The sequence below is a fragment of the Aegilops tauschii genome, chromosome 5 (genome assembly GCF_002575655.3).
Source record: "Aegilops tauschii subsp. strangulata cultivar AL8/78 chromosome 5, Aet v6.0, whole genome shotgun sequence".
Lineage (NCBI taxonomy): Eukaryota > Viridiplantae > Streptophyta > Magnoliopsida > Poales > Poaceae > Aegilops > Aegilops tauschii.
Genome location: NC_053039.3, coordinates 533,620,084 through 533,692,172, shown reverse-complemented (window position 1 = coordinate 533,692,172; position 72,089 = coordinate 533,620,084).

Sequence of the window (72,089 nt, the reverse complement as noted above, 5' to 3'; positions counted from 1 at the left end):
GCTCTGTTCCTAACATAGCCCTTGAAAGTGCCTAGCCGCCTTTCAATAGGGTACATCCAGCCATACTGTACTGGACCTCTAAGTAGTGCCTCATCAGGTAGATGAACAACCAAATGCACCATCACATCAAAGAAGGCTGGAGGATATATCTTCTCAAGGTCGCATAGGATAGTTGGTATCTTGTCTCTAAGACGCTCCAAAGCATCTATCCTGATATTCCTACTGCAGAGTTCCCTGAAGAATTGTCCCAACTCTGCAACTGCTCTGTATAAGTCAGGGCGGCCCAATCCTCTAAGGATAACAGGTAAAACCCTTTGAAGTAGGACGTGACAGTCATGAGTTTTCAACCCTTGTACCTTGTTTCCATCTGCACTGACTCTCCTTTCAGGGTTGGAAGCAAATCCATGTGGGAATCTCACACGTGACAGGACCTCGCATAATTCTTTTCTTTTTACCTTGTCCAAGACGTACACAGCTGGTGCCATATCCCGTGGTTTACCTTCATCTTGCACCTGCAAATCCTTCCTGATACCCAGGTGTGTCAAATAAATCCTAGATTTTAAGGTATATTTCGTCTTGCCTTCAATATTAAGAAGTGTGCCGATAATGCTGTCACATATATTTTTCTCGATGTGCATCACATCAAGATTATGCCGCAGATCCAAATCTTTCCAATAATCCAAGTCCCACAAAGTGGACCTGCGGGTAAACAATAATCTCTCTTCTACCCTGCCATGCTTCCTTTTCCCGCAACCATTACCAGGATGGTTTCCTGGTGTAATATGCCTGATCTTCTCTAATTCCACTTGCAACTCATCGGCGGTGAGCCTCTTTGGCGCATCACGGTTTTCATGCTTTGCATTGAACACATGTCTTCGGTATTTTCTAGGATGCGGCTTGTCCTTGGCAAGGAAACGGCGGTGTCCAATGTAACAGATCTTGCTAAGTATTGCGTATGACAGCGGATTCCTGTCACAGCGAACACATGCATTGTAACCATGTGTCGTTCGCCCTGACATAGTGCCCAAAGCCGGATAATCATGGATGCACCAAATTATAACAACACGCAGAAAGAAATCAGCTGGTGGGCTGCTATATAGGTCTCGAGTGAGAACACCCTTCCATAGCTGTTGAAGTTCCTCCACAAGAGGCTCCATGAACAGATCAAAATCCTTTCCAGGACTTTTTGGACCTGGGATGAGCAAGGCCATCATGTAGTTTGATTCTTTGGTGCAGACATTTGGAGGCATGTTGTAAGGGATAACAAGCACTGGCCACATGCTATATGTGGCGCTCTGGTGGCCAAATGGGTTAAATCCATCTGAAGCTAAGCCAAGTCTAATGTTTCTCGGGTCAGCAGCAAACTCTCTGTGTTTATCATTGAAGCTTTTCCACTCACTACCATGAGATGGATGGCTCATTACATTCTGATCTCTGTACTCCTGGTTCCTAGAATGCCACAGTACATCCTCTCTTGTTTCAGCATCATGAAACAACCTCTGCAATCTTGGTGTAATTGGAAAATGTCTCAGAACATTATGAGGAATCCTCTTCATAGCATCGCCATCTTTCCATCTTGATGATTTGGATTTCGGGCATTCACTTAAGTTGGCATAATCCTTCCAGAACAGAACACAATTATTCTTACAAACATGGATCATATCATATCCAATTCCAACTGCACGAAGGAAATTCTTCATTTTACTGTAGGTGTGTGGCAGCTCAGACGCATCTGGGAAAGATTTGCGGAAAGCAGCCAACATCGCACCTAATGATTTGTTGGTCATCCGCTCAGATGTCTTCACCTGAAGAAAGGTGACCATAGCTGAGAATACTGACAGCTTATTTCCTGGGGTGACAGCAACGTTGCATTGTTCCAACATGCGGGCCCACCATTTTTCTTCTGCAGGTGAAAGTTCACGGAATGCACGAGCATTTTGTAGCATTGTTTCAATGTTGGTCAAACTCACTGGCTCCGCCACCACCACCTCCTCCTCCTCTTCCACCTAAGCATCAGGCAGATCAAGATGGTGATGTGCTGCTTCCACGTAGTCAATAACATTGACGTTCACAGCTTCACCATGATGAACCCACCTAGTATATGTGACCGACATCCCATACAAGTGTAGATGATTTTGCACAGTTGACTGGGGTCTTGTAACTGAATTCATACAACTGCTACACGGGCAGAGCACGTCTGATTTTGGACCATCGTACTCAGCTCTCATAAAGTTCATGAAGTTTTCAACCCCCTCGACATATGCAGGGGAGAATCTTCGAGCGGAAGTTATCCAAGTCCTGTCCATCTGTTGGACATACAAATTAGTTCTTCTACTAGATATTACAGGAAAAACACATATGCTTTTGTATGAAGTCCAGAAAAATACCTAGGTCGATGTCTAAAGCTATGGCAAGATATTTGGACGAGCAGATCTAAGTAACGAAATATATGTAAAGCTAATTCAGCAAACGGATTTGAGTGCCAAATTATGGCGGGCTGTTTCAGCAGTCAATGAGGCCGAGCACACAGCCATCGAACTATCGAAGGCCATCGCAGCAACAAAGATCGAGTATAAAACGGTGTAGAGCTATTTCACCTAACAGATTGGCTACTAGACCATGGCAATCTACGTCACAATAAATATATGGCAGGATATTTTAGCAACTAATCGGCCTTGGCATGCCATCTCAGCTAAGCAGATTGAGTGCAGAACAGGGCAAGGAAGCTTCTTAAGCAGAGCATATTGACAGTAAACTACTTCGGCCAACAGTGAGATTAACAGCGTCTATCAGCTAACATTCAGCACTACACTGACATGAACGGGGCCTCAGTCTAGAATGCGCGTACCGTGGGTGAAGCTGACCGCCGTGCGTCTCCACACGAACGTCGCCAGCGGTGGCGGCGCTGACCGCCGTGCGCCTCCAGAAGAACGTAGCCAGAGGTGGCGGCGCGGCTAGAGGACGGCAGTCTACGAGAGCGTACTGTAGTAGCGAGAGGATCGCTAAACCGCGACGCCGATGTATCGGCGCGGCGGGGAGTGCGGCTTTGGCGGAGCGAATGGAGTGGAGGGGGACAGAGGGGAGGGGGGTTTGGGGAATATTATTGGCTAGTTGGCCGAAGGGTGGTTGAATCGGATTTGGGGGAATTTTTGGGTGTGGGGGGGGGAGGATTTTCGCGCGGTGGGCGGGGGGAGTTTGGCGCATGGTCGGTTTCTCCAAGTGCAGTCCCACGTGTCAGTGAAGAGGCAAGCCGAAGCGCGTTCCGTTTGCGTGAGCTATGTGCAGGACCGAACGTGTGTGGGGTGCAATGCGGCCGCGACAGGAGTGCTGTGAGTGTACCGCCTTTTTTCCTTTTAAACTAGGTGCTTCGCCCCCTCAAAAAATATTTTGTTGCTTCGCGTGATCCATCAATACTACTACTAGTAATCCGGTAATCCCGACTAAAACGGCGCGGCCGGGTCTTTTCCCACGCGATATGCTGGGAGGTTGGCTTAGTTGGGTTTTTTAGGACGAGTAATGCTACACCTACGTAATCCCAGTTACGTAATTAACGTAATGTGAAACGTGTGAGCTGTTGATTGTACATTGGGGGGAGGGAGGGGCCCACCACCATGAAAATCAGGGGAGGAGAGAGAGAGGCAATTTACGTTAACCCTTTCATAGGTTCCCGTAGATGTAGAAAGATGTGAAATGCGTGAATGTGTAGTGGACGTACTATTGGAGTGCCTAAGATAATTTGTGTATGTATAGACCCTATGTGTTTATTTTACTTCGCATGTTAGATTTGTCTCGGTTCAATAAAAAGCAGAGTTGGTGATGATGGTGTGCTTGTCATCCTGCAATATTGGCCGTCCGATCTATATCTAACGGATAGGAAGGAAACTATGACAATTTACCCGCACTCCTCTCCACATTTGCAGATAAGGCTTTCCCTCGTTCATCCTTTTCTCCCACAAGATCTTGATCTTCCGTGCAACGCACGAGCATCTTGCTAGTACTCCTACAATATGTATATTATTGTGAAAGTTTATATACCGGCCGAGATTAATGCAAACACGGCAAATTTTCATTAGATTTCAAACTTTTATAGGACAGAAAAATAAAAGAAACCTGACCCTAAACCTATTCTACGGCGGCGACCGACGTCCTCCATCTGCGATCTCTATGTACGGGGGCGGGGTTCAAGACCCGTGAAGTGAAGGTGTGGTCTCCGGCGAGGAAGAGTAGAACACGGGATATGGAACGGCCAGTGGCACACCATGCCCTGCCGCCTCCCATGCCCTACTCATCCTCGGAGGAGTCCCCGACCTCGGCGGTGCCGGACGTTGGACGGCGGCAAGTAGGACGCGTGGCTGACGGTGCTCCCGTCGTCGGCCGCCAGCGTGGCCACCGCTTGTGCGGTCGCGTCTGCGTCTGGCTACGCCGCTATTGCGTCGCGAGAGGTGACTTGATGGAGGGTGGCGGCCTCGAGCTTCATCCCCGAAGACAAGCTCTCCCGCAGAGCGTTCGCACTTGCGGTCATGGCAGATGTGGTGCCAGGTAGGAGGACGATGCGCTATGGTGTGGAGGTTAGCTGGGCGTTGCCGCTTTAAGTAGCGCATTCCGGTGAGGCCAAGCGTCCGGGTGCGTCATTAAGTCGTGGGAGTTGGTTCCTCGGGCACCGAGCCTCTTAAAGACGACATACGAATGGACGACATGAATGCGGGCAGCTGGCGCCGGCTAGGAACGCACCGCGCGACGGCGCGAGGGACGAGGGTTTTGGTGTGCCAGGGTAGTCAGCTGCGGTCGTGGCAACGTTGGAGATGCCCTTTGCTCACATGCGATCCCCGCATGTCATTGAAAAAGTAAGACGACCCGGCATGGTCTCAAGTCCAGAGGATGCAGTTGGCCGCGCTACACCACTCCGCGGACGCGTCGCGGCGCCCCGTGCATCCTCGACGAGCCGGGTGTTGGGGTGTGTATGGATTGTGGCCAAAGTGCACCTTACCAAAATTTTGGTCATGACCCAAAGATTGGTCTTTGTTTGGATGGTTGCCATTTTTTTGGCATGCCAATGAACTCTCGCCAACTCTAGTTCATTTTTCTTGCCAATGTCGGCCAAATCATGGGCAACCAATACCTCAACCAAAATTTTGGTCATGACCCAAAGATTGGTCTTTGTTTGGATGGTTGCCATTTCTTTGGCATGCCAATGAACTCTAACCAACTCTAGTTCATTTTTCTTGCCAATGTCGGCCAAATCATGGGCAACCAATACCTCAACCAAAATTTTGGCTACCCAATGCTTTGATGGGGCAACCTTGGGACAAACCAAACATACCGTTGGTCATGCCACAACACTAACGCCACCCTCGGCACACTGAAACCGACCGTGTCTAGCAACGATATGAGCGTGTCGCTCACCGCGGTCGCCGTGTCCAGAGGCAGTGCTGGAGCTGCGCCCCGTTGTTGGCCCCAACGACCCACATGAACGGTTGTCGGTGGCGAGGAGGTCGTGGGCCAGCTCCTCCATTGGACTAGTCCGCGCTACGTCGTACCGACGGGTGTGCCCCACATGTCGGTTTCCCTGTTTTCCCGGCCATATTCGAGCGTCAGTGCTCCGCGTTGCGCATTAGGCCTTTCACTATGTAGGCCAAGCGAGACAACTTATTGTTTATTTGAGCCGTTCAAGTATAATCATGTGGCGTTTGCTTATTTCTCATTCCTCTCCAACCCTCTTCTCCATCGATCATGTCGCCCTCCAGTCGAGTCCATCCTCCCGCATGCCTCATTTGAACATTCCGCCGAGTATCATTCACATGTACCCACCCTAGTCCTCTTTCAATAGATCTCCGGACCCCGAGATGAAATCGAGAGGGAACGAGTGGGGGCACATGATACCTAAGACGGATTCAAAATTTTGAACCGGTGATCATAGCATCCACAAATCATATATAAAGGGTATTCAATGTTCGTTTCATTTTTGAACGTACAATATACTCCCCATATCCTTTCTAGTTTACATATAAGTTTTATGTGTAGTCAAAGTATCTCTACTTTGATCAAAAAGGTATCAACATTCAACAGCGCCCAATCAATATTGTTAGATTCATACGTACTCCTAGATTTGTACTCGAGATGGTTTCCAATTTGACTATTGACAAGATTAATAGTACATGAGATGTATAATGTGAAAATTATATCATTGGAAACTCCTTTCACATACGAATTTGACCGTATGCTTTGTTTAAGTTGCATGTCATATATTATTACTGTAACATTTGGTCAAAGTTAGCCTCGAAAAACGCATTAGACCGTGTATGCTTTGTGTAAGTTGCATGTCATATATTATTACTCTAACATTTGTGTAAGTTGCATGTCATATATTATTACTCTAACATTTGGTCAAAGTAGTATAGTGGAAGTGGATCCTCTGACGTAGGTATCCCTGCCTTACCCTCCCTTTCGGTCACTTACTGGCGGACCCCATGCTTGCTAGGCCCCGCATGTCAGTTACTCAATGGGTTCGGCCACGTCAGGGGATCCTCATCCGTAGTATACTCCCTCTGTTTTTATTTACTCCGCATAAAACGGAGGGAGTGGTGGTATAATAAATGACGCGAGCGGGGGAGGGGGAGGGATGTCGGTTTGCTCTCAACTGCGGTCCCACAAGCGAGCGAAAACGCAAGACGAAGCGCGTTCCATTCGATGAGCGACGTGGAGGGTCCAGCGTGCCGGGCTGCAACGCGAACGCGACAAGAGCGATGTACAGTCAAAACCGATTGACCGGTCGTCATCAGAACCACTATTCACACCAGAACCTTCGCTGCTCGGCCTACGCCAGCCACTGCCCTAAAACCACACCAAATCTCCAGCCCATTCCCCCACCTTTCGATCCCTAGCCCGCATCAAGCGTCCCCTAGTTCGCCGGAAAGCCATGGTGCGCCGCAAGATCACTTACTACAAGATGCTGATGCCGGAGCGCCGCACAGAAATTGCGGCGGCGGTCGGCGCCACAGACCTCCGTTCCCAAGCTCGCTCTGCGGCGGGCCAATCCCCGAGTTCTCTGGAGCCAAGCTACAAGGAGGAGGAAGCCGATCCAATGGTCATGGCGGAGGTCGCGGCGCAGAAGCCCCCCGATGGGTATGATACGGCGTCCGAGTCCCCCATGGTGCAGGCGGACCAGCGGTTCAACATGGCAATACTAAAGGAGGACCGGGAGGCAGAGGCTCAACTCGACGCGGAGCGCGCGCATGCCGCTGCCATCGAGGCTCTCCTGCAGGCGGAACCGGATGTCGTGGATGTGAACTGGGCGGCGGAGGCTCAACTTGAGGCGGAGCGCGCGGATGCTGCTGCCATCGAGGCCCTCCTGCAGGCGGAACCGGACGTCCTGGACTTGAACCGGGCGGCAGAGGCTCGACTCGACGCAGAGCGCGCGGATGCCGCTCTCATCGACGCCCTCCTGCAGGCGGAACCGGACGTCCTGGACTTGAACCGGGCGGCGGAGGCTCGACTCGACGCGGAGCGCGCGGATGCCGCTGGCATCGAGGCCCTCCTGCAGGCGGAACCGGACGTCCTCGACTTGAACCGGGTTGTGCTCTCGTCCGTGCAGAGCGCCCGCATGCTCCACTTGAACGAGTAGCTGGAGGCCGAGGACAACCACGGTGTGGAGACACACGTCGGCAACGACGGCTGGTTCGCGCCGGCAGCCAAAGACGACGAGGCCGTCTCTTTCCGCGAGTAGTGATAGTTTTTCTTTATGTTGTTGTTTTTATGGATCTTTTGCTGTGTAAAAACATATATTTGTTATGCAAGTCACCTGACTTGGGTCAGTCTACCATTTCAGGCAGTTGGATGAATATCCTACGTCTCCTAACCCTTCTTTCCTTCTTCCTCACCTCTTCTTGTTCCCCAACAGACCACCGCATGGGCCGTACGGATACTCCCCAACATGCGGTTGGATAAACATACTCTATGAACGAAAATTATGTGTCAGCGATAGGATGGCTGAGTTTGGTTTGTTCACATGCGACAACACTTGTCAGTGAGGGTGCGTTCCCTTGGTTGGGTTTGCGGCGTGCAGGAGCGACTGTGTGAGGGTGCGGTGCGACCGCGGCGTGCAGGAGCGACCGTGTGAGGGTGCGGTGCGACCGTGACAGCCGTGCGCAAGTGTACCTCCTTCTCATTTTGAAAACTTTAGGCAAGCTTGGCAAAAATGTGTGGCGAAGTTTGGCAATGCAAGGCCTAGACCCAAACAGGATAAGTACGTACGTACTAGGAGTACTAGTGTTAAAAAAGAAAGGCGGGGTTTTCCTTCGCGGGATTTAATCGATACAAATCCTCGTTTCACGTGTCAATTAATGCGTATTTTTTTCTCCAAAGACCAAAGAGCTAATCATCTCACTCCTCATCGCTTGATTAATGCAGTGCCATGCAAACAAACCTTCTCACTTCCGCATGCATGCAGGGGATATTAATGTCCTTGGTTGCTAACCCCATCAATTTTTCCTCGATTAGTGTTAGTGGCATTTTGCAAATTGTAATTTTGATATATACTGGCCTTGTGTACAAAAAAATGGAGGTAGTAACTATATTTGACTTCCTTCCCCATTGCGGTGACGTCGACGATATCTTTTTTTGGTGGTTTGGCGAAGTGCGTTCGACGGAGAACACCGTTGAGGGAGACCACGGTAAGTTGTTCGCAAGTGCCGCCTACAAGCCGAGACAACCGCCTTATTTGCATCCAGGAAGTCCTTTACTAGTACTACTAGGAGTACTAGTGTGGTGAGATGGTTTCTCGAAGAAGACGATGGAGAAGCGGAGTCAGCGAAGAGTGAAATGATGGTTGCTTCGTCCGTGCTTTTGTGATTTGACGCCTCACTGCTTTGTGATTTATGATAGAAGGGATAGGGGAGTAGACTCTGTGCTCTATACTGTACTACATGCGTCCAAGCATGGGAGAAAGAGGAGAGACGTTGCATTTTTCTATTCCTTCAATCAATCAATCAGGGAGCTTCGGTTCCATCTTTTTGGCTTTGGCAACACCGTCCACAATGGTTCCCACGATGCCAAAAGCTATTTTCACATTTGGCTACACATTGTGGATGCCCTTAACCGTACCACTTGGTTTTGCTCTTGTGTGCTATCTATACAAATCTCAATTATATTGATCTAAAAAATTATAGAATCAAGATTAGTAAAAAGGAGGTGATTTTGCCGCGCAGATGGCGGGGGAGGTTTCTTATTTGAGCAATGCTACATCCACGTAATGGTTTACGTAAAGTTACAAACTGATGTGATGTGGGACTATTTGATTGGATTAAAGGAGAGGATTAGGCCCACCCCAGCTGAAAATCAGGGGGGGCATATATAGATTAGATGGAAAGTATACGTAGCAGTTACGTAGCCCTTTGTAAGTCTAGGATTAGGCTTCTTATTTTCGGAGGACGTTGTCCTGGCGGTTTGCTAACATGCGGTCCCACGTGTCAGTGCTTTACCAAGCCGATCCGCGTCCCAGATGAGGCAGAACAACGGCAGAAGCAACACGTGGTTAAGTTGAAGAAGATGAGGGAGAAGCGAATTCAGCAACGAGTGAAATGATGTGATGGTTGCTTCGTCCCTCCAACTTAACTGCGGGAAAGGTGCAGCTTTGTGATTTGACGCCTCATTGCTCATTACTACGCCGTGCCATGACTGGGGTGCTTCACCCCGGCTGCTCTGCATTGTATTCCGGTATGGCACGTGGACCCGGTAGCTTGATGTCCCACATGTCGGTGAAAGGGACTAGAAGATTTATGAAAGCGAGCGCTCCACTCTTACGGCGGAGGAGTAGACGACACGACGGCCCAGTGAACTGTCACTTGTAGTACTGTATAGTACTATAGTTTTGCTGTTTCGCACGATCCATCGATACAAACCCGATTAAACAGAAAAGGGCGGGATTTTTCCCGCGTGGTAGATGATACTGGCCATACATTTCACAGGCAATTTTAATGTATGCAAACTGAATAATTATAAGTAACAATATGATATCTAGTAAAACTAAAAACACATATGATTTATTGTGTTAGAGTGTAGTAGTAGTGCTGTATTGCATAGTTGTTAGATGTAACATGCGAGAACGTGTAGAGATGTAGTTTTGGAGGGCCTACAGAGAGAAAAGCGTAATACGGTCACCGAACTTCAGAATAAGCTGATTACGGTCACTATATACGTTTTGCGGTCATTATACGGTCACTTGCTCACAGTTCAGCATCGGATTGCACTCTGTTGACCGGCCAAATAGTCTGCGTGGCGCCATGTTGACTAGTTAAATTGACCACGTTCCTTGTGGGTCCCACCTGTCAGTTCGCATAGGCAAAAGGTCAGATAAACACAAATTTACGCAGGCGCGACAAGGCTCCAACCCGTGCGCGGGAATCACCTGGTTGTGTATGTGTCTGTGAGGGCCTGATGTGTGCGCATGCAGGTGTAGGTTGAGCACTTGAGCGTGAGAGTGTGTGTTGGTCGTGTGGTGTACTGTTGTGTGCATGCATGCGTGCGTGTGTGCGTGTGAGTGTTGCGTGCGTGCGTGTGAGTGTTGCGTGCGTGCGTGGCTGCGTGTGTACGTGTGAGTGTTGCGTGCGTGCGTGGGTGCATGTGTTTGTGTGAGTGTTGCGTGGATGCAGTTCGTGTGCATGCGTGCGTGTGTGTATAATCACCACACCAGCTCCTGTGTGTTAAAACATATGGCTCAGCATACCAATACAAGGCCACCTTGTCCGCTGTGCCCGCGGTCATGACTTCGAACCACCGTCCAAATATTTTTTTGTCGTTTGTTTTCATTCTTACTAGCAAGATGCCCGTGCGTTGCACGTAACATCAAGATGCATTTGTATGACTTTTTTATCTTGTGAGAGAAAAGGATGAACGAGGGAAGGCCTTATTTGCAAATGTGGAGAGGTGGGTGGGTACCTTTTTGCAAAATTGCCATAGTTTCTTTCCTATCCGTCAGATATAAATCGGATGACCTATATTGCAGGATGGTAGGCACACCATCATCACCAACTCTGTTTTTTATAAGTGTATTTTATGTATTTTATAAGAGTGTAGATGTAGAGTAGATACAAGTCGACAGGTGGGCACGATGGTAGTGAGATAATGTGATGCAACACTAGAGGTGCCACGTGGAGTGTTTAACTGGTCAACTAGTCATGTCATGAGCAAATACAGAGTTGTACGGTGAGCCCGTGACTGTATAATAACCACTAAACGTAAATGGTGACCGTAATGAGTGGATTCTGAAGTCCAATGTACGTATCGTGCTTTTGCTTCAAATACAATGATCGTCATTGCATATATCGCGAGACAAAGATGAAACATGCGTGAATTTTCTGGGGGCTTACTTTTAGAGGACCTGGAGATAGTTTTGTGTGCATACGTGAAAGGGGCATACAGGGGGGTATGCGATGGAGAGAGAGATGCTCTTCGTTTCTCTTTATTATGACTAACTTTGTATATAGTACAAAAATATACAAATTCACAGTGCGGAATAAATATCATTATGGGCACCATGCAATGCAAATTAGCGTTTGTACTCCTCCATATAACTTTGTAATGTTGTATATATGTAGAAACTCTAAAATAATTTTTTGGCCACACTTTATTCAAAAGGAATGTTGTATGCAAAATAAACGTGAAGAGAGGGCTTTTTAGATCAATGGGGTACGTGATGTAACATGTGTGAATGTGTAGTTGATGCATTTGGCGGGGCCTAGAGAGGTATGTGTGTGTATTACGTATTCGAGAGAGGCATGGATATAGGGGCCGACGGGGGGGGGGGGGGCGTGGGAGAGATAGCACGAGAAATGAGAGTGGTCTAGAGAGAGAGAGACGAATATGACGTCACGACAAGAGATTCCATTCCCTTGAGTGTGTATATGCAAGGGGGGAGGGAATAGAGGCACCAGGAGAAATTTTCTGTGTGTGTGGTGTTTGTGTTGGTATGTGTGGGTGTGAGAAGATAATGAGACATGGGGGCAGAGGGTGTGTCACCGCGTGAGGTCCGGTGGGTCGAGGTGAGGCCCTTCGTTCGGTTCCGTCCTGCGCCACATTGGTCGGCCCGTGACGCATTTAGGAAGACCCATGGATGACTAGTCATACAAGACAAAGATAGCAGAATTGTGAAGGACTCTGTGTCCACTGACAAAGCCGTCTAGGATTTGTAACCCTAGGTTCTCGGACTAAGGTAACCCCTTTATCTCTGATATTACTATTCATCCAACCTAACTTCAAGGGGCATCCTACAGAATGCTCTGCTGGAATCGTACTCCTCGATTAGGAAGAGAGGTGTGAGACAATGCGTGAGAGACAGGCGTAAAGATAATGTCCGTACATGAGACACGTAGGCAGGTCCATGTATATAGAAAGGGTCGATGAGGATTGTGCATGTGTATGTTTGCGAGAGGAAGAGTGCTTGTGATAAAGGTTAGTGAAAACAGTTGTAAATGGTTACGAGAGGGAGGGAGGGTTATATCTAGAGCATGTGTGCGAGAAAGACACCTCGGGAGAGAGTGTGTGAGCATGTGTGAGAGACCACCGATGGAGAGTGAAACTACACGTAAAAGACTGCTCTGCACATTGATTAAATATATAAATTGTATCCAAATATTAGGATGGGATCATGATATTTGCAATTCGCGTAAGGAGCGGTCATTGATCCATCAGACATCTAGATTCTATCGAATTTGAGCATGTCTATGTTATTATTCGACACAATTGTTGATCCACATAGTTAGTATTTTGAACTCCAGACAATGCATCGCTTTAGCAATCGAATATAAACATGAGTATAGTTCATGTTGTGTGTGTAAAGCACATTATACATACGAAAGTTACACAATGGACATTATAAATAGCTACCTATGAACTAGCATACATTTGAATTCAACTTAAGGTGGTTTAAAAAAATCGAATTCAACATGAAGTCCATTCAATTATTTTAATTTGATATCATGGCATTTGTAAACCATACCTAAATTATGGGGGCACCAATCTTTGCTCTGATTTTGTACATAATAGCATATGTAGTCGTGTACATAATAGATTCAAATTTAGCTCCTCCATTCCAAAATAATCGTAGTTATAGGATTTTCAAGTGTCAAAATTTCAAAAAGAAGCGGATAATTTAATGAGGTTTTCAAACATACAAGGTCAAATATAACGTTGTCTATTTAGGTCAATCCTCATAGTTCAAGAGTACTCTAAACGTGAATGCTTGTGTTTCAAAATTTCGAACGAAGCGCCAAAAGAGCCTCTACTCGCCCGAAACCGCGTGAGACCAATGTTTGGTAGTACAAGGAAATTACTTTTCTAATAACTCCGACCCGTGAAACCTACCGGCCCGACGTCCAAAGGTCTAAACCGGGGTAGGTTTGTAGCTTCATCTAGACGCCACGCAACCGCATTCGAAAAACATTCATACACAATGGCCGCCTAAGCACACATGCGCGCGGCCGAAATCGCTCCCGACCACTATTTGGGACACCTGGGATTACCATCCTACCCCCGACCCGTAGTAGGTCCGAAATTGAAGAGGGGGCAAAGTTTGTACTTTCCCCAAATTTCAAACAAGCGCGTCCCATCTTCTGTTCAAAAAAGCCAAAAACAAGCGCGTCCCAGACCGAAACATGGTTCCCCCCACCCGTCCGATTCCCCATTCGTACTCCGTTGGCCCCAAAACTACCTCTCCACCAGCCGCGAAACCCCGGCGTCCTCCGTCCGCCACCCCATCCCACCCATCAACCGCCGCCCTCCTCCATCACGCCGGAGCCGATACCCCGACGTCGTCGTCCACCGCAACCTCAACCGCAACGCCCTCCACGGCTAGTAGTTGAAGCCGAGGCCGAGCCGTCCGTACCCGAGCCAGTTCAACCACGCCGTCCTGCGCCTCACCGCTGCCGCTCCAACTTCGCCACCCTCCACCGCACCGGAGCTGTTCCTGCTACGCACTACAATCCGAACTACAAGACATATGTCTCGGTTATTGCCCTCGGAAATAAATTAAGATATATTTACTATAAAGTACTTTTGTTTACTTACAGCTCGGTGGAGGGCTGGTCCCCTTGCGGGCACTGTGCGGTAAGGATGCCCTCCGGGGTAGGGCCCCCTGACAAAGGTTTCTTCCCTCGTTTGGAAACCATTGTTTCCAAGTCTTCAGAGGCGGTCCTCTTCCTTCCTTGAGGAGACGGAATTTTAGATTCATCTCCCGGGTTATCCTCCTTCGCGGAGGCACTAATTCCCTGGTTTGAATGAATAATGAGTGAGGCCTGCTTTCGGCTTCTTTATTCCTCCCTTTTTCTTCCCCTGATGGCGCTTGATAAGGTGCGAGCTCAAGCATCTTGGCTAGTACAGGATCCGGTGAGCCTTCGGGAAGGGGGGCCGAACACCTGATGATCTTCGCCTTTTTTATCCAGTCCTGGTCAGAGACCGACTTTTCAGAATGATGTTGTGATAAATAAAGAGACAACATGTTCGGCCGAAGAATTACTTACTTGGGTGTCTGGACGATTGCAGTTTAGGCCCGCATCCTTGGTGGTGTCCGGACACTTTATTCGTGATCCGAAGAACAATCTGTACATCTCTTCGAGAGTCACACCAAAGAATTGCTGAATGGTTCGCGGTCCTTCCGGGTTGAACTCCCACATACGGAGAGATCGACGTTGGCATGGCAGGACCCGACGAACTACCATGACTTGCATTACCATGACAAGGCTGACATCTCTCTTGAGGAGATCCCGGATGCGACTCTGCAATGTCGGCACGTCATTAGCCGGCCCCCAGTCCAGCCTCTTGTTGACCCATGATGCCAGTTGTGGCGGGGGGGGGGGGGGGGGGGGGCGAACGGACGGCAGGGGCAGCTACCCACTTAGTACTTCGGGGAGCCGTGATGTAAAACCACTCCTGCTGCCATAAGTTGGACATCTCGGGGAAGGATCCCTTTGGCCATGGAGCATCGACGCCTTTGCTTATTATGGCACCTCCGCACTCTGCGTGTCGCCCATCGATCAACTTCGGCTTCACATTGAAGGTCTTGAGCCATAAGCCGAAGTGTGGGGCGATGCGGAGGAAGGCCTCACACACGACGATAAACGACGAGATGTGAAGGATGGAATCTGGAGCCAGATCATGGAAATCGAGCCCGTAATAGAACATAAGCCCTCTAAAAAGGGGTCAAGACTAAATCCTAGCCCTCGGAGGAAGTGGGAAACAAATACGACACTCTCGTTGGGTTCGGGAGTGGGGATGACCTGCCCTTGCGCAGGCAGCCTGTGCGAGATTTCGGCGGTCAGATACCTAGCTTCTCTTAGCTTCTTGATGTCCTCCTCTGTGATGGAGGAGGCCACCCACCGGCCTTGAAGGTTGGATCCGGACATGATTGAAGGTCTGAAGCGCTTGGCCTCCGCCTTGGGTGCTAGAATTCGAGGTCGGAGAAGGGAAAGATCAAGTGCAAAAAGAAAAGGACAGGCCTTGACCCCTTTATAAAGAGGGTGAATATCAAGCGCCCTCCGCACGACCGTCTGGAACTTGCCTAAAATCGAGGAGTCATGCCAGCGGGTACGATTGGGTTACCCACACCCGTATTGATGAGAATCCCGTGAAAAGAGGGACACGATCTCTGCTTCAACAAGACGTGCCAACAAAACCGCCTCGCGACACGTGCAGTGGCAGGCTCGGAAAAACGGTTTGTCATGACCAGACCACGGCAGAACGTCACATTAAGAAATGCTGTCAGCAGATTAGATTTGTGGAAATATTATTCTCTCTACGGTGGTAAGTGGAATTTTTTTGCAGAGCCGGACACTAACCTTGTGTTCACAATCTTCTATGGAGTATTCGGAGGAGGAACCCGCCTTGCAATGCCGAAGACAATCTGCGCGTCGGACTCATCGTCATTGAAGCCTAGTTCAGGGGCTACTGAGGGAGTCCTGGATTAGGGGGTCCTCGGACAGCCGGACTATACACTTTAGCCGGACTGTTGGACCATGAAGATACAAGATTGAAGACTTCGTCCCGTGTCCGGATGGGACTCTCCTTGGCGTGGAAGGCAAGCTTGGCAATACGGATATGTAGATCTCCTCCCTTGTAACCGACTCTGTGTAACCCTAGCCCGCTCCGGTGTTTATATAAACCGGAGGGTTTAGTCCGTAGGACAACAACAATGATACCATAGGCTAGCTTCTAGGGTTTAGCCTCTACGATCTCGTGGTAGATCAACTCTTGTAATACTCATATCATCAAGATCAATCAAGCAGGAAGTAGGGTATTACCTCCATCGACAGGGCCTGAACCTGGGTAAACATCGTGTCCCCCGCCTCCTGTTACCATCCGTCTTAGACGCACAGTTCGGGATCCCCTACCAGAGGTCCGCCGGTTTTGACACCGATAGGCTCCACATTGTCTTCGGCCATGACAATGTCATTGGCTTCAGTAGCGTTTGTTGTGACAACCTCTGTGTTTTCAACCTCCATTTCTTCAATAACAGGAGGGTCGGGCACAGTCACATTCTCCTCGAGAATGACCTGTTCAGTGGCAGGGGGTGTGGCAACACGTTCTTCTTCTCTTGTTTCTTGATTTTCATCGACTGATGCATCCGGAATGTCTTCAGCAGCTTTGGCTTCAGACTCAGAGACATTCGCGGTAGGGGTGGCTTCTGGAAACACTTGACGTGCTACCGAGCTTTGTTGCGCTACCCCTTCCAGAATGCTCGACATTGTGTCCTGTGGCCTAGGGCCTTTGCGAAGCCTGCAGAAAGCTGGCGACGCCTGTGGTGATGGAGTGGTATGCACCATGTAGTCGTCGTCGTCAAGCACTGGAGAGGTGACTTGAGGTGGTGGAGTTCTGGGTGTTTCATCATGAATGGGGGTGTCTTGTTGAGGGCGATCTGCCCACGAATCATCCTGAGTGATTGGCGTCAGGGGACGACCAATGCTAATGAGTTCGCTGTTCGTAAGAACAGGCGATGATACCAATTGGTGCTCGAGTTGAGGAAGGACTTCATCATCTTCAACATTGTCTTCAGGACCAATGTCTTCAGCTGTGATGGGGTCAACAGCTGGAACTTCTTCATCATCATGAGCCTCTTTGGAAGCAGGCTTGTGAATCACAATGCGATGCTCTTGGTTGGTGGAGGCAGGACGGGCAACAGAAATGGGCTCAACAACAAGGGGCTTAGAAGCCGCAGCACGCTCTTTCTTTGAAGACGTTGTCTTCAATTTCTTCTTCAATGGGGCATCATCAGAAGCATTCTTGTGCTTGCGTTTCTTGGCTTCGGCTTCAGCAGCCCGTGTCTTCTTCAGCTAAGAAGCTGCTGAGGTGACCTTAGGCTTCGATCCTGTCATGCTGGCAGGGAAGACAATGCTTGGTTCTTTCCGCCTTGATGCTTCAGCTTGGGCAACAACAGACTTCTTCTTCTGTTTTGCAGCCATTCTGGGGTCGATGCCAGGACGCCCAAGAGCCTTGCGCTTCTCAGCCTCATTGTGTGCTTGGACACATTTATGTGCAAAGTATTTCATGCGCTCTCTTGAACCTTTTGCTTCTTCACGCTTCTTGTGAAACTGTTCCTTGAGCTCATGCAACATCTTCTTGAAGATTTGAACATCAACCACGCTGAGCTTGGCCATGTTCTTCTTGAAGTGAGCCTTCTCATAATCAATTTTGTTCTTGAGCTCGACTATCTTCTGAGCCAAGGCCAACTCATTAGCAATGGCTCCGTGGAATGTGACGCTGATGTCCACAGGAAGCTGAAGATCATCAATACTGATAGTCTGGTCATCAAACCACTCATCGATGAAGTTGTTCAGAATGTCCACATCAAAGAGGGGCAGATCGTTGAAGATCTCCGCCTCTTGCTTGCTCTTGATAAGCATCTCAAGGGCTTCATCACCAAGATCTTCATCACTAGACAGATCAATGGTGGCATCATCATTTCGCAGAATGGCGGCATGGGTCAGTTCATGCCCAGAACTCTTCATGGGCTTCTTCTTCTTGGACTTCTTAGTTTTCTTGGAGACCCGAGACAAGTCTTCAGACTGCACACTGTGTTCAGGAGGTGTAGTGGCCAATGGCTTCACAGCGAAGCTTTTGGGACGGTAGAGGGCTTTGAACCCTTTGTCTTTTTCTTCTTCTGCGGCTCTGGTGGTGTTGGCGCTTCGTCAGAGTCAGCGTCGTCAGCTGATTGCTCTACAGTGGCCCTCTGAGCTGCGATGTAGGAGAGGAGGCCATCAAAGTTGTCCAAGGGGCCGATGACATTGGGATTGGCATCGCGTGTGCCATCAGCCCTAGGAGCAGACGGACCTGGGTTGAAGTTGCTTCCAAGATTTTTCTTGTTCTTCACAGCAGAATCTTTTGCAAACTTGTAGTTACGCTTGAAAATATTGTCGTCGCGACACCATAACATAGATGATGGGTCGGCATTCTCGGGCTGCGGTCTTCGGACCATGCATGGGTAGAAGCCTTGAGCAATGGCTTCAGACTTGGACTTTGCTGAAGATTTCTGTATAGAATATCTCCCCATGGGTGCTTAATAGCATTCTTTCCAGCATATTCAGCAGTCACAAATCGGTACTTGAACCATTGTTCTGCCCAATATCTTCGAATCCATTGGATTCGAGTCTTGCGCTGGCCATAGCTTTCCTCAGGATCAGTCTTGTACATTTCAAACAGATCAGGAGGTAAATCCTTAGCTGTATCTCCACGGCGCTGCCTGCCGCCTTTCCTTGCCGATTTTTCCATTGCCATTATATTCAGACTGAATGGCTTCAAAACAGTGAATGGCTTCCTCTTGCTGGACAGACAGGAATTGGCTTCAGGTGAGTGAATATGCCGCTGTAAGAACTCTGTAAATGAATGTAGACTATGAGAACCAAGGGATTCTCCCACGGACATGTACCTGTGACAACATTAGAGGTGCGAGGGAAGGGGAAGAGGTCATATGCATTCTTAGATGATTTTGAAGATAAATCAGTTTGAAGACATTGACCTCATAGTGCGAAGACATTCACTTATTTTAAGAGAGTTGGTTCCAGATCTATACGAATCCATGAATAAGTACAAGTGAGGAATCTAACTAGTTATGAAGCATAAGTGAACATCCTTAGCATGTCATGAGATGCAGACAAGGACGGATCCAGATGCGGAAGCTAAGAAACCACTTTTGGTTGAAGTGGATGGATTTGACGAATCAAAAAGGCAGTAAAAAGTGAGTTTTATTTACCCTTTGATGAACTGCTAGACGAGGTCGAGAGAGAGAGAGGCCGAGCAGTTCAATCTCCCGTGCCCTAACTCGGCGACGGAAGACACCTATGGCGGCGACGGAGAGGACAAGGTCCGCGGCCGGCATGAGGACGGCGTCGAAGAAGTCGCGGCAGCTAAGCGCTTCGTCTCCTGCATCGACGCGAGCTAGCGGAGGCGCTAGGGTTTGTGCGAGGTGGCGAGGTGGAAGAAGAGATAATGACCGCGGTGAGTTGCATATTTATAAGGAAAGGGACAACATAGTGTAATTACGCAGGTGCCCCTGGCGGTTCACATCTGAAGGACACATGGCATGCATGCAACTTATTGGGAGTTGTTCCATGTTCCCACGCACGCCTGGATTGTTGGGTGGTCGTTTCGGCTTCTCTGGTGTTCAGGCAATCAGGATGTAGCATTAAAAATAGATTCAACTTTTGTCTCTGTGTCTTCTGCTGACAAGGATTCAGAGAAGACAATCGACAGTTTCAATAGAATGCATATGATTTGGATAGACTGACTTTGAGGTAGAAGCACAGAAGGGGTTAGGGTCCGATCACATTCACTTAGCTCCAGAAAGATGCAAATATGAAGACATAGCTATACGTGAATGTTGTAGAGGACATAACACGAATATATGTATATATCAACATAAGTCCAAATCAACATTGTGAAGATAAACAAGAAGTCAAATCAATGTTGAAGACAAACCAAATGACGATTATGCAATTATAACGCCAAATGAAACACTTCATAAGAATTTGGTAGTGGCGTTACCCACCGTATAGGAAGTATTAGACCCAGACACGGTGCACAATTATCGTGGCGCTCCGAAGTCAAATTCCAGCAGCAATGTATTCAGATTCAGCAGTGGAGAGAGATACACAGTTCTGCTTCTTTGAAGACCAACAGACAAGAGATCGTCCAAGAAAGTGACATGTGCCTGATGTGGACTTGCATCAACCTTGTCACCAGCATAGTCAGCATATGAGAATCCAACTAGATCAAACTCTGAGCCCTTTGGATACCATAATCCTAGTGTTGGGGTGTAAGCCAAATATCGAAGAATTCGCTTCACTGCTAAGTGATGCGATTCCTTTGGTGCCGCTTGGAATCGGGCACACATGCAAACGCTAAGCATGATATCTGGCCTAGATGCACATGAATAGAGTAAAGAACCAATCATGGAGCGGTATACCTTTTCATCAAACTCTTTACCATTGTCGTCAGGACTCAGATGACTTTTGGTTGGCATTGGCATCATGTATCCTTTGCAATCTTGCATTCCGAACTTCTTCAAGCAATCTTTGAGGTATTTCTCTTGTGATATGAAGATGTCGTTGCTCTGCTAATGAATTTGAAGACCGAGGAAGAATTTCAGCTCACCCATCATGGACATCTGATATTGCTCTTGCATCATGTGTCCAAACTCATCACTGTATCTCTTGTCAGTGCAGGCGAAGATAATGTCATCCACATAGATTTGGCACACAAACAGTTCTCCATCATATGTCTTCGTGAAGAGTGTAGGATCTATAGAATCAGGTTTGGAGCCTTTGCTCTTCAGGAAGTCTTTGAGAGTGTCATACCAAGTGCGAGGAGCTTGTTTGAGGCCATACAGTGCCTTGTTGAGCTTGTATACCATATCAGGATGTTTTGGATCTTCAAAGCGAGGTGGCTGTGCAACATACACTTCTTCTTCAATCTTGCCATTGAGAAAGGCACTCTTCACATCCATTTGGTACAGAAGAATGTTGTGATGGTTGGCATAGGCTAGCAGTATGCGAATGGCTTCAAGCCTAGCCATGGGAGCAAATGTTTAATCGAAGTCAATCCCTTCAACTTGAGTGTAACCTTGGGCAACTAAACGAGCCTTGTTTCTGACAACTTGACCATGCTCATCTTGTTTGTTGCGATAGATCCATTTGGTGCCTATGATATTGTGCTTGCGAGGATCATGACGCTTGACCAATTCCCATACATTGTTTAGCTCGAACTGTTGAAGCTCTTCTTGCATAGCTTGAATCCATTCAGGTTCCATGAAGGCTTCAGCAACTTTCTTGGGTTCAGATATAGAGACAAATGCAAAGTGCCCACAGAAATTTGCTAGCTGTGTTGCTCTTGAACGAGTGAGTGGACCAGGTGCATTGATGCTATTAATTATCTTCTCAATCTGTACTTCATTTGCAACACGAGGATAAACTGGACGAAGATTTTGCCCTTGCCGATCATTGTCTTTGTCTTCAGCATTAGCTTCAGGCTGAGCATTGTCTTCAGGTTGATTTGGTGCAATGATGATTTCTTCTTCAGCCTAAGCTTTTGAAGGAATGATTTCTCCAGTACTCATCAGTTTGATAGATTCACTTGGTGGGACTTCATCTAGCACATTTGGCAGGTGCTCTCTTTGCGAGCCGTTAGTCTCATCGAACCGCACATCCACAGTTTCAACCACCTTATAGTTAAAGAGGTTGAAGACTCTGTAGGAGTGCGAATCCTTTCCGTAGCCAAGCATAAAACCTTCATGTGCTTTCGGTGCAAATTTTGAAGTGTGATGTGGATCCTTGATCCAGCACCTGGCACCAAATACTTTGAAGTAACTGACATTTGGCTTCTTACCAGTTAGGAGCTCATAGGATGTCTTCTTTAGAAGCTTATGAAGATAAACACGGTTGATGATGTGGCATGCAGTATCAATGGCTTCAGGCCAGAACTTCCTTGGAGTCTTGTACTCATCAAGCATCATCCATGCCATCTCAATGAGGGTTCTGTTCTTGCGCTCCACGATGCCATTCTGCTGGGGTGTGTATGGAGCAGAAACTCATGAGTGATGCCCAATGTATCAAGATAAGTGTCGAGGCCGGTGTTCTTGAATTATGTGCCGTTGTCACTTCTGATGTGCTTGATCTTGATGCCATAATTCATCATGGCACGATTGGCGAATCGTCTGAAGACATCCTGCACTTCATTCTTGTAGAGAATTATATGCACCCATGTATATCTTGAGTAATCATCAACAATGATGAAACCATAGAGGCAAGCAGTGGTAGTAAGAGTAGAGTAGTGAGTAGGGCCAAATAATTCCATATGAAGCAGCTCGAAGGGACGTGATGTCGTCATGATTGGCTTTGAGGGATGCTTGGCCCTAGTCATCTTTCCAGCTTCGCAGGCACCACACAGATGATCCTTCTTGAACTTGACGCCCTCGATGCCAACGACGTGTTTCTTCTTCACGACAGTGTACAAGTTCCTCATGCCAGCATGCCCTAGCCTCCGATCCCAGAGCCAGCACTCTGAAGCTTTTTCTAGAAGACATACGGCCAACTGTGGTCCCGCTGACAAATCTACCATGTACAGATCATCTTTTCGATACCCTTCAAAGACTAGAGATTTGTCAGATTTCATTAGCACAAGGCAACGATATTTTCCAAATATCACAATCATGTTTAAGTCACAAAGCATTGAGACAGACATTAAGTTGAAACCAAGGGATTCAACAAGCATCACTTTATCCATGTGTTGATCCTTTCAGATTGCAACTCTACCTAGACCCAATACCTTGCTTTTACCAGTGTCAGCAAATGTGATGTGACTCTTGTCAGATGGACGTAGGGTTGAATCCATCAGAAGACTTTGATCACCAGTCATGTTGTTAGTGCATCCACTGTCCATAATCCATTTTGAAGCCTTTGGTGTCATACCCTACACTGCAGTTAGGGGGGTAGGCTTCACTAAGGGTATTGTGAAGCATAAACATTTGACGAACGAGTGGATTATGAAAGTTCAGATCTTGGTTAGGATAAACAGGGTGATCGTCAAGGAATCCAGGAACGAAATACATAGTAAGACCCATTGGGCATTTTATCTTGCGCCCTACAAGTTGTTTTAGGTCCCCAACATGAGCATCGGGCGCCTTTGATTTCCGGTTGGAGACCTTTCCCTGCAAAAGAGAGTTAATTTTTCTTAGCCGCCCACATCTTCAGGGGTGGATTAGAAGCAATGAGTCTAAGTGCAGCATCTGAGAACTTCGGCTTTGGAGCCCTAGCAAATAGCCTTGCAGTAGGTGAATAATACTCATATTAATAAGCAGAAAATTTCTTGGTCTTATGAACATAGCGGTTTGACGCAACACCACTACAAAAAAAAGACACATCCATGACATTTTGGGCCGAACGAATTTTTTTTCTGTCATACTTATGACACTTCTATGGCGATAATTGTGACAAAACTCGGTATCATCATAGATGTGGTGGGGTCCTACTTCTATGACAAAAAATCATGACAGAAAATGGGCTTTTCATCCTGGACGGGCCGGAGACGCAGCAGCATGACATTCTTTGGGCCGTCCCTGACGGAAAAAACCGTGGTAGAAACGAGGGCACAGAAAATATCGGGGAGTCCCCGGTTACGGTGGGTGGTCCGGGCCGAGCGATGCGCGTTTCTCTCGTACGTACGAGCGTGTGTGCGAGGCGTTGGGCTCTAACTGAACCCGAGCGAGGTGTTGGGCTCTAACTGAACCCGAGCGAGGCATTGGGCTCTAACTGAACCCGAGCGATTGCACTACAGGCTACGCGTTACTGAACCCGAGCGATTGATCGATGACTGTTAACTGAACCTGATCGAGCGATTCCTTCGCTACTGCTGCTAACTGAAGCCGATCGATGCTGCCTCTGGATGAACAGTGAGCGTTGCTGGGTGTTTGGATGAACAGTTCCCGGTGGGGGTGGATGAACATGACCCCATGGCGTTGCCTCTGGATGAACAGTGAGCGTTGCTGGGGGGTTTGGATGAACAGTTCCCGGTGGGGGTGGATGAATAGGACCCCGATCGTTCGAGCCGGTTGGGGCTGGATGAACAGGACCCTGTGGAAGGCAGGATGAACAGGACCACCCCGTGGAGGGCAGGATGAACAGTAGACGGTGGAGGGCAGGATGAACAGTAGCCCGTGGAGGGGTGGTTGAACAGGAGCCCGTGGAGAGGGTTGGTTGAACAGTAGCCGGTGGAGTAGCGCGCGGTGGAGGCTGGATGAACAGGAGCCCGTGGATGAACAGTCGCAGGTGGAGGCTGGAGGAGGTCGACGGTGGATAAACAGTAGCCCGTGGAGGCTGGAGGGGTCGACGGTGGAGATGAATAGTATCCCGTGGAGTCCTGTTTTGCGGTACGCCAGACCCCTCCCGATGAACAGGACCCCTGTTTCAACCGTAGCGCTCCAACACAAGTCCATTTCCTCTGTTTTGCGGTACGCCACACCCCTCCCGATCAACAAGATCCCCATTTTGACCGTAGGAGGTCCGTTTCCTCCATTTTGCTGTACGCCAGACCCCTCCCGATGAACAGGATCTCGTTTCGAACGTTGCCGGTCGAACACAAGGCCGTTTCCTCCGTTCTGCGGTATGCCAGGCCTCGTTTCCATCGGTTGTTCTGTCCAAGTCCGTTGGCTCCCATGCGTTTCGTTTCCTCCCAATGAACACGACGCATTCCGTTGGCTCCCAATGAACACGACGACGACGCTGTTTCTTCGTTCCGACCCAGCCATGTACACGAGCCCTGGCCGTACGTACGCGCGAGTAGGCGTTCGAGACCCTGCCCGTATGTACGTACATGGCCGTATTTACTTTCTTGCACCCTGGACGTTGTACGTACGTGTACATGCTACGTGCGCGCCTCTACATTGACCAGTATGTACGTACACGTTCGCGACCAGAATGACAACGCTACGTACGCTTCGACCAGGTGGGTCCCGACTGTCAGGCACTTCCTTGCGTGCAAAGATGTAGCTGGTGGGTCCCAGCAGTCAGGGGGAAATGTTTTTTTCACGAAATACGGTGGCCCGTCCGGTGGGTCCCCGCTATCAGGTGGAGGAATAGTTATTTTGCGCGTAATAAGGAGGCACTTCCTTTCTGCGGCCGTGGACCTAGCTGTCAGCCTCTCCACGTACAGTCCACGTCCGATGGAAGCCGTTCCTTGACCACGTTGACCACACCACGCCGAGAGCACCAGGGCGGTGGACGACGGCGAGGCCTAGGAAGGGGACGACGCGGAGCCGGGGAAGACGTGGCAGTGGATGCCCACGCGTAGAGGAGTATGAGGGTTCACTGGTTCGCTGCGGTGTGAGGCTACCGTCGCCGCAGAATAACAGGGGGTGTGGGTGAGTAGAGGGATGGCCTGGCCAACAGTGGGAGTAGTAGGGGGCGGTGAGGCCTCCGCCGCATCGCAGCCGGCCACGGGAGGCAGGAGCACGAGGCACGACCGATGCTGCTTTGGGCGGCTGGAGCAAGAAGACCAGAGGTTGAAGAAGCACTACGGCCGTTGGATGGACATCGTACGGTCACTGGAGCTAGAATCGTGCATATTGACTAAGTTGACAAAGCCCTCCGTCCCCGTCAACTTAGTAGGCCCACAAGTCAGCCTTCCACTATACTGGGTCCCAGCTAGAAGGGGGAGTATTCATTTTTTGTGCTTAATAAGGAGGCACTTCCTTGCGTGCGAAGATATAGCTGGTGGGTCCAAGCTGTCAGCGGCGATAACGTTTTTTTCGCGAAATACATAGGCCCTTTCGGTGGGTCCCAGATGTCAGGTGGAGGAATCATTATTTTGTGCGTAATAAGGAGGCATTTCCTTGCGTGCGGCCGTGGACCCAGCTGTCAGCCTCTCCACGTACAGTCCACTTCAGATGCATGTTGGTCGTTGACCACGTTGACCAGGCCGCGCCGAGAGCACCAGGGCGGTGGACGACGGTGAGGCCTAGGAAGGGAACGACACGGAGCTAGGGAAGACTCGACAGTTGTTTCCCACGCGGAGCGGAGTACGACTGTACGAGGGTTTACTGATTCGTCTGCCGTCGCCGGTGAATAACAGTAGGTGTGGGTGAGTAGAGGGATGGCTAGGCCAGCGATGGGAGTACGGTGGGGCAGTGAGGCCTGCGCGGTAGCACAACCGGCCGCGGGGAGGAGGGAGCAGGCAGTCCCGCCGGCGCTTGTTTGAGTGGCTGGAGCAGGAAGAGCAGAGATTGAAGCAGCACGACGGCCGTTGGATGGACATCCAACAGTCACTGCTTGTGCGTCAACCTTTTTTTTAGGAAAGCTTGAAATCTTTGGAAAACATCATACAACCCATCTGCCATTATTTCTAATAATTTACAGCCCATTTGCTAATTCTTAAGGGTTTATTTGGAGCCCATATTCTTTTTGTTAGCATTACATCCCATATTGTGGCCATGGTTAAAAAATTATTCGAAATTTTGCATATTTCGGTGCAGTCCGAACTGTTTTTAATCCCGAAATTTCGAGTCACATTCAAACTGATTTTAAAAATAAATGTATATCAATATAAAATCCAACAAATTGTCCACGCATAAAAATCAATGCAATTTAAAATCTCGAAATGAAAAAAAGAAATTTGAAACTAATTGCCGGTTTGATGTGTTTTAAAAATGTACAGCCCATTTCTCATTACTGATAGGCCATTTTCTCGGCCAGCCGAATGAAGCTCTTCTCATCTTGAAAGATTTGCAGCCCAACAGGCCTGACAAAGCGACTTACTTGGAAAATCACAAAAAAACTGGGTTGTGGTCGTGGACCCAGCTGTCAGCCTCTCCACGTACAGTACTCTTCTGATGGAAGTCGGTCGTTGACCACATTGACCACGCTGCGCCGAGAGCATCAAGGCGGTGGACGACGGCGAGGCCTAGGAAGGGGACGACGCGGAGCCGGGGAAGACGCGGCAGTGGATGCCCACGCGGAGAGGAGTACGAGGGTTCACTGGTTCGGCTGCGGTGTGAGGCTGCTGTCGCCGCAGAATAACATGGGGTGTGGGTGAGTGGAGGGATGGCCTGGCCAGCGGTGGGAGTAGTATGGGGGCGGTGAGGCCTCCGCGGCAGCACAGCCAGCCACGGGAGGCAGGAGCAGGCGGCACGACCGGCGCTGCTTTGGGCGGCTGGAGCAAGAAGACTAGAGGTTGAAGAAGCACTATGGCCGTTGGATGGACATCGTACGGTCACTGGAGCTAGAATCGTTCATATTGACTAAGTTGACAAAGCCCTCTGTCCCCGTCAAGTTAGTAGGCCCACAAGTCAGCCACCCACCATGGTGGGACCCAGCTAGCAGGGGGTATTCATTTTTTTGTGCGTCATAAGGAGGCACTTCCTTGCGTGCGAAGATATAGCTGGTGGGTCTGACCTGTCAGCGGGGGGAACATTTTTTTCGGGAAATACAGAAGCCCTTCCCGTGGGTCCTAGCTGTCAGGTGGAGGAATCATTATTTTGCGCGTAATAAGGAGGCATTTCCTTGCGAGCGGCCGTGGACCCAGCTGTCAGCCTCTCCACGTACAGTCCACTTCCGATGGATGTCGTTCATTGACCACGTTGACCAGGTCGCGCCGAGAGCACCAGGGCAGTGGACGACGGCAAGGCCTAGGAAGGGAATGAGACGGAGCCAGGGAAGACTTGTCTGCCATCCCCGAAGAATAACAACATGTGTGGTTGAGTAGAGGGATGGCTAGGCCAGCGATGGGAGTACGGTGGGGCGGTGAGGCCTGCGCGGCAGCATAGCCGACCGCGGGAGGAGGGAGCAGGCAGTCCCGCCGGCGCTTGTTTGAGTGGCTGGAGCAGGAAAAGCAGAGATTGAAGAAGCACGACAGCCGTTGGATGGACATCCAACAGTCATTGCTTTCGTGTGCATTATTTCTAATAATGTACAGCCCATTTGCTAATTCTTAAGAACTTTTTTGGAGCCCATCTTTTTTTTGTTAGCATTACACCCCATATTGTGGCCACGGTTAAAAAGTATACAGATTTTTTGCATATTTCGGTGTGGTCAACTCTTTTTAATCCCGAAATATCGATTCACATTCAAACTATTTTGAAAAATAATTTATATAAATACAAATTCCAAATAATTGTCCATGCATAAAAATCAATGGAATTTAAAATCTTGTAATGAAAAAAAATTGAAACTAATTCCCGGTTTGATGTGTTTTAAAAATGTACAGCCCATTTCTGGGCAAACCGAATGAAACTCTCCTCGTCTTGAAAGATTTGCAGCCCAGCAGGGCTGATAAAGGAAGTAGGCCTCATTTGGGTATTTCTTTAAAAAATAGAACTAGGCTAGCCATTTTCAGCAAGAAAAAAACACAACTGGGCTCATGATGTGGTAAACATAAATAAAACCCTGGCTAGACGGGCCACAGCCCCCGCACAGCCCCGTTGTTACCCTGATCCGTCGCTAAAACTAGTATAAATAACTGGTTGGGATTTGTTAGTTGTTACAATATTTCACTCTAAATTAAACGACTGGCAAGCCATTTGCTTTGCTTCAAAGAAAATATGAAAGTCACAGCCGAGTTGAAAAGGGCAAGAACATCTAACTCCAGCTTACAAACTGTACAAAAGCACGAGGGTTAATTGTTCATCAGGTTTACAAAAAAAACGCAGGTTGAAAAGGGCAACAACATCTAACTCGAACACTATTTTTGGCTGTCACAGTCAAATGGATCGGTCAGGTCCATAGAATGAACATCCTGGGTCGTAAAATTTACTGGATTATGACCACAATATGTTGTAAATAGAAGCCCGGCACGTTCAGAAGCTCTTTTGCCCACCTGAAACTCCTTTTTTTGCTCTTCCACATACCCATCCGTCAAAACCATGCTGCTGATAAACTTAAGCCTGATGGACAATAGTAACCTCGCATTCAGCAGGAAGAATGTGACAAATCTAGTGTTTGCACGGTTGGCTACATATTGTTCTAGCGTTATTGTCTTCAATCGAATCTCATTAGAAGTGAGAAAATCCCGATGCTTACGAATCCACTGATTGGTTATAACTTTCTTACCCCGTCCAGTTGCCTAAATAGACATGAAGATTGAAAACAGTTAAGGTCTAAAAAAAGAGTGTCGAAAGAGCAACACCTGAACGGTTAATTCTAGTACACTATATGCGGCCTTCCAATGTGCGTGAAATTATCACCTTTATATACAACTTCTCCAGACATGGAAAGCATTGCAGCAAGCCAATAATCTTGTTCAGATCAAAACTATTCATTTGGATATATAAGACCTTGACAGAATCCAGCACCATTGATAGGACATCCATGGAGAAACTCTTCACTGAGCATAGAACATAATATTAGTACAAAATGTGTACTCCAAGATGACATATAACTTATGCGTAGAAATTTAAAATGCAGCTTATGGTTACAAGTGTAGATGATAATGTAAAGTACCTGAAGAACTATGGAGCCAAACACCATATTGAAATGAGCACAGAGATCATGTATTACACCCAAAGGCGCAGAGAGGACGGTTATTTGCAACGGTGAATAACTAGAATCAATGATCAACCTTTGAAGTGAAGGGGCATCTTGGATGATGAGCTGCCTTCCGTCAAAACAAATTCCAATTCTTATAAGGTTAGGCAACTTTATTTGGAGACAACCGATTTTAACTGTGAAAACAAGCACCAAGCACTCCAGGGCAACTGGAGTGGATGATGCTGTGCAATGAGGCCTCCGATATACGAACCCGCACAAGTGAAAGTTTCTTCAGAAATGGGAGTCGAAGGTTTAGTACCAGATTGTCTGGTAGGTCGTACAGCGCAAAGGTGGCGGTGTGGAGAGAGGAGGAAAACCGCGAGATGGACATCGGTGCTGAGGGCACAGGTAGATGGCGTTCGGTATCTGGTAGGTGATTTCCAGGGGAATAGTAGAACTCAAGACGCTGTAGTTCTGTGAATTCAGGGGATTTCAGCCAGGCGTCCACCGTGCAGGGCATGGTATGCTTGCTCAGGTAGCATGACGGGATGCAGAGGCTTTGAACGGAGCCCTGGTGGGAGGAGATGATGGCTTTGGGGATTTCAAAATCATTGAAGAGAGATAGCTGACGACAGTCGAGATTAAGGGGCACGGAGCGCCATAGAGGACGCCACCAAATTGAGAGGACTTGGGTGCGGCAGCAATCCTTGGTGGGGAGAAGCGAGATGATCTCCCCAAGGACGGCGTCCGGGAGATCGCTGATGCGGTCCACCCGAGATTCTATGGGTTCCTGGGATCCGGTGGGGGCGGGGTCGCCGCTTCTCCCCGCGCTGCCGGGTGCGGGATCTACAACAGGCGTCGCCGCTGGTGGGAGCCTCATCTTCTTGGCGCTGGGGTTAGCCGACTCCATTTTCCTCGAGGGCATCGCGTCGCGCTCATGGATTTTAGCAGAGTAACGAGCCTAGTTGTAGTGCGAGTGAAGAAGAAGGGAAGCTAGGGGTTTTCTGTAGTAGTGAGGAAGAAGGGGAGCTGGGGTTTTCTATAGGAGTGAGGTGAGGAATTTGGGGGTACGAGTGGAGCGGGCTGACGTGAGGTGGGTGGGAGTGAGGAGGAAGAAGAACACCCAGGTTTTTTTGGGGGACGGTGTGCTGTGTGTGGGTAGCGCCTCTCATTCAGTAAATATATGGACTTTTGAATTGAGTTTACTATTTACTAGTGTGGATGGGCTGTTTTGTCTTGGGCCCAGAGAAACAATTACTACTAGTAAAGTGGACACACTCAACAGCTACCCAGAAAAACAATTACTACTAGTACAGTGGATACAATACCGCTTCTGGCTCCTCCTAGGTCATGGAAACGTCTCCCTCTACTGAATGCCGTTATACTTTTGTTCACCAACATGCGGGCCATGCAGCGCGCGGGCCCAAATGCCATCCACCAAATTAGAAGGCAGTATGCAGGCGGAGAGTCACCCCGGTCGTAGCGCGACAATAACGAGTCGTCGTATCACAAAACCCCACCTCCCCGCAGTCTAAGTTTGACGGACGAAGCAACCATCATTTCACTCTTCGCTGAATCCCCTTCTCCCTCACCGTCTTCAAGAAAGGCAACACTCGCATCTGCCACTGTTCTTCTCTCCCAACGAAGGGAAGGTAAGCGGATCCGTGATGTTGGTATATTTTTGTTCAGAGAAAAAAAAAGAAATTTTGCAAAGCAGTAACCAATCCTCACTCTCTTTTTTGTTTCATTGTCATTGCGATTGTGTTTTCCTTTCAGTGGTCTCCTAGTATTCGTTAGTTTCATGATGGACCAAGGAGAACTAGGCAAAGATCTGCCGATATTGGAGCAGACACGGGAGGCTGATCCCCACGAGACAGAGAGCTCCAAGAAGATGGAGCCAGCCACCGAGCCGACCCCAGATACGCTCACGGCCACTACTGAGATGGTCAACGCCCCGTTTGAGGTTACAGCCCCCGTGGCACTGCAGGAGCAGTTTTCCCCCTTCGAGGATGTGCCCCCCCCCCCCCCCCCCCGCGCTGAGCTGCCCAAGGTGATTTTCTTCTTTGCCGATGTCGATTGTGGTTTTTCATCTAAGTATGTGGTGATGAATAATGCAAAATTTTATTAGCTTCGATGCCATGCTATACATAGTGGTTTAAATAACTTGTGTTTCTTATGCAGGAAAGTAATTCAGAATTTGTTTCTGTTTCAATTAGAGCCCTGATGCAGACAAGGATTGTGTGGTTGTACATGTCACTCGCTACGAGGCGGATGACCTGAATATACGCACTGGGAAAACAGAGTTTTTAGGCTGTTGGATCCTGGAAGTCATTTGCGCTTATACCAATGAAGAGTTGTATTCCAGCCTCACTGTTGTCAGGCGTGTTGTCCAGGGTGTACTGAAGCACAAGAAGTTCAAAGCTACTCCTTCGTTTGTGAGGCATACTGTTCTTGTCAAGCTTACGCAGGAAGATGACGGGGCATGCCTCCACAAACAAGTTTATGAGTGGCAAGGCCACAAGGTTTTCTTCATGAAGGTTCACAGGATTGAGCTACTGCCGGACGTCCTCGATGATGTTCATGGCAAGGTCCGTCTTGTGTCCAGCCCAAATTAGATCGAGGCATGAAATACTTGCCCCAGCTAGTGTTTAATAGTAGTTTGGATTCTGTCTAATTATCCGAACCTTGCCTGTTATCGAGCCCTCTGGGGCTAGTACTCTGTTTGAATCCGTCTATGGGAACTGCTGCTACTTTTGTGTGCCCGTGAATCATCATAATTGTTGCCGAAACAGATGCGTCCTCACTAGTTTTATCATACGAGCAGTGTGTGTTTTGATGAAATAGAGTACTTGTTCGAGAACTGTGCGTCGACGTATACATAAGTACTTGTAAACACTGTTGGTGCTACCCACTTGTAAGCAGTTGTGCAAAACACGGCACATTGGCTCAGCTCGCTTTAGCACTAGGCTATCGACTAGCTAACAATCAACAATCTGCTGTCTGACATATAAGCAACTATGTATCTAGTTACAGTGGTTCATGCAGTTAACTGAGGCCACAATGTAAATTCCAAACGTTCACACGCTAGTCCAGCGTTCATGTGGAACACTCACATTAAACTCGGCTTCATAAAAAACTTTAAAAGCATAAGTTAAGCAATTTTATACATCTCAATGATTCATAGAACATAACAAACATATACTAGTTAATAGCAAAAGACAAAGTTGTGAGATGGTTTACAAATCAGGAAAAAACAAGCAAGGCTTCTCTGAGCAAAGGGCCTCCCGGCGGGCTTAAATTTCCTGGAGTTCACTCTGGTTTTTTCTTGTTGCCACCATCCAGGGTTAGGTTCTCTCATTCCAGAATAACCAATTATAATTGTGTTCTCAGCTGGAATGCTGAACTGAACCATGCAGTGTACTGACCAGCTGAAAGTCTTGTGCATTCCACTAAATTTAAGCGTCGCTATTTGCAGAAATAAGCAGACCACAATGCCTCTTGTTCGCGCACGTGTCCCAAAAACCTCCGTGCAGTCGTGCCAGCTTGTCCTCGGTCCATGGATGAACTGGAGGAAAGTGCATTTCGGACTAGGATGCAGATGTTTTCGCTCGTCCCTGCACTGCAATCAGGAAGTAAAACGTATGAATCAGCTTCTTTTAGATTGCGTTGGTCATTCTACCTAGTAACTACCAATGTAGGAATACCTGGAAGACGGGTGGTTAGACGACGACAACGAGGGATAGCCATCTCATTTTGCGCAGTTCTACTAAAACTGAGGTGTGTGCTTTTGATTGCGTGGATAGAAACGATACGGAGACAGACATCCCGAAACTATATGGAGACAGACATCCCTGTTTGCGCAAATACGAAATACGGTTATTTAAACAGTGACAGATATTTGCAGTGGTGTATGATTAACAGCAGCATCTATTGTGTTATAATTGGCACTAGATTGACATTATGAAAGTGTCCTTAAGTAAGTAGCATCACATCACATCAACACTGCCACTATATTAACATGCAGAACAATAGCATTAGTCTTACTGTCATGAGAGTAGCACATGGTCAGTAAATGTGCAATCAAATTTGTGCAGTTCCACTGGGATGAAGCAATGTTAGCGGTGTGAGATTTAAGTGTACTACAAAAACACAATTCATGGGAAATAAAGCAAGACGGAAGCACTTTAGAAAATGGTGGTGGCATTGCTTCAATTTATCGATGGCACTAGACCATTACTTATAGTGACATTAGGTGGCAGTGCTTAATGCTTCATGTGATTTTACATTAACGGTAGCGATATGGGCGTAGGGACAATAGAGGCATAAAGTGGTGAGGCAGATGTGGTTGCCGAGAGCGGCAAACACTCAGGCATCATGTCTGCATTTGTCCCATTTTTTATCTCCTCGGCGACATTTTCCTATGTGAGCACAGGAAATCTAGACCTGCTCATTCTCAGTTGCGTTGTCCCCCAACACCCGTCACTTTCTTTCCTTTTTCAACCAAGAGATAGGTCCACTTCCCCCCACCCTTCGCCATCCACCATCCTTTCTTCGTATTTTCAACCAAGAGACCGGTTGGGTAGCCAGTATCTACTACTTTCCCCTGTTTCCTCTTAGAACTAAGTCCTAGATTCATGCTACAGCTTTCCCACTTTCTTCCCTGTTTGAACCAACTCTTAGAGTCGACTGTATGAACTAGCTTTACCTCTAATAATAGTAAAAGTCTAGGTGGCTTTGGAACAGCGAACGGAAGTAGAAAAAGATCCACATGAAGCCAAGTGGGGAGCTGGGGCAATAGAGCAAGGCCGGTTTTGAAGGAATATATACCTGAGGGTCGTCGGCATGTGGCAAAGACGGCGTCGGGAGGCCGCATCTTGGCCACAATACCACAGGGAGGAAGAAGGGGTTAGAGGCCCTCCGGAGACGGCGCTCTCTCGGAGAGAATGGCACGGCCGCCGATCAGGACGCGCGGGCAGCCGTTGGTATCCTCCCTCGCTGCCGACGACAGCGTGAACGATGCACCTACACCCCTGCCCCGGTCGAGGTTGTCCGGCCGGATTTGTGACCAGCCGTGAGCTGAGAGAGAGTGTGGCCACCTATGTCTTGCTTATATCTGGATAGCATGAGAGAGTGAACGAGAGGAACCCTAGTAAAGCAAGCGCTAAGGCTCCTGTTTATATATGTAGTGGAGTGATTTTGTTGTACCAGCTTCAAAAAATGCGCTCCTACGTGTACCCGCGAGTGGGTGTGAGAGAACTAGTGCGTGCGTGCACCGCTTCTCTTCGTGAGAGTACGATATACTATGCCCAAAGAACGTTTGCCACAAGAGTAATAGTATAAGTGTGTGACGTGTGAGCTAAAATAAAATGTGCGCGGCGTCTTTTGTTTTTTAGAAGTTCTGAGGGTAGGGTGTGAAGAGCACATATGTGTGTGACGTCTACCTGCAGATAGACGGTGGGTGCGAGAGGACTCAGGAGGGTGCGTGTGCGTGAGAGAGAGAGGAGGGCACGTATCAATGCAATGCATGTGTCCAAAATCATTATCCGACAAACGTTCGCCACAAGCCTTTTCCTGACAAACGCCGTAAGAACCGTTAGATCGGCATCCGGCAGTGTCAGTTTTGCCATGTCATTTAACAGAACAGCCACTCCTCCTACACACAAATCTTCCACGTGAGTGTTAGCAACTGCCGTATGCTCCCTCCGTTCCAAAATGCAGTGCATATAGCTTTATTGAAAATTTGAACCTCGCAAACTTTTACCGAGTTTTCGTGTACCAAATTGCACATGTAGAATACCCTGTATATATCATTTCATTCATGTTCGAGAGGTAACTATAAAGATTGGGGAGGAGTCTACAAAGAAAGACCATCGTATCACCTGCAGCAATTTCAACCATCCTTTGGTGTGGAGGAATATCATAGGAACTCTATATGATATGATTTTTATAGGATTTTTTTCCTTTAGAGCCAATTGGTTTATAGGAATAGATTCATATACTCCACATTTCAAAGGAAATAAACATGATATCATTTCTATAGCTTTAGCTTGGTTCATATGAATGGATTCCTATACTCCCATAATTTCTAAGGAAAATAAACATTAGCGTATATTCAATAGAAAAGTTCCTATGATATGAACCAAATTACATCTCTTTTCTAATCCCTCCTCATAGGAATTGAGATACATGTCATCTCTAGATTCAATAGAAAAGTTCCTATGATGTCAACCAAATGACATCTCTTTTCCAATCCCTACTCATAGGAATTGAGATACTCCATGTCATCTCTTTCCCTACAACTTCCATGTATACATCTTATATTCCTAAATAGCTAGTACAACCCACTAGTATCTTTTTCCAAGACATGCAACTATGGCACAAGAACTATATAGTGTGCGAATAACTTGAAAGATGGTCGCTGGATGAAGCTAATCCGACAGTGCAGAGATGGCAAATCCGAGCACTACTGGCCATTGGATATCATCAACATTCCACCAGATCTGCCACATGTACAATTTAGAAGACTCCATGGTTGAACTTAAGCATAATGCACAAACCTCAAAACACATGCACTTCTCCTTTGTTCTAGAATCTTCCGTATCATAATTGATTTTCTTTCTAAATGAAATGCCATTATTTCTTTTTTACTTTATGTTTTACAATGCACAACCCCATGAATCTTAACATTTTTATAAAACTAATTGATTTTGAATGAGATGAACTATAAGAACTAAACGAACATCTACATCATGCATATATGACTCAAAGCTTTACATGCTATAGTGTGTATTTATTCATAATTTGGTTTCGAAATCTCATGCGTTCAATCCATGTGTACCTTACTAGTTTTGAGTAGAGTAGCAAATTTCACGCGGCCCCGGGTATATCAAAATGCAGGGCCCATGCATCATTGCCTTTCGGTCGAACCTACGTCCACAATTTTTTGTACGTACTATATCTCCACTGGTCCCCGAACCCAAAATGCTGCCTCGTTCCCCTAAAACCAAGCGGCCCACACATATTTAAGGCATCGACTCGAACTCAATCCCTCTCCCATTTACTACGACGTGGCCCCGCACGCCCTAGTAGTACTCCTACAAACCCTACCACTGCACGCATCATAGGTTTTCTTCAAGAGGACGAGGGAGAAGCCGATTTGTAGTGGAGGCGCTTTAAAAAAAAATGATCTGTAGTGGAGACCCCTACCCTAGGGTGCCCTAGGTAGCTGCCGCACACATCATTGGTTTTCTCTTTTCTATATGCTCATGCGCCCTAGAGTGAAATGATGGTTGCTTTGTCCGTCCAGCTTAATGCGGGAAAGGTGGGGCTTTGTGATTTGACCCCTCATCGCTCATTTTCTACTACTGCGGCGCTACGACCGGGGTGCCTCCAATTCCAACCGCTGCTCCGAACTGTAATTTGGTGCATCGCACGTGGAACAAGATGGTGGATGAGCCATATGTCGGCCAAAGGGGTTCTGTTAAGTGTGTCGCCATTTCGTGTGCGGACTGACCCTGCTTGAGTCGCTACGCCAACATGACAGGTGCAGCCTACCACTTGGTTTTGCTCCTTGGTGAATCCCGACTATATTGATCTAAAAAGATACGTACTGAACTACCCTCTCCGTCTTGTTTTTTTAGACGTCTCAGTTTATAGGGCGTGCACGTAGTTCTAGGTCATCCATTTGACTAACTAAATCTGAGTTACTATGTCACAAAAAGTATATCGTTGGAATATTAAGCGGATGTAGTTTCTAAACATATACTGTTCATCACATATATAGCCAGTTAAATTCTCAACCTAGAACGACGTGCACGCCATGTAAACCGATACGGAGGAAGTATAGTAGTAAAAATGAGATGATTTTAACGAGCGATCGGTGGGGGAGCATGGCCTGTCATGCGGTCCCACGTGTCATGATATACCAAGGCGATGCGCGTGTCCCTCTTGAGGCAGAAGCAATACTACGTGGTTTGAGATGATGGCGAACCAAAGTGTAAAATAATGGATGCTTCATCCGTCTGGGAAGGTGCGTGTGACACCCAAGTTTTTATTTGGATTTTTCAAAAGATTTTATTTGACTTGAGGGGAGTGATTTAAATTTTTATTGAAGAGAACTCTCCCTCTCATATATTTTTCTTTATGGCAAAAGTTTTGTTTGGATTCACCCAAGATCTGCCTTTGGTCTTGGAAGTTCTTGCTTTTCATTTGGACTCAAGACAAAATGTTTTTTTTCATTTGGGAAAAGAACTTTTGAAAATCTTTTTGAATTTGCACTATGGCTTTTGGAAAGTCCTTTGCCACTTTCAACAATTCCTTCTTGCCATGGCATTAGTGCAAATCCTCTCTCCTAACCACTTCCTCACCTTTGGATCATGATTTGCATCAAATCCAGCAAGTTGAACCTCCCCATGTGATTATTTCCATTCAAATTCTATTCAAATAAATTTCTGCCTTCTTTTCTAGCACTTGGAGATTTACAAAGGAACTCCACTTTCTGTCTTGATTTTTGCCACCAAACCTTCTTCCCCTCCTAGTCCTTTGAACCCTCAACCTAGAACCATGAAGATCCACTGGTCTTCAGTTCAAAATTTTCAAACTACACCTGCTGCAAGTTTGGACCAGATTTGACAAATTTGGTGAAATTCATTCAAAACCTTCTCCAAAAATTCCAAGTAAAGTCAGGCAGCCCCTGGGTGCTTTGAGTGGTCATCTCACCAAGTTACAGCTCCAGAAAAATTTATCTCATAGCCAAAACCTTCTGTCGAACACCTGCAGTGCACTGTCTATGTCAAGTTCAGAAAGTTCAGAGAACACTGCAGTGGCTTGCTGTCGTTTTCTTCAGAGAAGGGCATCGATCTCGCCAGTACCACTGCGTCGCCTTGCTCCTCGTCCCCGCCCTCTTGTTCCTGCACCGCACGAACGCCTGGCACCTTGCGGGCGTCGGCGATGAGCAGCAGAAGGTGCGCCGCCCCGTGCCGACGCCGGCGGCGGCTTTGCGGGCGCCAGCGGGAGACACGGCGCCGACGACGCCACCCAGCGCCGCCCAAACCACCGCAGCCCGCCGCGTGGCCTTCCACTCCCCCGAATACGCTGCCGCTCTCGTCGTGAACCGCAGGGCGCGGAGCGCGCTCTCTGCCGCCGTTGAGCCCGTGCGGTCACCTCACCGTGGACCGACACCATTACGCCAAGACCATCTCCGTTTAGCTGTGAAACGACTCCAGTAACCTCCACTGATGCTGCCTGGCCGCTCAAACCACCTGCCAATCCACTGCTCCGCTGTAATCGCTCGCCGGAGATTCTCCGTTCACGGCCACCCCGTCGATCTGCCTATAAATAGAGGCCCCGAGCTTCAACTCGAGCACCCACCATCCCTGCACTCCCCCTAGAGCAAGCCTAGCCACTGGTAGAGCCCCGAGGAGGTCTCCTTCCTCGACTCCGGCCGCCGCGACCCGCCACGGGATCTAGCCCGATTCGCCCCCGTGTGCGCTCCTCTGCCTCCATTCTCTTGCCAGTAGCTTCACCTTGCATCACTCGTTCTGACCCGCGCCTCAATTCGTAGTTTGCAGCCCTCCACCGGAGTTCCCCATCCTCACCCGAGCCGCCGTCCGCCGGAGATAGTGTCGCCGTCGACGTGGTGCTCCCCGTTGGACGAGTCCACCACCCACCGACGCGGAAGAAGACGCTGAAGCTCTTGGTACCCTCCGTTTCTCCTAACTCGCCATGGTTCGACGTCGGCGTCCACCGCAGTCTTCGGACGCCGGCGAGCCTTTCAAACCTGACATGTGGACCCCGCGTGTCAGCCTCTGTTCTTTTATTCGCGAACCGTTTTCTGTTGGCGCCTTCGGGCAAAATACGTTTTCTCCTTTGCGCTTGCGCATTCCCAACCGAAGCGTTTTCTGTTTTCTCAGTTAAAACCCTGGAACTTTTCTGTTTCATTACAGATAAGTCCCTGGACAGAAACCTTTATAACTTTTTAATAAAAAAGGTATTTTTGAGTGATTCTTTTTCTGACAATCTTCAAATTTTGTCTAGTTTTTTATGGGATTTATTTGAAAAATATTTGGAAAAGTTTCTGTGCATGTGTTGGTTTTCACGTTAGTACCCGTTTCGTGATTGCCGTAGGTTCCGGAAGAGGTGAAGGAGCCGCGAACTTCGCCGAGCTAGACTCCGACTTCTCCGAACCAGGCAAGCATGTTTTGAACATTTGATATGACATGTGTTTTACATGTTCACGTGAGAGTTTGTGCGTGGCATATGAGTGTCGGTAAATACCTCGTTGCTTGTGAGGCAACGACCCGGTTGTTCAAAAGTCGCGATGATCTCTAATGAGAGATGGCCTAATCATGTGGTGACATGAAGGGCAGCAAGGTGGTACTGTTGTAGCATACCAGCCTTGCGTCATCCGACTTTCTCCGACGTTAACGTGGTTGGAGCCACGTTACCGTTCTTTCCCCTTTCCGTGCTACCACATGTCTCATTGCCAGGATGCGGTTTAGTAAGTTGGTAACCTCTTTCCGTGTACACACCAAACAGAGAGGCCGGGATGATGGTACCTTGGCCCAGGATTAAAGCCAGTCATCCGGTCAGGGGGCATGGGTGTTTCCGGTTGGGACCGAGAGGGGGGGGCACCCCCTTAGAGCGCGCGTATAGAAATTTGATCCCATGCTACGCGAGGTTGTAGCCTCCCCGTCTCAAGGTTTTTCTTGAATGTTGCCGAGGGTGATCCCTGGCTTCGGATGGTTGAATTGGGTGTGTACTGGTTAGACGTGTTTCTTCCAAAACACCATAGACGGAACTAGTCCCCGTGACTACTGAAATCCGTTGGCTGTGGTTAAGTACAAACTCTGCAGAGTCAATTCCTTCCAAATCATCGTATCCATGATCAAGTAGTGTAAACATTATACCCATATCTATCCGTGTGAAAAACTTATCCCCGGTGAGCAAGCTCAAGTGGTAAATCCAGTTTTATTGTTATTCCTGTGGATGGACTAACTTTATATTTGTCGCATGCTTGTGATGATTTATGTTCCCGAACGACTGTATTATTAAGCTGTGATATAAGCCCTTTATGTGACGTCGCGCAGACGTCCGACTGTGGCATGTACTTGTTTCTTACTGTTAATATAAGCCCTTTATGTGGTGTCGCCTCGACGCCCGACTGTGGCATTATTATTCTGCATTTTCCCTCTCGAGGAGTCTTTCAGACACTTGTTTGGCACCCGCATTATTATTCCGCATTTTCCGCTCGAGGAGTCTTTCAGACACTCGTTTGGCACCCGCATTATTATTCCGCATTTTCCGCTCGAGGAGTCTTTCAGACACTCGTTTGGCACCTGTATTATTATTCTGCATTTTCCGCTCGAGGAGTCTTTCAGACACTCGTTTGGCACCAGTATTATTATTCTGCAGTTTCCGCTCGAGGCGTCATTCAGACCCTCGCTTGGCACCCAGTATTTATTATCTCTATGTCTGATCGCACTGGTTAACTTGTTCATATGTTTCATGTTTGCATTCGTTATACCTTATGTCCGAACTGTCTTGCGAGTACTTTCATAGTACTCACCTGGCTTGTTGATTTGGCCAGATGTTGACGAAGGCGATCTCTTGGATGAAGAGTTTGATAGCGCGTCCGATGCCTAGAGGAGTCCCAGTCAGTCCTGCGCGATCCCGGATATTGGTCACTTGTATTGTATACGCTTCCGCCACCCGCAATAAGTCTTCTCGAGCCTCACTCCGACGCTCGATGAGTTGTAGTCTTCTGGAATCATATCACTCGCTTCGCGATGATATTTCCACCACCGTTATTATCGTGAGTTAGTAGTTTGCCACCCTATCCGCCGTCTTGTTTTAGCGGCGTGCATGTAATAAATTGTTGGGCAGCCTCTGCTCAACCTTGTATTATATTTAGTACTCCTGGTATTTTTCTTCTATGACCAAGATATCGTCTACCAGTGAGAAGGAATTCTTCCTCGCTGGTCCGTAAAAGGGATTGGTCTCTCAATAATTATTTTATTGAAAAACCGGTCGTGACAGTGCGGCATTGTGATTTGACGTCTCATTGCTCATTACTACTACTGGGGCGACTGGGGTGCGTCCCCCTGCTGTTCTGCACTGTTATTTGGTGCTTGACACGTCGACCCGGTTGCTATATGTCCCACATGTCGGCGACAGGAAGTACATAATTCATGAAAGCGAGCGTCGACGGAGGAGTACAAGACACGGCTTGGGTTTTTGCTGCTTCGCGCGATCCATCGATACAAACCAGGACTAAAAAAGGCGAGGGCGGGTCTTTTCCCGCGCGGCAGGCAGGGGAGTTTGGCATAGTCTGTTCAGGGCAAGGAGGCAGGAAGGGAAACAAGCAAATAAAGGTTGAGCGACTTAGTTTTGGGAAAATTTGATTTTACGGAGTACGTACCCACTAGTGTTTATAGGGCTCATCTACAAAACATTCATTTTTCCGTTTTATAAGTCTCAATTCTACTACTAGTAGTAGTACCATCACATGTTGGATTTCGAGGTGCGTTAGATCACCCGATGCAAGCAGTGTCCAGAGAAAACTCACCAATGCATGTAGAAGTTCATGAAAATTTAGTGGTCATTCATGCATTCGTTCTAATTAATGCCTCGGTAAACATAACTTCTTGAGAAAAACGAGCGTACTAATTACTTGTGCAAACTAGGAGTACGAAATTAATTCGACCACTCACCGTCTACCTTGGTTGGAGAGATTTTGAAATTGAGCCATAAACTGGAAAGGAGGGAGTAGTAACTTTTGTCTCGGTTACTATTTGTGTTCTTGTATAGATGCAAAATGTATTTTTTTATAGTGGCCTTGTATAAGTAAATGGAGGGAGTACTAAAGGACATATATATTCCAAACAATATGATAATCTCTCTAACCAAGGTAGTAGGGACGAGGAGTAAACGGAGGGAGTACTAGTAAAATTTTCTCCTCGTCCTGTGAGCCACCGCGCGCGTGGGCGAGGGAGCGGGCGTAAGGTGTAGTAAGCAAGCTTCACCTCATCCTACGAGCCACCGCGCCTATGGGTAGGGGAGACGGCGTACTAAGCAAGCTTCTCCTCGTTCTGTGAGTTGACGGGACACATCAAAAGTACTCCAGTGTATAGAGCCTTGCCTCTAAGGTAGGCCCCACATGGTTTGCCTGTTTTTCAACATAACGCGTCAAGTCGCAATTTGTTTGTTCACCCGTGGTAGACGATCCTCCCTCCATCTAGTGGACAACCAGTACACGTGTCAAGTTACCACGTGGGCTGCCTTTTCGTACAGAAATGAGCACCACCGTGTACCCGCGCTGGTGTGGTTGCGAAAGAGATGGGAGTACGTGCGCCGTGCGTGCACCTCTTCTCTTCGTGCACGTCCCCCACCTATGTGGGTGTGTGTGAGAGGGACTATAGAGATACAAACCTAGACATAATGCGCCGTCCATCCCCATTCCTCCGCCCAGTCCGACCACCAGTCACCACCACGCCCCACTCCTCCTCACCTTATCTCTCATCTTTCTCCCTCCATTTTTATATACAAGGCCACTATCAAAATTACAATTTGCAGATATACAAGGCCACTAACACTAATTGATGCAATATTAATGGTGTTTGCCTCGTAGTACTACTAGCAAAGGAGGACATTAATTATCCCTTGCATGCATGTGCGAGTGTGAGCATTGGCTTGATGTGCATGAAAGAGAAGAATACACATTAATTTACACGACAAACAAGGAAACAAGGTGGCTTGCAACATTGAGTTAGAAGACATTAATTTTTGCCTTGGTACCTGTAATATGGGTTTGTGGCCTTGTATACAAAAATGGAGTGCGATAAAATTCTCGAGATACCATTTATCCGATAAAATTCTCGAGCAATCATTAGTTTTTACAAAATGGGATTACTCCTGCATGGGTCAATCACAACAGGTGTTTTGTAAAAAAATGCATCTTGATGTTCCGTGCAATGCACGGGCATCTTGCTAGTCCATGAAAACAACACATGGCAAAATTCGATGGCGAACGAGGGATTTGAATCTGTTGGGAGGGGCTATTTGGATCTTGCCCGGGGTAGCCAAAATATTGGCGACCCTTTTGCCCAGTGGTGCCTTTGCCACCAATGAACGAGGAATGGCTCGGGTTCTCATGCATCCTCCAGCACGCACGTTGGAGACGAGCTCGCACGAGCTGTGTTCTTTTTGTCCCACCACGGCGCCCGAGCCACCCGCAGACCGACCGGCGACCCGCAAATTACGCCATCCAACCGTAGCCGCACACATTATGACAACAAGTCAACCAACCGGACGAAATTCACGCAAACACGGTGATATTTCATATAAACAACGACGGAAATCATATAAGATACCGGATTTTCATACAAACATGACGGATTTTATTACATTCAAATGAACTACGCGGTGCTAGGTCTAGACAGCACAGGTATATAATACCTGGCCTAAATGGTCGCCCGCCGATCGATTTGTGTTCCTCATGTCCGGCAGCACGATCACCGGACTGCCGGGAGCCCCGAAGGTATATGCGGGGTCGACGAAGGTCCTCACAAGAAAAGGATCCGGCAAGACACCTGCTGTGTACGCTGTCGTCGCCTCCGTGGTGGCCTTCATGGGACCCAAGCGGCGGCGGCCTCCCGTGTTCTACTTCTCCTTGATGATGGCGGCGGACGCGGAGGCACTCGCCACCGACTCGTCGCTCTCCGCGCACCCGGCTTTTATCGCTGCTTGCATGGCACAGCCGCAGGCATGGGAGTCTCGGCCACAGAAACGGGAGACGCGGTACAAGGCGGCGGCGTGGACGGCAGCAACGACGCCCGTGCGCTGCTCCTCTTCGAGCTGGTCTGGAGCGGCGAGTTGCTGAACCGCACGCCGGCTTGGGGCGACAACTGGCTCCGTCGGGCGAGGGGAGGGAGGTGGATCTGCGAGCTGCATAGCTCGTATCCGGCGGGCTCGGCAGGCCACCCAGCTGGCTTGGATGCGGAATAACTACTCTTCGTAAGCCATTGTAAGAGTGGACAAAATGTTGAAGAAGGAGATAGGGGGGCGGCGGAGGTGTGCGATTCTTGGCCGGCGTTTGGCCTCGTTTAAATAGGAGATTAAATAGATGGCGGACGGGAGGAGCTCGGCGGGCGTTGCGTTTAATGCCGGCCCAGTCATGAATGGACGTGCGTCCAGAGTGGGTTTCTCGGCTTCCACACGGGCGGGTTTCATGGAGGCGTTTGAATGCGGCAAGGAGGCGTGTTCAGCCGGGCATGTAGCGAGTGGCGCCCTCGACTCTGACGTAGGACAGCGCGCCGTTCTTCCACTGACATGTGGGCTCTTTGGGTACATGGCCTGGATGTCAGTGACCCAACGCAGGCAGCGCAGCAGCAGAGGAACCTTTGGTGGGCCAGGGCGGTCAGAAGCGGGCATTTCACAAACCGATGATTGTTCATTGAGTGTGACGTCATCCTTTTCATGTAGATAAGCCTACTATGTTGATAGCCCGTTCGATACGTTGTGATTCATAAAGACCGCTACAAACATCAATGTTCTGCTTATCACAGATAAGATTGATTAATACCCGTAACAATCCATCTCCTTAGCAAAGGGTGCATGCACGTATAGGTTGAGCGTGTGTCTTGCGTCGTGTGTTGTGTGCATGAAGGCGTGCGAGTGTTGCGTGCGTGCAAGGGTACGTTTCAGTGTTGCATGCATGTGTGTGTACGTGCGTGTGTTCGTGAGTGCATCTGTACGCGTCAGTGTTGCACGCCCATGCGTGCGTGTGTTCGTTATGTGTACATGTCGGTGTTGCACGCCTGCATGCGTGCATGTCTTGCGTGCGTGCATGTGTACGTGCGGGTGAGGCTACACGTCAGTCGACTGACTTTTTCATCTCTGGTCATTAGATTTTCCAGTCGTTGGATACGAAATCATGCAAGGGCCTGCAGTTTATCATCAAACTCCACCCTCCTGAGCCGCCAGCCACCACCGGCCGAACCGCCGGCCCCCGCCGCCCGCGGCCGGCCCGCGCCGCCACGCCACCCCGCCCGCCCCGAAACCACTCCTCACCTCCGGTCCGCCGCCACACCGGCCATCCCTCTAGCCCCCCCCCCCCACGCCGAGCTTTTTCTCCGGCGATCCCCACCCCACCGCCCAATCAACGCGCCCCCACCACCGGCGACTGCCAACCAGAGGTCTCATGACTTCGAGTACCCACCGACCACTAATTTATTACCATTTCTGTCCTTCATATACGCGCTGACGGGTGGGCCCTGTCGGGGTAAATGGCCACGGGTAGCCTAACCGACTCCCCCTGGCTCTTCGAAAAATTATCAGGTCATTCGAGCCTTCAAGCATACAAAGCATAGGGCCGCCTTCCCCCGGCCGGCTACCCCCAGGGCCGACTCCCAGGAGGCGACCCAGCCTCAAAAACCTCCCCCAAGAAAGATACGAGATAGCCGACTCCCAGAAGCCGGCCATGAAGAAAGCAGACTCCCAGAAGCCGGCCATGAAGAAAGCCGGCTCCCAGAAGCCGGCCAAGACTGCACCCACTAAGACTGTACCCACATAACGGCGATAGGATGGGGCGTGGCCGCAGTACAGCCCACTACCCCCGAATCCCGGAACAGGCATGGCCACAGGGCGCCGTACGGGCCAGCCATCCCCCGTCCAGCGCGGCACTGTAGCCGTGTTGGCCTCGATGTCACCCACGACAGGCGCCAGTACGGCCCGCAGGCGGCGGGCCCCTTTTGCCAGAGAGACACCCGAAGGTGGCCCGACCTCCTCTAGTCGGCCAGGGGTGTGGCCGGCTCCCAATAGCCGGCTACCTCCCTCCCTCGAAACATGTGCCTCATTAAGGAGACAAGACGAGGTAAAGCTACAGTGAGAGCCCGCAAGGCGGCGACACTGTAGCCACGCTTACCTCGACAAAGCTCTCGTCATCAGAGGCGAGGCAACAGTAACTAGCCACCTACAAAGCCCCCAAGCGGTGGGGCCGGCCTGTCGGCCAAGAGGCCGGCAGCCGGCGGGACCCACCAGTCGGCAGGCCCCATTGACTGGCGGAGAAGCCGGCGAGCATAGACACTGACGGCTGGGACCCGCGCCCAGCCGGATTACCATTGTACCCCTGGGGGGTAGGCCTATATAAAAACCCCGGGACACCCATGCAAAGGGTGGATCTCATAGAATTCCACACACCACATAGAGAAAAAAGGAGAGCTAACCTTGCCCTTCTTCTTCCTCTAGCCAAACTGCTCAAGGAGCGATTGTAGCTACTTGTATTGATCTAGTGATCATGCGGAGACCCCGCGGAGCAGGACTAGGGGTGTTATCTCCATGGAGAGCCCCGAACCTGGGTAAGATCCGCCGGCGTGCATGTCTTCGCCTCATCCCGTTTCCAGGCACGGGCGATGTTTTACTGGCTCCCACAATGATAAGCCACCCGTTGGCATATGTCGCACCTTACCACCCGACATTTGGCGCCCAGCGTGGGGCCAGGTGCACCATCGTCCGGAGACCTGTTCTGGATGGGAACCCTTTTCCTCCCCCGCGAGCGTAGCCAGCCTGCTACGCCCGATGGCGCTTGCCCCGACGCGCTGCAAGGCGTCGACGACGCCTGCGCAGCAAGCTGCCTCACCGATCTTCTTGGCGAGACTCGCATCTCCGACGAGCCCGCATTCGACGCGGGCACGGACTACCCCGAGAGCCGCCTCGTCAGCCTCCTTGACCAGCTTTACGTCTCCAGCGAGCTTGCTGTGGACTTGGAGTCGGTCGGCTCCACCGACCCGATGCTTGTCGACTCTGACACGGCATCGCTCGATGCCTACCCCTCCGACATGGTTGTCTTCGACGACCCTCTCCCTCGAGCTGACAGTGGCAGCAGCGCTGTTACTGAGGTGCTGGTCATCAGCCACGTCGCCGACTCGGGCGAGAACGCCCATGACGCCCTACAAGCGGCGACGCATGACTTGTCCATCCCCATCCCGACCGACGCCGATGCCGAGATCCTGGAGGCACGCCGCCTCGCCCTCATAGCGGAGGGCTAGAAGATAGCCTCCATGAGACGCCTCACCGAGGCTCACCAGCACGAAGTCGGCCGCGCCGCCTTTGGTACGCCGCCTCATGGCGGGCCGAGCCGAGCCGGCCTCGTCAAGAAGCGCGGCGCGGCCATCGCCAGCATGCTGGGGGCAGACCGCCCCGTCTACGCCACACCGCTCGAGAATCTGCGAGCCGCTCAGGCGGCCGCAGGAGAGCTGAATGGGCTGGGGGCTGATGAGCTCCCCTACATGACAAGGTGCATCCAACAGCTGATCGACGCGGCCGCAGAACGGCATGAAGCCGGCGCCCACGCTGAGAGTCCTCCCCCACGCCGAGAGCACGCCGCGATATCCCGGTCGCCGACTGCGAGGGGCGCCCGCGCAAGGAAAGACAAGGAGCCGGCTGCTAGCCGCAGCCGGACTCGAATCACCATCGAGCGCGACGCAGAAGGCCGCCCTCGAGGAGTGGAGTGCCAAGGAAATCCGCCTCCTCCCCCGCCTCGTGGGGAGAGATATCCCACCCCGCCGCCTGTCACACATCCGACTCTCGGTGGCCGACTAGGCCACCGCGAAGGAGTCGGCGAGAACGACGCCCGCCACCGGATCGACCGCCTAGGTCGATCCCTGGCGCTAGAAGAAGAAGACGATGTCGGCCCGCCATGCTTTGGCCCCCGCATCCGCGACGAGCCTTTCCCCAAAGGGTACTCGCTCCCCAAAGACACGCCCAAGTACAACGGCTCTACGAAGCCGGAAGATTGGCTCGTCGACTACTCTACCGCTGTCAGCATAGCGAACGGCAACAGGCACGTATCCGTGAAGTACGTCCCTCTCATGCTGCAAGGCACGGCACGCACCTGGCTTAATAGCCTTAAGCCATACAGCGTCAACAGCTGGCTGGACTTCACGGAAGTCTTCGTCCGCAACTTCACCAGCACGTACAAGCGGCCTCCCAAGCCCCGCCAGCTCTCCTTATGCGTCTAAGGGCCCAGCGAGTCAACCCGCGACTACCTCACGCGGTGGGCCGAGCTCCGCAACTCCTGGTAGGGGGTGCATGAGGTTCAAGCCATCGAATACTTCACCGCCGGATGCCGAGAGGACACCCTCCTCAAGCACCGGCTCCTCTGCGACGAGCCGGCTACCCTCGACGAGCTGCTGGTCATTGCAGACAAGTACGCCACAGCCGACTCCTCGATGAAGACCGAGCTCCGAGTGGACGCCTCTGGGAAGGTGCCCGCTCCGGCTCCCAAGACGCCGGCTGGCGACTCCAATCGGCGCCCCTACCAGAACGACCACAAGCGCAAGGCCCCTATGCCGCCTTCCACCAGTCGGCAGGTGGCCACAGTCGAAGATGAGCAGCCCAAAGAACGGCCCGCTCCCAAGAAGAAGGGCGGCAGGCCGGCTTGGCAGCCGGCCTTCTCCTACGAGCAGACTCTCGATGCCCCCTGCAAGTTCCACAGCGGCGCGAAGCCGTCCAACCACACGACCCGAAAGTGCCACTGGCTCACACGGATCTCCAAGGGCGAGGGGCTGGTGCCGCCTCCGCCTCCCGGCCCGCCGCCTCCAGCCCCCCAGCAGCCGGCTGCACGACTAGCAGTCGGAGCCATCCCCTGGCTCCTACGCATTGGTGTTGGATGTCACCCTCGCAACGGACAGGCGAGCTGCCCGATTCTCCCGCGTTCTGATTGATGGCGGAAGCAGTATCAACATACTGTACCGCGACACCATGGAGAAGTTGAACCTCAAGGCGAAGCAGCTCATGCCAAGCCGGACCGTGTTCCATGGCATCATACCCGGCCTGTCCTGTTCCCCGATCGGCAAGATCAAGATGGATGTTCTCTTCGGAGACAAGGATCACTTTCGCCGAGAGGCAATCTGGTTCGAGGTAGTGGATCTGGAAAGCCCTTACCACGCCTTGCTTGGCCGACCTGCTCTGGCCAAGTTCATGGTTGTGCCCCACTACGCCTACCTGAATATCAAGATGTCGAGCTCGAAGGGGATCATCACTTTAGTCGGCGACTACAAGAAGTCCATCGAGTGCACTGCGGCCAGCAGCCGGCTGGCCGAGTCCCTCGTGGTGGCAGAAGAGAAGAAGATGCTGGAGCGAGTTGTGGCCATGGCCGGCAAGCAGCTGGCCCTGTCCCCCAACCCCAAGGAATATGATGCGCAGGGCTCCTTCCAGCCGGCCAAGGAGACGAAGAAGATACCTCTGGACCCGAAGAACCCGAAGAGGTTTGCAGTCATTGGTGGAAACCTGGACAGTAAATAGGAAGGCGAGCTCGTCGACTTCCTCCGTGAGAATCGAGACATCTTTGCATGGTCCCCAAAGGACATGCCGGGTGTTCCGAAGGATTTCGCCAAGCACAAGTTACACGTCCGAGCGGACGCGAAGCCGGTCAAGCAGCCTCTCCGCCGACTGTCAGAAGAGAAGAGAAGAATCGTAGGAGAAGAGATAGCCCAGCTCCTTGCCGCCGGCTTTATTATGGAAGTGTTTTTCCCAGAGTGGCTTGCCAACCTAGTCTTGGTGTTGAAGAAGAACAACAAATGACGTATGTGTATAGACTACACTAGCCTCAATAAAGATCCGTTTGCTTTGCCACAGATTGATCAAGTGATAGACTCCACAGCCGGATGCGAGCTGTTGAGTTTCTTGGATGCCTACTCAGGATACCACCAGATCAAGTTGGACCCAGCAGACCACCTGAAGACAGCCTTCATCACACCATTCGGAGCTTTCTGTTACCTGACTATGACATTCGGCTTAAGGAATGCCGGTGCCACTTTTCAGCGTTGCATGCAGAAATGCCTCCTCAAGCAACTCGGCAGAAATGCCCACGTCTACGTAGACGATATTGTAGTGAAGACGGAGAAGTGCGGCACCCTGCTGGAAGACCTCAAAGAAACATTTGCCAACTTGCGCCGATTCCAGATCAAGCTCAACCCCGAGAAATGCGTGTTCGGAGTACCAGCCGGCCAGCTTCTAGGCTTTCTGGTCTCCGAATGCGGCATCGAGTGCAACCCTGTGAAGATCAAAGCCATTGAGAGAATGGAGATTCCCATCAAGTTGCGACACGTGCAGAAGTTCACTGGGTGCCTGGCCTCCCTAAACCGCTTTATCAGCCGGCTAGGGGAGAAGGCCCTCCCCCTGTACCGACTCATGAAGAAATCCACTCATTTCGAGTGGAATGACCAAGCAGACCAAGCCTTCCATGAGTTGAAGAAGATGCTGACCACTCCACCTGTCTTGGCGGCGCCAACTAAGAAGGAGCCCATGCTCCTCTACATTGCCGCAACTAGCCGAGTGGTCAGTACAGTCATCGTGGTCCAGCGCCCAGAAGAAGGCCGAGCCCAGCTAGTCCAGAGGCCGGTATATTATCTAAGCGAAGTACTGTCCAGCTCAAAGCAAAACTACCCACACTACCAGAAGATGTGCTATGGAGTGTACTTCGCCGCCAAGAAGCTGAAGCCCTACTTTCAAGAGCATCCCATCATGGTCGTATGCACCGCCCCGCTTGCCGAGATCATAGGCAGCCGGGATGCATTCGGCCGGGTGGCTAAATGGGCCATTGCGCTGGCGCCTTACACAATCTTCTACTAGCCCCACACCGCCATCAAGTCCCAAGCATTGGCCGACTTCCTCATCGACTGGGCTGAGACCCAGTACCTACCGCCGGCTCCCGACTCTACTCATTGGCGGATGCACTTCGACGGGTCCAAGATGCGCACCGGCTTGGGAGCCGGCATCATCCTCACCTCTCCCAAAGGCGACAAGCTCAGATACACGCTGCAAATCCACTTTGCCACCTCCAACAACGTGGCTGAATACGAGGCGCTCATACACGGGCTCCGGCTAGCCAAAGAGCTCGGCATACACCGGGTCCTGTGTTATGGCGACTCAGACTTGGTGGTCCAGCAGTCATCTGGCGACTGGGACGCCAAGGATGCAAATATGGCGAGCTATCGATTCCTCGTCCAGCAGATCAGTGGGTACTTTGAAGGGTGCGAGTTCCTTCACGTGCCACGGGCCGACAACGACCAAGCAGATGCCCTGGCACGGATCGGCTCCACCCGACAACCTATACCAACCGGTGTCTCTCTCCATGCCTCCTCAAACCGTCTATCAAGCCGTCTCTAGAGTCGGACTCTATCTTCGTACCGCCTGCCCCCGATGCGGCCGGATCCGACTGGAGGAATCCAGCAGGCGGCTCGGGGACTTCGACAAGCGGCCCGGGGACTGCCGTAGTCGCACCCGGCTTGGGGACTTCAGAACCCGGCCCATTGACTGCAGCGACAGAAGAAGCGGTGGCCGACTCCAACTCTCCACCACCCAACCCACCCACCCGAGTCATAGTGGCCGTACTAACGGTAGAAGAAGTCACAGCTCCATCATGGGCCCAGCCCATCCTCAACTTCCTAGTCAACAGAGAGCTGCCGACTGATGAGATCTCGGCAAGACTAGTGCAACGCCGAGCCGGAGCATAAGCAATTATAAACAGAGAACTTGTCAAGCGCAGCGTCACTGGAGTCTTCCAGCGCTGTGTTGAGCCAGAGAAGGGTGTAGCAATCCTCAAGGATATCCACCAAGGTGAATGCGGCCACCACGCAGCCTCAAGATCACTTGTGGCCAAAGCTTTCTGCCATGGTTTCTTCTGGCCGACTGCTTTGGAAGATGCCAAAGAGATAGCCAAATGTTGCAAAGGATGCCAAGTCTTCAGTTCCAAGCAACACCTGCCGGCTTCTGCACTCAAGACCATCCCCCTCACCTGGCCCTTTGCCGTCTGGGGCCTGGACATGGTGGGCCCATTCAAGACAGCCCGCGGCGGCTTGACACATCTGCTTGTCGCCGTGGACAAATTTACCAAGTGGATCGAAGCGAAGCCGATCAAGAAGCTGAACGGGACGACTGCCGTGACATTCATTGCCGACATCACTACTCGGTATGGCATGCCACACAGCATCATCACCGACAACGGCACAAACTTTGCCAAGGGAGCACTGGCACGTTTCTGCGCGACACAGGGCATCCGACTGGACTTAGCGTCCGTTGCCCACCCGCAGTCAAACGGCCAGGTCGAGCGAGCAAACGGCCTCATCCTCTCCGGCATCAAGCCCCGACTGGTCGTACCACTGGAGCGATCAGCCGGCTGCTGGCTCGATGAGCTGCCGGCTATCCTCTGGAGTCTGCGTACTACCCCAAACAAGTCAACCGGCTTCACTCCGTTCTTCCTTGTATATGGTGCCGAGGCTATCATCCCAACTGACATCGAGTTCGACTCGCCTCGGGTCACCATGTACACGGAGGCGGAGGCCAAGGAAGCGCGAGAAGACGACATCGACCTGCTGGAAGAAGGTCGGCTGTTAGCACTCAGCCGGTCCGCCATCTACCAGCAGGGTTTGCGCCGTTACCACAACCGAAAGGTCAAGCCAAGATCCTTCCAAGAGGGCGACCTTGTGCTTCGGCTGATCCAGCGAAACAGCCGGCCAGCACAAGCTCTCGGCCCCTTGGGAAGGCCCTTTCGTCGTCAGCAAAGCACTAGGCAACGACTCCTACTACCTGATCGACGCACAGAAGCAAAGAGCACGCAAGAGGGATGATTCCGGCAAGGAGTCGGAACGACCATGGAATGCAAACCTCCTGAGAAGATTTTACAGTTGAAAGCAGTATGTATCATGCCACCGTTTTTGTATTAAATATGAGAAAAACGGGCCCCCCGAGGCACACTCGGGGACTGCCCTCCTTTATCTATGAATGACGAGAGTCATACTCATGAATGTATTATTACATTTGATTTTCTGTCTGGCACCGGGTTCGACTAGTCGGCCCGGGGACTGGCCGCCTTAAGTTATATTAAAAGTTCTACCTGAAGTCAGACAAGTAGTGTGCCGGCACCCGAGCCCTCTCCTGTTGAAAGTCGCAGCACGAAGAACCGGCTGTCCGACTGGTAAGAGCCAAAGGCAGAAAGGATGCCCACACGAAAAACGGCTAAGGACTAACGAACTTATATAACGCAAAGACGGCCTCCAACCACGCCTACCGGCTGTCACAACAGCCGGCTGGCCGGCCTCCCAGTCACTTCGCTATAATCCAACAAAGCTAGAGAACTTGCCCTCCCAACTGGCCAAGCACTTCTCCAGCCACAGATTGCAGAGCAGCTGTCCGGCTGGGAAGGTGGCAACCAAGGGAGGGCGGCAAAGGAAACAGCCGAAGGATGAAAAGCAAAGAACACGGGAAAGCCAAACGCATGCATAATTATATTTACACATAAGGCCCCCAATAGGCCGGCAGTCAATATAGTTTGAATACACCCCCAGTGGGTGGAATTGTGCAAACTTAACAAAATACTGTTCCAAGAGTGGTAAAACAGGAAAGTAGAGGCGGCAGACTAGACTAAGGGCGCGGCAGGGGAGCCGGGCTGGTCGGTGGAGACGGCGCCGCAGGCTGGAGGAGTGGCCGGCTGGCGGGTCTCGGCTTGATAATCGCCGGCTGCAGGCGGTGCACCCGCGCGTGCCTTCTTGCTGCAGGCACGGTCAAGCTGAGGCTGACCGGCCGCTCCACCATCTGGCGCGGCGTCTTCACCCTCCTCCTCCTCCTCGCCCTTGTCACTGGAGTCGATCTCCTCCGCCGAGTCCTCGCCATCTGCCGGGTTCAGCCCGAACCACTCCTCCGGCTGGGCAACACCGTTGTCGTCCACCTCAGGAGCGAAGGCGCTGGTGTCGGTGTAGTCGGCAATCGCCGAAGCCCGCTGGATGATAGCCGGCCACGCTGGCTCTAGTTCCATGTCGGCCTCCTGCCGCCAGGTGGCCAGCTGCTCCAGACTCAGCTCGGGATACCAGGCCTTGACGAACTCCAGCGCCCGCCTAGCACCGGACCGAGCCGCAGAAGCCTTCCAGGCCTCTAAGTGGCCGACCGCCAGCTCCAGCCAGTCGGCAGTCCGACTGGGGGTGCGGGGAATCACCTCACCAGGCCAGAGAGCGGCCAACACCTGCGCCCCAACACGCTGAAGCCGGCGGAGCATGCGGTGAGCCGGCTGGAGGCGGGCTTGAATCGCCAAGAGCTGCTCCTCCAGCGACCGGCGAGCGTTCGGCGCGATCTTGGCGCCAGCCTGCCTTTGTGCCTCGCGTGGGCCTCGACGACCTGGTTGGCGGCAGTAGAGTAGCCAGGGAAGTACTCTGCGCAAGAAAGAAAGAGAAAGAAGAGAAAAACACCAAGTCAGAAAATGAGCCAAACGGCAAGCGGCAAGCAAGGGACGAAGAAGAGGGCGGCCTACCATGAACCAAGTCTTCGATCTGGCCGTAACCGTTGATCAGCGACTGCCTCGCCTCGGCCCAGCTTGCCGCCTCTGTCTCATATTCGGCTTGGAGGGCGGCCTCGCTGTCCTGCACCGCCTTCAGGGCCGCCTTGTGGCTCTTCTCCTGGTCGGCCAGCCTCTTGGCCAGGCGGTCACGCTCCTGGGCCAAGGCGTCAAACTCGGCCTCCTTAGCGCGGAGGGCGGCCTGAGTCCCACCCAGCTGCTCCCTCAGTTTGGTGTTGGCCGCTGCAGGCATGGCAGAAAAGAAAGAAGCAATAAGGAAGAAGTCGTCAAGGAAGATCCGACCCGACTGCTCAGCAGTCGGCCCGAATCTCGGGGACTACACCCAGTGGGTGCGCTGACGCGGCCCCACGTGAGATAAAAGACGAAGCACTTACCCCGGCTCTCAGATAGATCAGCATTCTTCTGGGTCAGCTCCCGAGCCTGGGAGTTGAAGGCAGCCGCGCGGAGGTTGTGGTAGTCCTGCAAGTCAGGCAGAGAAGCGAATGAGAACAAGATAGCAAAATAAAGCCCGCTAAGAAGTTCCAAGCTGCCTGCTCAGCAGCCGACTCGGAACTCGGGGACTACACCCAGTGGGTGCACTGACGCGCCCCCACGGAAGAAACCAAGATCAAAAAAAAGAAAAAATAGGAAGACTAACCCGAATGGCCGCTCGCGTCGCAAGGAACTCGTCATTGTATTTCCTCAGTGCCGCAGCCTGGGACTGAAGCCGGTTCCGGACTTCCTGCGCCGCCACGTTCACCATGGCCGTCCCTCCACCCGGCGTCCAACCCGAGCTTGCGATGGCCGCCTCCACGTCCCGGGCCGACGAGCCGGAGCCCACGGCCTTCTGCGGGTCCGATGCGGCCTTCCCCGCGCGTTGGCGCGATGGCGACTGGACCACCAGGTCCGTCCTCGCGGCCGGCTCGCCCCCAGCCGATTGCGCAGGCGGCACGTTAGGCCGGCTGCCTTGAGCCGCCCCAGTCGGCGGGGCTGGTGCCGCCTCACTCTCCGGGACGTAGACGTCGTCCTCCCTCTCCAACCCCGGCTGGTCGCCGCCGGCTTCCTCCGGCGGGGGCTCCGGGACCTCGGGCGCCGCAACACGCAGAGGGGTGACGAGCAAGGCCCCCTCCGCTGTTGCCGCGGCCGCAGCCTCCGCTTGGGCCTTGGCCGCTGCGTCGGCACGCGCCTTCGCCGCCTCCTCCTCCTCCTGTGCCGCCTTGGCGGCAGCTGCCCTCAACTCCTCCGCCTCCCGCTCCTCCCGCGCCTCCCGCGCGTTTCGCTCCGTCGCCGCCTGAAGCTCGGCGCGGGGGTCCACGCGGCAGGTGCTCCCGGATCCTCCCGGCGATCCAACGACGGAGGCGGTAGCAACCCGCTCAAGCGAAAGCGGAGCCCTGATTTTTGAGAAAGGACAAGGATTCAGAAATCACCAAGAAAAGAAGAAAGAATGTACAAAGGAATATACACTTACGCCGACACCGTCTGCGGCTGCTTCACCGCCTTGCGGAAGCGGGCTGCCTTCGCGGCCACCTCATCCCGCCTGGTCGCCGCCGCCCCGCCCTTGGGCTTCTTCGGCCGACTGCCGAACAAGCCCGACGCGGCCCGGCGCTTCTGCCCACCGCCCCGAGCAGGCGGCGCGGCGGAGGAACCCGCGCCGTGGCCGGACGATTTCCGCCTCGTCGTCATTCGGCCAGTCGTCGAAGCTGGCTCCGAGCCCGGAGCCGCCTGCTTCGCCGCCACCCGCCTCGGTGTTTTCATCCATGGCGACCGCCCCCAAGTCGTGGTCCTCCAGGTCATGCTCCACCCGGTCGGGGAGGAATCAGCGCTCCGCCTCCGACCCGGCTGCAGGTCGAAGGAGAGGGCTCTGCCAAGACGTGCCGACTGGTCAGAGTTGGCCAAGAGGAACTCGGCGACAAAACTAAGAGAAGAAAGGGAAAAGGAGAACATACCGTGGGCGGAGGATGTGCACGGGAATATGGCTCCTTGCCAAACCGCCACTCTGCGGAGAGCTTGCAGTTCGCAAGATAATTCACCATATGGGCCACCTCGTCGTGGGGCATGTCCTTGGTGCACATCCGACTCGGACCGAGTTGGCCCCTCATCTGACAGATTAGGTGAGGGCGTCTCTGAAGCGGAAGCACCCGGCGCGCGACGAAGGCGGCCAGCAAGTCAGACCCAGTCAGGCCCTCTGACTGGATCATCACCCGCAGTCGGGCGACGGCCGCGGCTCCAGCCTGCGACAGCGTCACGGCCCGATAGGACCACTGGGGCCGCCTCCCTGCCGGCGGGCCGACTACGTAAGCCGGCAAATTGACGTAGTCGCCTTGCGGGGCGACGTTCTTCACGTAGAAATATGACTTCTGCCAGAGCTTCACCGACTGGATTAGCGTGATGACGAGGAAGGGGTTGTCGGCCGCCGGCCTCCGCATCGCGATGAGGGCGCCGCTCTGGGCCGGCACGCCCTGCATGCGGGTGCCCAGCTTAGATTGGAAGAACTCCCCCCAGAGCTCGAGGTTGGGGAGAAGGCCAAGAAAGCCTTCGCACAACGTGACGAAGGCGAACAACAGCACCACCGTGTTCGGAGTGAGGTGGTGCGGCTGGAGTTGATAGAAGTCGAGGAAGGAGTGGAAGAAAGCGCTCGCCGGCAAGCCGAGGCCGCGCAGGAAGTGCGAGCGGAAGACTACCCGCTCGCCTTCCTCCGGCGCCGGCGTGATCTCCTTCGCCGGCGCAAGACGGACCCGCACCTGGTCCGCACCGGGCAACCGCCGCATCTTGCGGAGGAACTCGACGTGGTCCATGTGGACGAGGGAGCTGTCCCAATCCCCGCCGTATTGCATGGTGGCGAGAGACTAGCAAGGGAGAATACGGCGGCGGAGGAAGCACGGCCCTGCGGCGGCAAAGCTGCGGGGCGGAGTAAAGATCGGTGGGATGGCGCGGCGGCGAGGCGCTGTTGCGAGGGAAAGCAGGAGGAAGAAGATGATGGAGAGGAGAGGAGCGTGCGAGCGAATGCCTCTTCCCCTCCTCCCCCTACTTATAGCCTCGTGCAGTGAAGCCGAGGAGGCGAGGCGTGGGGAGGAACGTGGGATTAACTGTGCCCACTCCCCCACGTCTCGCGATTATTATGCCCTAACGGCATGCGGAAACCGCCGCCGGAAGACGTGCGGATAGCTCTGGGCCACAGAGGATCCGCGTCTGGGCCTAGGCGTAGGAGTGTTGGGCCCTCAGCCTGCGGTGACGTCTTGTCGCGCGCATGGGTTGGTATGCTCTTTTCAGCCAAGGGACGCCACGTGGTTCGCAGGCGGCGAGCGGCAGGCCCGCGGCCCGGTGCACGCGCCAACAGACTCCCGCCTTCCGACTTTAAAAATTTCGCCAAAACGGCGCGCCCAACCGAAGCCGGCTCCCAGCTGCTGGCTCGTCAAGATAAGAAGCTGACCGAGCTTCTCGACCTCCTCTCAGCCTCGAAGCCCAACCAGCTTCGGGGACTACTGTCAGGGTAAATGGCCACGGGTAGCCTAACCGACTCCCCCTGGCTTTTCGAAAAATTATCAGGCCATTCGAGCCTTCAAGCATACAAAGCATAGGGCCGCCTTCCCCCGGCCGGCTATCCCCAGGGCCGACTCCCAGGAGGCGACCCAGCCTCAGAAACCTCCCCCAAGAAAGATACGAGATAGCCGACTCCCAGAAGCCGGCCATGAAGAAAGCCGGCCATGAAGAAAGCCGACTCCCAGAAGCCAGTCAAGACTGCACCCACTAAGACTGTACCCACATAACGGCGATAGGATGGGGTGTGGCCACAGTACAGCCCACTACCCCCGAATCCCGGAACAGGCATGGCCACAGGGCGCCGTACGGGCCAGCCATCCCCCGTCCGGCGCGACACTGTAGCCGTGTTGGCCTCGATGTCACCCACGACAGGCGCCAGTACGGCCCGCAGGCGGCGGGCCCCTTTTGCCAGAGAGACACCCGAAGGCGGCCTGGCCTCCTCTAGTCGGCCAGGGGTGTGGTCAGCTCCCAATAGCCGGCTACCTCCCTCCCTCGAAACATGTGCCTCATTAAGGAGAGAAGACAAGGTAAGGCTACAGTGAGAGCCCGCAAGGCGGCGACACTGTAGCCACGCTTACCTCGACAAAGCTCTCGTCATCAGAGGCGAGGCAACAGTAACCAGCCACCGACAAAGCCCCCATGCGGTGGGGCCGGCCTGTCGGCCAAGAGGCCGGTAGCCGGCGGGACCCACCAGTCGGCGGGCCCCAATGACCGACGGAGGAGCCAGCGAGCATAGACACTGACGGCTCGGACCCGCGCCCAGCCGGATTACCATTGTACCCCTGGGGGGTAGGCCTATATAAACCCCCCGGGACACCCATGCAACGGGTGGATCTCATAGAATTCCACACACCACATAGAGAAAAAAGGAGAGCTAGCCTTGCCCTTCTTCTTCCTCTAGCCAAACAGCTCAAGGAGCGCTTGTAGCTACTTGTATTGATCTAGTGATCATGCGGAGACCCCGCAGAGCAGGACTAGGGGTGTTATCTCCACGGAGAGCCCCGAACCTAGGTAAGATCCGCCGGCGTGGATGTCTTCACCTCATCCCGTTTCCAGGCACCGGCGATGTTTTACTGGCTCCCACAATGATAAGCCACCCGTTGGCATATGTCGCACCTACCACCCGACAGGCCCTATGGTAATGTGCGCCGCTGAATGTGGACCATTTGACTAGTCAATTGATCTTGTCATCAACAAATTACGGAGCTGTTTGGTGAGCCAGTGACCGTATGATCACCCTAAAATGTATTTTATTAACACAGTACAGACTCAAACTACCATTTCTTTCTTTCAAATACAGGCTGACAGGTGGGCCCCACGGTTACGCGCCCCGATGGTGCAACACTAGTTGCGCTACGTGGAACGTTTGACTGGTCAATTGATTGTGTCATCAACAAAATACGGAGTTGTATGGGTGAGCCAGTGACCGTATAATCATGACATGTATTTTTTTAGCACGGTACAGACGCAAGGGCTCATATATACGCGCAAGCACTCACCGCTATAAGCGCACACACGCAGACCCTACCCCTATGAGCACCTTCTAGAGAGTGGGCCAGCATATGATCTTGAGATTTTACGAAGTCACCATAGGTGCCTCGTAGTCGAGTGGAACGTCTCCTCCCACCGAACGCACATCGCCGGAAAATACTGAAATTAACCCAGGATAAATGCGAGCACCGGGACTTTAACCCTGGTGGGCTCGAGAAACCACTGTCCTCCTAACCATCCAACCGCATGTTGGTTAGCACGACAAAATGTATGTGGTGACCGTGATGAGCTTATTCTGAAGTCCAGTGACCATATCGTGCTTTCGCTTCAAATACAATGACCGTAAGTGTCGTCAACAAAATACGGAGCACGCATCAAATGCAAAGTCCGTCAGTGTCATCAAGAAAATACGGAGACGTACCCGACCTAGATACCGTATGATCACCACGAGAATGTATACGGTGACCATAATGAGCATATTCTGAACTCCAGTGACTGTATAGTGCTTTAGCTTGAAATATAGTGACCGTCATGCGTGAATGTGTCATGGGCATGCATACTTTTAGAGGGCCGAGAGATAGTTTGTGTGCGCACGTGAAAGTGGTGTAGAAAGAGGGGATGTCTGGTGGAGACAAGGAGAGATATGCCCTTCGTTTCTCTTTCCCGTGACTAATATTTTAGGAGAATATATAAACATTCACAATGCAGAACAAATATTTTTGGATGCACCATGTAATTAACTTTTATGTATAACATTGTACTATTGTATATGCTTATTTTCTTAGTGGCCGATTGCGTGTGTGGTGTGGTGGGCACATCATTTCTAGTTGTGGTGGGTCAACATGAGGACTCATGGGTCGGTTCCATCCTGCGCCATATAGGTTGGATCGAGACGCGTTATACGAAGACCCATGTGGAGGACTCGGCGTACAACACGAAGCTAGTTACCAGAGTCGCGGAGGACTCTATCCCCACTGGTGATAAGCCGACTATATATGATTTGTAACCCTAGGCCCCCAGTATGTTATAGAAGCTTGGGGGCTAGTTCGTCGATAGTATACACGCACACACAATGCCTGGTATTCACATGTACTTTGTACACACCCCTATCACTAATATATAGTACCAGGAGTAGGCTTTTTCCTCAACTGCAAGGGTCCGAACTAGGGTAAAACTTTGCCTCGTATTACCATCCAGCCTAACAGTCAGGGATATCCTACTGAATGATATGATGGAATCATATCTGCCAACTACTAAGAGAGAGGTGTGTCTGGGGGGGGCAACGTGTACGAGAGAGGCCTAAAGATAATGTGCATGCGGGAGACACGTAGGCACATATATGTGCGTATAGAGGGCTAGTAGAGACCGTGCGTGTGTATATATGCATGTGAGAGAAATAGTGTTTTCCAACTGAGATTAGTGAAAAGAGTGGTACATAGTAGTCAGAAAGAGAGAGAGATACAGAGAGAGCATGTGCGTGAGACTCCCCGACACGCCGAGAGAGATTGTGAGCATGTGTGAAAGAGAAATGCCGATGCATATAAAGTGTGTGCACTTATGCGGTAGATAGAGAGATATATAGCACATTTGTGAGAACGGGCCGAGGCATAGTGCATCTACATGTAAAAGGCAGTTCTACGCATTAAATTAAAATATAAATGGCATTATTATTTTTGGATGAGATCATGAATTTTGCAAATTGTGTATGGACGAAAATCGGTCTATCAGACATCCATACTCAATTGAATTGTAGTATGTGCATGTGTTTATTTCATATTATCGATCCATAGAGTGAGAGCGGTTTGAAATACATGCAATGGATGCTTTTGCAATTCATATATAAACATTAATTAGTGCACTCCATGTTGTTAGTGTGAAGCACTTTATACATTTGTCACTTGCATGGATACATTCCAAATTGCTAGCTACGAAATATAATACATGTCGAATTCAACATAAAGGGGGTTTTGAAGATTCGAATTCATAGGAAGTGCATTCATCTATTTGAAACCGAGATAATGGCATTTGTAAATCAGATGTAAAAGGGGGCATCAATCTTTGTTGTGCGTTTGAACATGCTATATATATTCATACGCATGTCTAATTTTTTTTTTGCAACCAAGGAGATTATATCTGGAACCATGCATGAACTGAGGTAAGTTGCATATTTTTTTAATTTATACTCGTGTACAATGTATATTCAAATGTACCACCTCCATTCCAAAATAATCGTAGCTTTAGGATTTTCAAGAGTAAAGATTTGTGAAGTTTGACAAATCCTGAATGTTCAATTCAAGAGAACCGAAAACGTTAATGCTTCTGCTCCCAAATATTGAACAAAACGCCAAATAGGCCTCTGGCCACCCGAAACCGCGCGAGACTAATGTTTGTAACTTTCCCCAAATTTCAAACAAGCGCGTCTCAAACCGAAACATTGTTCCCCCCTTAGTTCCCCGCCTCCCTCCGTTTCCCCATTCATACTCCGTGGGCGCCAAAACGCCCTCTCCACCAGCTGCGAAACCCCAGCCTCCTCCGTCCTCCACCCCATAGCGCCCAATCCACCGCCGCCCTCCTCCATCACGCCGGAGCCGGTACCCCGACGTCGTCGTCCAACGCAACTGCAACCGCAACGCCCTCAAGGACTTAGCAGTTGAAGCCGAGGTAGAGCTGCCTCCACAACGCCGACGCCGACGTGCGCCGTACCAGAACCACTCCGACCACGCCGTCCTGCGCCTCACTGCTGCAACCGCCCACCGCACCGGAGTTGTTCCCACTACGCCGTCGTTCGCCGCCTCGGATCTGCTTCCCCGCCGCCGACAGACGGCCACCGCACCACACTCAACAACTTGGCCATGGGTTCGTCCAAGGCTGCACCGTCCTCCACAACTTCTCGTTTCCGGTGAACCACTAGAAGATCGTTGGAAAAACAGAAGGAGGACACAACACTGCTAGCAGAAAGAGGTACTCCTCTTCCCTTATTCGTGCAAACCTTATGTCTCTGCTCACACCGTATTCATCCCACGAAAGAAACTAGTTGAGCACTTCTTGCTGCATCTTCTTCGTGATACTAAATGCACAAGGTTTCCTCCCTTTACTATTTCACCTTTGCTAGAGGTCAGTAGCCCACCTGGATTTCAATTAAGGGTCAGTCAAACCGCAATTAAAAGAAGGAGCACCCGCTTATGCGCGCGGAGCACCTAGTCCGCCTGTTCGCCGGGGAAGCGGAGCATCGGTGTCTATCATAGGGGTGTGGGGCGCAGGAGCTACTTGCGCCTGATCTGGAGGTCGGCGGGGCTTGAATGGATTCCCGGGGGGCGGTGCCAAGCACGGGGGTGCGGTGAGGTCGATGGGAGGGTGCAGGCAGGGGACTGGGCCGGTGGTCGCTGCCGTTTCGAGGAAGATCGTCAACACTGACTGGCTGGAGGTAGATGAAGGCGATCTGCCCGTTCCTTGTACATCGGACGATGCAGAAAAAATGGACTGGCCTATTTGTTTTCAGTCGAATGTTATTTTCATAGAATCCTGTAGTAATTTAGTGTGCCATGCATGTTGCAGAGCTATCATATGTCTCTCGTCATTTATTTCTCACCGACCTGCTATCTGCTACCTTTACACTATACTAATTGTGCACACACTTCACCCATACTCACACTATTGTTTTTTTATGCATGGGTATTTTAGACTCTGACGCAGTGTTGATGAATGCTGAAAAGAAAAGACAGAAGTCACTCCAGTGTAATTCGAAGATAAGCACTAAGCGTTTCAGCGCTCTAAAGGATGCAGTGTCAGCAGTTGGAGACAGTAAACGTAGCTCTGCAGTTGATGATCTCAATTGCCACACAACCATCCCAGGTGCTTGCTTTAACTTCGCGCTGTCAAATGTGGTTGCATGTTGCATATGGTGTCTAGCTTGTATTGCTTCCAATTTGGTTAAATTGCATCTGCTTACTTTACACATTATACCTTTGATAATGACATGCCTTCCTGTTTTTTATACATACTCCCTCCATTTGGAATTACTCGTCCAAGAAATGAATGTATCTAGATGTATTTTAGTTGTAGATACATCCATTTTTGTGACAAGTAATTCCGAATGGAGGGAGTACTACATATGTCTATTAACCATGTTCGTACATCAAACTAATGCTCTTTTGTATCCCTCGTCAATCATTTATGATGACACAGTCACCCGGGTGGGTTACTGTGAGACGCCATACTCGTTTAAAGAGTGCAGTGTCATCCTCCCCACATGATTCTCAAGAAACAGCAAGGCTAAATGAAGATAGTCAACGTAGCTCTCTAGTTGATGACCGCAATTCCCCCACACCACCATCACAGGTGCTTGCTCTAACTTCGCAGTGTGATATGTGGTTGCATGTTGCATACGGTGTCTAGCTTGTAATGCTTCTAATTAGGGTAAATTACATCTGCTTAGTTTACACATTATACCTGTCAATATGACATGCCTTCCTATTTTTGGTACACACTACATCTATGTGTTAACCTTGTTCTTACATGAAACTACCTCTCTTCTGTATCCTGCATCAATCACTTACGATGAGTCACCTTTATTCGTTGCATATTGCATATTATTTCTAGCCTGTTGCCATGTATTGCTTCTAATTTGGTCAAATACATTTGTTAGGGCACCCTTTTAATTTGGCAGAGTGATATTGGTTTCATCTTTCATATGGTTTATAGCTTGCATTGCTTCTAACAAGTTCAAGCACCTTGTGCTTAGTTTACACTTTATACATCATACATGTCAATATGTCACGCCGTCCTGTTTTTCATACATATTCCATCCTCCTATCATGCGGCTGCCTTACATGAAAGTAGTGTTCGTCAGTATCATGCATCAATGAGTTCTGAAGAGCAAATTTTATTCCTTTTTCTTGTGGGTTTGACTTGACAAGGCAAAATCAAGAAAGAGGACGGAAAGGAGTAAGGAAGGCGATGATGGTGGTCCTCTGCAGCAACGTAAACGGAGCATCTGTACCGATTCTCCTTGTACTGATAGTGCATTACAAGGTCCAAGTCTCCGCTCCCCTACTGCACCATCCAAGGTGCTTGCTCTAACTTGAGAGTGTGATATCTGGTGGCATGTTCCATATGGTGTCTAGCTTGTATTGCTCCTAATTAGTGTAAACTGCATCTGCTTAGCTTACACATGATACGTGTGAATATGACACGCTTTCCTGTTTTTGGTACATACTATATCTGTCTATCACACCATGTTCTTACATGAAACTACTCTTCTTGTGTATCCTACATCAGTCACTTATTGTCGTGGTTTTGTCACGGCAGATGTCCTTAGTGTCAGGACTTAGTCGCGAGGCCAACACATCTATGTGGTAGCTTGAGAGGGGTTGAGCGGAATCGAGAGACGCAACACAAGACAAGGATTTAGACACCTTCGGGCCCCGGGAAACATCATCCGTTAACAACCCTACATGCTATTTGTGGCTAGGTCTCATTATGATCACGAGAGAGTTGCCGGTAAACCGGCTCTTTGTGTCTAGCCCTAGAGATTGTTGCTTCTTGCTTGTCCCCCTCTTTGGGGAGCCCTGCCCCTCCTTATATATGTTGAAGGGGCGGTTTACCTGACTAGTCCTAGTTGGATTAGGATTACTCTATTACAAGTGGAGTCCTAGTCTTGCTTCCTTTGTAGGAGAATATTCCTTATGTCTTCCTCTTAAACCGGCCCACCATTAACATAAACCGGCCATTCATGAACCGCCCGTTTGGGCCACCGAGTCTTGTCGCTCCTCTAACCCGCCTGCCGGATTACCTATGAATCGTAAACCGCCAGGTCCAAGCGGGTCGCCAGTGAATCGCCAAGCTCTAGCCGGGTCATACATCCGGCGGTTTATACCGCGGGGTATATCCCCGACATTAGCCCCCAGTTTAATTTGGATTTATCCATGTTAAACTGATCTGCAACATAAACACAAGAACAAATTTGGCGGGTTGTGCTCCGGGTTTTCTTATAAACCGGCACCTGATCATCATTAATTCCTTGTCATTTCCTTCTTCTAGAAAATCCAGGTCAATAAGCCAGCTTCATACTCAATTTGCTGACATTGGATTCTCACAGAGAAATATTGTGAAGAATAATCCACTTGAGTCGGCTTCCAAAGCGCCGGTTTAAGAAATATTTGGTCTTGAAATACTCATCTGATATTCAGTCGGTTTGAAGATGTAAAACTTGCCGGTTTAATATTACCAAAATTACCAGTTTGTAAATATGGATGGCACCGAGTCATAATTGTTACCGACGCCGGGTCATAATTGTTGCAGACACTCGGTCAATCTGGTTTGCTCAGAACTGAGAATTTGAAGATTTTTCTGCCTTATATCCATATTACCTGTAGCCCCCAAGTCTTGCAGAACAAAGTGATGGCTTAAGACTTGTTTCCATATAATTACTGCCACTTTGAAGAAATCCATGTTGTTCATCTCAGCCACTATTAAAAACTGAATACTCCATATATGTAGCCCCCAAGTGCCGGGTCATTATGCAATAATGAGCAGGGACTTGAATTGTTGACAGGAGCAATTGGTAGCCCCCAAGGGCCGGCACATTATGATGTGATGAGTCGGGTCTTCAATAAGGCCAATAAAAATGACTTTGCATTAGCCCCCAAGTGTCATGGTGCATGCTTGCAGCGACATGAGACTTGCATGTAATCTCAATTTGAATAATGTAGCCCCCAAGTGCCGGGTCGTAAGCCTGCAGCGACTCGGGACTATTCCTTCCATCGTAGAATAAATCATATCCTTTGATAAAATAATAGCCATTGCGCTAAAGCGACTTTGAAAACCTCAATAATACCGGTTATTAATAACCATAATAAAATCCAGCCATGTTGGCTATTCAAGATAATATAATCCGGTATGAAAACCTTATTCATTCAATATCATAATAAAAATTCAGCCAAGTTTGGCTGTTTGAATAATATAACCCAATGATTTATAAGCGCAAGATTCCAATGGCGCAATCCAAATATATACTGGCGACTTATAGTCCAAAGCCAGGCCGGTTTAATAAACACCGGATAATTTCTCATCATATACAGGCGACTTATCGTCTTAAAGCCAGGCCGGTTTAATAAACACCGGATAATTTATCATCATACTGGCGACATATAGTCGAAAGCCAGGCCGGTTTAATAAACGCCGGTGATTTATAATCATGCTTTATTCAACCTGTTTCTGCATACAACAAGTTTAAAGTGTCCTGGCGGTTTACCGCCGGACGGGTCATAATGCCCAACATATAACCCGGGTTTATAACCAAGTCTGCACTTAAGAATAATCAAATATGAAATATATCATACCTGTGACATTGAAGCACATCGTTGGTTTGCCAACATTTTGTAGTAAGGATGATAACCCAAATTTTGAGTACTGATAACTCCTCCCATATTGTGCCGGTTTATGATAAAACCATTCTGGGTTGTGATAAACACCGGTTTATCAATATTCAATTCTGGCGACTTATAGTCGAAACCAGACCGGGCTGGTAGTCTCCGGATTATAACTGATCATATACTGACAACTTGAGTTGAAAGTCAAGCCGGGTTGATGAACACCGGTTTGAAAATATCACAAATCTTGTCAAAAGAAAGAAAAACTTAGCAAAAGGCAAATAAAAACCGTTGTAGTCGAGGCTTTTCACGGGCTGCCAGGCCCTAAATTTGACAGCAAAGAAACCCCAAGCAACATTGTGAGCTGTGCTCAGTGGGTGCCTATGTTTGAGCTGTTGTTTTACAACACTCTCTTTGGCCCCGGATTGATGTGGCTTTGAGCCGATCAAGAGGTGTGACTGTGGTTCGGATACGACCAAGCCCCCAAGTGATGTTGTGGCATTGCGCCGATCAAGAGGTGTAGCTATGGTTCGGATATGATCAAGCCCCCAAGTGATCAATAATATGATAAGCCAATAAGGCAGGATACCCATGTTCGAACCATGCATCATGGCAGCAGGTCCTCTTCGGCAACCTTTAACATTTTGCAATAGATAAATTCTTCTTGAGCCGGGATTTTGAAGGATATTGAGAGCTTCAAAGCTTTGTGGGAGACATCTTTCCCTTGAACCGGATTGTAAACCGGAATCTTCATTTTCAGCCGGAAATTTTCTGACGGCCTTTCAACTCGAACATGCGAGAAGTTAATTCCTTTTTGAACCGGAAATTCTTAAACCGGATTTGGGAGCTTCAAAGCTTCGTGGGAGGCAGATTTCCCTTGAACCGGATTTTAAACCGGCATTCTTCACTTTGAACCGGAAATTTTCTGACGGCCCTTAAATTTTCATCCATATGGCAGTAGCCTCTGGGACCGGGTTATCTTTCCCTCCATCGTCGTGGGGCTCTTAAATTTGCTAAAACTGGCAAGATTTACTGAGTCATGTCATCGTAGCCCCCGAGTCTCAAAGGTGACTCAAGGAGTTGGCTTGAGACACTCCATATTTGACCGTGATATAAACCGGCATAACTTGTATATCATTGGTGTTGATAGCACGATGTGAATCCACAGAAGGTTGAGGTGACTGCGGCGGGTTATAAATGATCCCGTATGAGCCGTGTCAACAACTCGGCCAATGGTTCCTTCCAACTAGCAATTTGAAGTTAACCAAACTGTAGTGGCGGCGACTTGTGCGCCTGCTCATTGAGCCATCCAGTGCAGACGACGGTTGATGATAATTTGCCTCCAATTGAAAGAAAACCAGGCTACCCAAGCTGTGACTGGCTTTATACTCAATAAACAGCTCATGCAGATATGTGCGGCCTGGCGTGTTGATGTAGACCAGGCCGCGAGAGACGGACAGAAAATACGACCGCAGCATCAGAGGCGGTACGGACAGATGAGTCGGCTGCGGCGTTGTAAACCGGCGCGAACGGGTGAGTTAACCACATCATTTGATGTAAACTGGTCTGCAGAATGGCGGCTTGCAGATATATTCATCGAGCTTGATGTTGTGGTCAGATGCTAGCGCATTATAATGGTGGTGCGAGCTATACATCCATGACACGGCCATAGTTTTTGCGATGCACAATTGTCCTGCATAAAAAAAACATCGCAACCCAAAGTAATTGCTCTTTTTTAAAGAAAGCAATGTAATATAAAAATATAATGGATGGATTTCACCTGATACATTAGGCCAGTAGTTATCCTCCTCATTGTAAGCCGGTGTGGACGTGTGAACCGGCCGCGAAAGCGGACGGGCGAGTCGTCCGTGGCATTGTAAACCGGTGCGGTCGCAAGAGACGGCCACGGAGTTGGAAGCTGGTGTGGGAGTCCGTTGAATAACAGCGACCACCTGTGCCGAATGATGTTGGCACGCCTCCATCTCCGCGGTATAATGTCATTTTGTAATGAATAATTCTCCTGCATATAAAATACAGCAGGGCAAAGTACTTTTGCTTGGATGAATTAATATGTACTTAAAAATAAATAGGGTAAATAGCACCTGGTACTGTTCGCACGTATGTGGGTGTGGCCATTAGCACGCACTTGATCTCCACGTATGTGTGCAAAAACGGACGGCGAAGCCACCGGAGCGAGTGTCGCAGGTGCATGGGCGCCAGAGAGAATCCGGGCGCGGCCAAACCGAGGAGGCGTAGGCGAGTCCGAAGCACACCGGCGGGTCGACGAGGCGAGGCCCGGCAACGGAGACACGCTGGCGTGGTATGGCCGCGGCTGCGGCAGAGTCGAGTCTTCGTTCTTTTCCGGGTCATAGTTGCTTTAACCAGTCCAGCTGCTCCCTTCTTCTCTGTATTTCTTCTGACCAAATGGTTTCGGCCAAGTTTACTTTTGCCATTATCAGCAGCTGGTAGTACTCCTTTTGTGTGTGTATGTGTCTAGCTCAGATAATGAATCTTGTAGCTTGTTTTCTCTCCGTGAGGGCTTGCTCCCTTTTTCCTTTGGCATGATTTTGCTGTTTGAAAAATTCACGCATGCACACGCAAATTGCTAGTGGCGTCCCCAACTGCAGCCTTGGGATTTGAATCACCAAGTCCTGCCAATTGCACTAGTTACCTTCACATGTTTGGTAGATCAATGAATTGCTTTGTTGGCTGCCTCCAGCTTCTGTTTTATGACGTCCAAATCATCGGCAGTAAGTTGCCACATATTCCTGAGGCAGAGCAAGGTCGATTTGGCTGTAATGGCTTGTGAAGACCGCGGCAGCAGGTGCAGGTGGCGCCGCGGGGTACGACCGTTGACCTCACCGGCGGCGCCGGCTCAACATGCGGCGGAGCAGCGGCTCGGCGACTCCAACGAGGCGCGGGCAGAAGACCGCGAAGACAGGGCCGGCGAAGACGGCAGCGACAGCCGAGGCACCTCGGCCGAGGGGCACCTGCTAGACGACGAGTACCTTGCGGGCGGCAGTGGAGGTGGTTCAACGTTGGAGGCGCGAGGCTGCTCTCCACAAGGATAAAACGGCGGTGGAGGCTGAAGGTGCTGCGTGGCTCAACAGGGCAGCCCGGAACGGAAACAAGCGAAGCAGGCGGCAACCCGGAACGGATACTGAGGCAGACTAGCGGATGGATAGGCGGCTTGAGGCTGCTGGGTCGAGGTCGAGGCGTAGGTGAGCCCGCTTTGGCCGGGGTGGCTCGACGGCAACCCGGTCGGGGCGGCTCGCAACACTCGGAGGCCGGCGGTTTGGGAGGCTCAGCGGCCGGCGGCTCAAAGTAGCGGCGGCGGCACCCGCGGGTCGACGATGATGGCAGGCCGCTTGGCACGGGGTCGACGGAGGCAGAAGGTGATCCAGCACAGCGGCGGCTCAAAAGTGCAGTAGTGGCGACGGCAGGGCCCAGGCCAGCCGTAATAGCTCGAAGGCGCGGCGATAACTTGATGCGGCGCGTGGACGCGAGGCCGACTCCGTGCGACCGAGATCTCCTACGGGTCGTGCTTGGTTTGACCCATCAGTTTGACTAGTGCCTTCACACGTCATAGTGGATGATGGAGTAGTAGTTGATGACTTGATTTTGGTCTCACGGACAAAGCACCCGCGGCAGATTGATGTTTTGCCTCGGGACTTGATTCCCTCATGAGCACCTGCTACTGCGGACGCTACGTACAGAACGGCAGCTGCAATGCGGCAGAACAGCAGGGACGACTGTGGCTGCGGCAGCTCCGCGGAACCTGTGGTCGGATGGATCGCTTGAACTCCAGTCGGCCTTGGAGTAGTAACGTGGCCGGAATTGCACGTCTTCCAAATCGGCTCTTCTTCATCCGAAAACACGTGAACTCCTCGAAGCCTTGGAAAAAATCCCTCCAAGAACTCAACACCACCGTGCGCGAGCCCCACGGTGGGCGCCAACTGTCGTGGTTTTGTCACAGCAGATGTGCTTAGTGTCAGGACTTAGTCGCGAGGCCAACGCATCTATGTGGTAGCTTGAGAGGGATTGAGCGGAATCGAGAGACGCAACACAAGACAAGGATTTAGACACCTTCGGGCCCCGGGAAACATCATCTGGTAACAACCCTACATGCTGTTTGTGGCTAGGTCTCATTATGATCACGAGAGAGTTGCCGGTAAACCGGCTCTCTTTGTGTCTAGCACTAGAGATTGTTGCTTCTTGCTTGTCCCCCTCTTTGGGGAGCCCTGCCCCTCCTTATATATGTTGAAGGGGCGGTTTACCTGACTAGTCCTAGTTGGATTAGGATTACTCTATTACAAGTGGAGTCCTAGTCTTGCTTCGTTTGTAGGAGAATATTCCTTATGTCTTCCTCTTAAACCGGCCCACCATTAACATAAACCGACCTTTCATGAACCGCCCGTTTGGGCCACCGAGTCTTGTCGCTCCTCTGACCCGCCTGCCGGATTACCTATGAATCGTAAACCGCCAGGTCCAAGCGGGTCGCTAGTGAATCGCCAAGCTCTAGCTGGGTCATACATCCGGCGGTTTATATCGCGGGGTATATCCCCGACACTTATGATGGAACGCCTTTAAGTTGGCAGTGTGATATTGGTTTGCATCTTGAATATGATTTCTAGCATGTATTGCTTCTAGTTTGATGAACGCCACCTATGACGAGACAGTTTTTACTTGGCAGAGTGATATTGATTGCACCTTTCATATGGTGTCTAGTTTGCAGTGCTTCTAATTTGTTGAAGTGCCTTCTGCTTAGTTACCACATCATAGGTGTGAATATGTCAAGCCGTCCGTTTTTCGTACATATTCCATCCTCGTATCATGACTTTGCCTTTCATCAGAGTAGTGTTCGTCAGTATCATG